Genomic DNA, 72089 nt, shown 5'->3' with positions numbered 1-72089 from the left:
GCCGCCGGGGCTACTGGAGTCGTTCCCCAGGTCGTTACGGATGCTACTGTGGAAGAATCCAAGAATACTTGACCCGGCCCCCAGGCACGTAAAACATCTGTGTGCTAACACACACAAAAAACTAGCAAAATTGCCTATTTCCTATTGTGTCGCCAATAAAATGCTCCTAAACCCCTCTATAGCGCCACCAAAGCTACTGGAGTCGTTCCCCGAGGTCTTTACGGATGCCACTATGGAATAATCCAATAAATCTCAACACCGACCCCCGGCACCTAAAAAATCTGTGTGCTAACACACACGAAAAACAGGCAAAATTGCCTATTTCCTATTGTGTCGCCAATAAAATGCTCCTAAACCCCTCTATAGCGTCACCGGGGCTACTGGAGTCATTCCCTAGGTCGTTACGGATGCCACTATGGAATAATCTAAGAAATTTAGACACCGACCCCCGGCACCTAAAATATCTGTGGGCTAACACACACGACAAACTGGCAAAATTGCCTAATTCCTATTGCGTCGCCAATAAAATGCTCCTAAACCCCTCTATAGCATCGCCGGGGATATTGGAGTCGTTCCCCAGGTCATTACGGACTCTAGTATTGAAGAATCCAAGAAATTTGACTCGGACCCCCGGCACCTAAAAAATCCGTGTGCTAACACACACGAAAAACTGGCAAAATTGCCTAATTCCTACTGCGTCTCAAATAAAATGCTCTTAAACCCCTCTAAAGTGCCGCTGGGGTTACTGGATTTGTTCCCGAGATCGTTACGGATGCTACAATGGAAGAAATCAAAAATATTCGACCCGCACCCCTGGCACCTAAAAATCTGTGGGCTAACACACACGAAAAAATGGAAAAATTGCCTAATTTCTATTGCGTCGCAAATAAAATGTTTCATAACCCCTCTAAAGCGCCGTCGAGGCTACTGGAGTCGTTCCCCAGGTTGTTACGGACGCTACTATGTAACAATCCAATAAATTTTGACCCAAACCCCCGACACCTAAAAAATCCGTGGGTTAACACACACGAACAAATGGCAAAATCACCTAATTCCTATTGCCTCGCTAATAAAATGCTCATAAACCCCTCTATAACGCCGTCGGGGATACTAGAGTCTTTCCCCAGGTCGTTACGGAAGCTATTATGGAAGAATTCAAGAAATTTCGACACGGACCCCCGGTACCTAAAAAATCTGTGGACTAACACACACGAAAAACTGGCAAATTCGTTTAATTACTATTGCATCTCTAATAAAATACTCTTAAGCCTCTCTAAAGCGCCACCGGGGCTACTGAAGTAGTTCCCCAGGTTGTTATGGACGCTACAATGGAAGAATCCAAGAAAATTTGACCCGAACCCCCAGCACCTAAAAAATCTGTGGGCTAACATACACGAAAAACTGGCAAAATTGCCTAATTCCTATTGCGTCGCCAATAAAATGCTCCTAAATCCCTCTATAGCACCGCCGGGACTACTGGAGTCGTTTCCCAAGTCGTTACGGACGCTACTATGGAAGAATCCAAGAAAATTCGACCCGGACCCCCGGCACCTAAAATATCCGTGGGCTAACACACACAAAAAGTGGTAAAATTGCCTAATTCCTACTGCGTCGCCAATAAAATGCTCCAAAGCCCCTCTAAAGTGCCTCCGGGGCTACTGGAGTCATTCCCCATGTCGTTACAGATGCTACTATGGAAGAATCCAAGAAAATTTGACCCGGACCCCCGGCACCTAAAATATTTGTGGGCTAACACTCACGAAAAAGTAGCAAAATTATTTAATTCCTATTGTGCCGCCAATAAAATGCTCTTTAACACCTCTAAAGTGCCGCTGGGGCTACTGGAGTCGTTCCCTAGGTCGTTACGAGTTCTACTATGGAAGAATCCAAGAAAATATGACCCGGACCCCCTTCACCTAAAATATCTGTGGGCTAACACACAAAAAATACTGGCAAAATTGCCTAATTCCTATTGCGTCTCTAATAAAATGCTCCTAAAACTATCTAAAGCGCCGCCGGGGCTACTCGAGTCGTTCCCCAGGTCGTTACGGATACTACTATGGAAGAATCCAAAAATAATTGACCCAGCCCCCAGGCACGTAAAAAGTCTGTGTGCTAACATACACGAAAAACTGGCAAAATTGTCTATTTCCTATTGCGTCGCCAATAAAATGCTCCTAAACCCCTCTATAGAGCCACCAGGGCTACTGGAGTCGTTCCCCAGTTCATTACGGATGCCAGTATGGAATAATCCAAGAAATTTCGACACCGACCCCTGGCACCTAAAAATCTGTGGGCTAACACACATGAAAAACTAGCAAAATCGTCTAATTCCTATTACGTCGCCAATAAAATGCTCCTAAACCTCTCTATAGCATCATCGGGGCTATAGGAGTTTTTCCCCAGGTCGTTACGGATGCTACTATTGATGAATCCAAGAAAATTTGATTCGTCCCCCCGACACCTAAAAAATCTGTGGGCTAACACACACGAAAAACTAGCAAAATCTCCTAATTCCTATTGCGTTGCCAATAAAATGCTCCTAAATACCTCTATAGCACCGTCAGGGCTACTGGAGTCGTCGCTCGGGTCGTTATAGATGCTACTATGGAAGAATCCAAAAAATTCGACCCAGACCCCCAGCACTTAAAAATCCTTACGCTAATACACAAGAAACACTGGCAAAATTGCCTAATTCCTATTGTGTCGCCAATAAAATGCTCTTGAACCACTCTAAAGCTCTACCGGAGCTACTGGAGTCGTTCCCCAGGTCGTTACGGATGATACTATGGAAGAATCCAAGAAAAGTTTACCCGAACCCCCGGCACCTAAAAATTTCTTGGGTTAACACACACGAAAAACTGGAAAAATCGCCTAATTCCTATTGCGTCGCCAGTAAAATGCTCCTAAACCCCTCTAAAGCGCCGCCGGAGCTACTAGATTCGTTCTCCAGGTTGTTACGGATACTACTATTGAATAATCCAAGAAATTTTGTCCCGGACCCCCAGCACCTAAAACATCCGTGGGCTAACACACACGAAAAACTGGCAAAATCGCCTAATTCCTATTGCGTCTCAAATAAAATGCTCCTAAACCCCTCTAAAGTGCCTCCGAGGTTACTGGAGTCGTTCCCGAGGTCGTTACGGACGCTACTATGGAACAAATCAAGAAAATTTGACCCACACCCCTGGCACCTAAAAATCTGTGGACTAACACACACGAAAAACTTGTAAAATTGCCTAATTCCTATTGCGTCGAAAATAAAATACTTTATAACCTCTATAAAGTGCCGCTGAGGCTACTGGAGTCATTCCCCAGGTCGTTACGGATGCTAGTATGTAACAATCCAAGAAAACTTGAACCAAACCCCCAGCACCTAAAAAATCTGTGGGTTAACACACACGAAAAACTTGCAAAATCGCCTAATTCCTATTGCGTCGCCAATAAAATGCTCTTAAACCCCTCTATAAAGTCGTTGGGGCTACTGGAGTCATTCCCCATGTTGTTACGGAAGCTACTATGGAAGAATCCAAGAAAATTCGATCCGTACTCTCGGCAACTAAAACATCTGTGGGCTAACACACATGAAAAACTGGCAAAATCGCCTAATTCCTATTGTATCGCTAATAAAATTATCCTAAACCCCTCTAAAGCACCAACGGGGCTACTGTAGTAGTTCTCCAGGTTCTTACGGACGCTACAATGGAAGAATCCAAGAAAATTTGACTCGCACCCCCGGCACCAAAAAAAGTCTGTGGGCTAACACACATGAAAATTTGGCAAAATTGCCTAATTTCTATTGCGTCGCCAATAAAATGCTCCTAAACCCCTCTAAAGTGTCGTCGGGGCTACTGGAGTCGTTCCCTAGGTCGTTACGGATGTTACTATGCATGAATACAAGAAACTTTGACCCGAACCCCCTTCACCTAAAACATTTGTGGGCTAACACACAAGAAATACTAGCAAAATCGCCTAATTCTTATTGCGTCTCCAATAAAATGCTCCTAAACCCCTCTAAAGTGTCACCGAGGCTACTGGAGTCGTTCCCCAGGTTGTTACAGACGCTACTATGGAAGAATGGAAGAAAATTTGACCCATACCCCCGGCACCTAAAAATTTCATGGGCTAACACACACGAAAAATGGCAAAATCGCTTAATTCCTATTGCATCGCCAATAAAATGCTCCTAAACCACTCTAAAGTGCCTCCGGGGCAATTGGAGTCATTCCCCAGGTCGTTACGGATGCTACTATTGAAGAATCCAAGAATATTTGACCCGGACCCCCGGCACTTAAAAATTCTGTGGGCTAATACACACGAAAAACTTGCAAAATCGCCTAATCCTATTGCGTCGCCAATAAAATGCTTCTAAACCCCTCGACGGCACCGCCGACGCTACTAGAGTCGTTCCCCAGGTCGTTAGGGATGCTACTATTGATGAAACAAAGAAAATTTGATCCGAACCCCAGACACCTAAAAAATCTGTGGGCTAACAAACACGACAAACTAGCAAAATAGAGTCTTTCCCTAGGTCGTTACGGACGCTACTATGGAAGAATCAAAGAAATTTCGACATGGACCACTGGCACATAAAAAATCTGCGGACTAACACACACGAAAAACGGGCAAATTCGCCTAATTACTATTGCGTCTCTAATAAAATGCTCTTAAGCCCCTCTAAAGCGCCACCAGGGCTACTAGAGTAGTTCCCCAGGTTGTTATGGACTCTACAATGGAAGAATCCAAAAAAATTCGACCTGGACCTCCGGCACCTAACATATCTATAGGCTAACACACACGAAAAACTGGCAAAATCGCCTAATTCCTATTGTGTCTCTAATAAAATGCTCCTAAACCCTTCTAATCGCCGCCGGGGCTACTGTAGTCGTTCCCCAGGTCGTTAAAAATGCTACTATTGCAGAATCCAAGAAAATTTGACCCGGACCCCCGGCACCTTAAAAAATCTGTGGGCTAACACACATGAAAAACTCGCAAAATCTCCTAATTCCTATTGTATCGCTAATAAAATGCTCCTAAACCTCTCTATAGTGGCACCGGGGATTCTGGAGTCGTTCCCCAGGTTGTTACGACTCTACTATGGAAGAATAGAAAAAAATTTGACCCGTACCCTCGGCACCTCAAAAATACTGCAGGGTAACACAAATGAAAAACTGGCAAAATCACCTATTTCCTATTGCGACGCTAATAAACTGCCCCTAAACCCCTCTATAGCATCGTCGGGGCTACTAGAGTCGTTCCCCAGGTCGTTACGGACACTACTATTAAAGAATCCAAGAAAATTTGCCCCGGACCCCCGGCACCTAAAAAATCTGTGGGCTAAAACACACAAAGCAAAATCGCCTAATTCCTATTGCGTCGCCAATAAAATGCTCCTAAACCTCTTTATAGCTTCGCCGGGGCTACTGGAGTCTTTCCCAGGTCGTTACGAATGCTACTATAGAAGAATGGAAGAAAATTCGACCCGTACCCCCGGCACCTAAAAAATCCGTAGGCTAACACACACAAAAAACTGGCAAAATCTCCTAATTCCTATTGCGTCGTCAATAAAATGCTCCTAAACCACTCTAAAGCAATGTCGGGGCTACTGGAGTCATTCCACAGGTCGTTACGGAAGCTACTATGGAAGAATCTAAGAAACTTTGACCCAGACCCCCGATACCTTAAATATCCATGGGTTAACACACACCAAAAACTGGCAAAATCGCCTAATTCCTATTGCCTCGCCAATTCAATTCTCCTAAACCCCTCTATAGCGCCACTGGAGCTACTGGAGTCGTTCCCCAAGTCGTTACGGATGCTACTATTGAAGAATTAGAGAATATTCAACCCGGACCCTGGCACCTAAAAAATCCTTACGCTAATACACACGAAAGACTAGCAAAATTGCCTAATTTCTATTGTGTGTCCAATAAAATGCTTCTAAACCCCTCTACGGTGCCACCGGGGCTACTGGACTCGTTCCCCATGTCGTTACGGATGCTACTATTGAATAATCAAAGAAACTTTGACCCGAACCCCAGGCACGTAAAAAATCCGCGGGCTAACACATACGAACTCCTGGCAAAATCGCCTAATTCCTATTGCGTCGCTAATAAAATGCTCCTAAACCCCTCAAAAGTACCACCGGGGCTACTGGAATCATTCCTAGGTCGTTACAGAAGCTACTATAGAAGAATCCAAGAAAATTTGACCTGAAGCCCGGCACCTAAAAAATCTGTGGGCTAACAACACACACGAAAAACTGGCAAAATCGCCTAATTCCTATTGCATCTCCAATAAAATACTCCTAAATCCCTCTAAAGCGCCACCGGGGCTACTGCAGTCGTTCCCAAGGTCGTTACGGATGATACTATTGAAGAATCCAAGAATATTTGACCCGGACCCCCAGCACCTAAAAATCCGTGGGCTAACATACACGAAAAACTAACAAAATCTACAAACTCCTATTGCGTCGCCATTAAAATGCTCCTAAACCACTCTATAGCGCCACTGGGGCTACTGGAGTCGTTCTACAGGTTGTTACAGATGCTACTATGGAAGAATGGAAGAATATTTGACCCGTACCCCCGGCTCCTAAAAACTCTACAGGCTAACACACACAAAAAACTGGCAAAATCGCCTATTTCCTATTGCGTCGCCAATAAAATGGTCCTAAACCAGTCTATAACACCGCCGGGGCTACTGGAGTCATTCCCCAGCTCGTTACGGACGCCACTATGGAATAATCCAAGAAATATCGATGCGGACCCCCGGCACCTAAAAAATTTGTGGGTTAACACACACGAAAAACTGGCAAAATCGCCTAATTTCTATTGCGTTGCTAATAAAATGCTCCTAAAGCCCTCTAAAGCGCCGTTGGGGCTACTGGAGTCATTCCCCGGGTCGTTACAGATGCTACTATGGAAGAATCCAAGAAATTTTAACCCAAACCCCCAGCACCTAAAAAATCTGTAGGCTAACACACACGAAAAACTGGCAAAATCTCCTAATTCCTATTGTGTTGACAATAAAATGCTCTTAAACCCCTGTATAGCACCGCCGGGGCTACTGGAGTCGTTCCCTATCTCATTACGGAGGCTACTAGGGAAGAATGTAAGAAAATTCGACTCGGACCTTCAGCACCTAAAAAATCCTTATACTAATACACACGAAAAACTGGCAAAATTGCCTAATTCCTATTGTGTCTCCAATAAAATGTTCCTAAACCCCTCTATAGCGCCGCCGGGGCTATTGAATATTTCCTAGGTCGTTACAGACGCTACTATGAAAGAATCTAAGAAATTTTGACACGGACCCCCGACACGTAAGAAATCTGTGGGCTAACACACACGAAAAACTGGCAAATTTGCCTAATTACTATTGTGTCTAATAAAATGCTCTTAAGCCCCTCTAAAGCACCACCGGGGCTACTTGAGTCATTCCCTAGGTTGTTATGGATGCTACAATGGAAGAATCCAAGAAAATTTGACCCGGACCCCCGATACCTAAAACATCTGTGGGCTAACACACACGAAAAACTGGCAAAATCACCTAATTCCTGCTGCGTCGCCAATAAAATGCTCCTAAACCTCTCAAAAGTGCCACCGGGGTTACTGGAGTCATTCCCAGGTCATTACAGATGCTACTATAGAAGAATCCAAGAATATTTGACCTGAATCCCCGGCACCTAAAAAATCTGTGGGCTAACACACACGAAAATCTGGCAAAATCGCCTAATTCCTATTGTGTCGCTAATAAAATTCTTCTAAACCTCTATATAGCGCCACCGGGGCTACTGGAGTCTTTCCCCAGGTCATTATGGATGTTACTATGGAAGAATGGAAGAAATTTCACCCCGTACCCCCGGCACCTAAAAATTATGCGGGCTAACACACACGAAAAACTGGCAAAATCGCATAATTCCTATTGCGTATCTAATAAAATGCTCCTAAACCTATCTAAAGCACCACCGGGGTTACTGGAGTCATTCCCCAGGTTGTTACGGACGCTACTATGGAAGAATGGAAGAAAATTTTACCCAAACCCCTGGCACCTAAAAAATTCATGGGTTAACACACAGGAAAAACTAGCAAAATTGCCTAATTCCTATTGCGTCGCCAATAAATTGCTCCTAAACCTCTTTATAGCTCCGTTGGGGCTACTGGAGTCTTTCCCCGGTCGTTACGGACGCTACTATTGAAGAATGGAAGAAAATTCAACCTGTACCCCCTGCTCCTAAAAAATCTGAGGGCTAACACACATGAAAACTGGCAAAATCCCCTAATTCCTATTGCGTCGCCAATAAAATGCTCCTAAACTACTCTAAAGCGCCGCTGGGGCTATTGGAGTCAATCCCCAGGTCGTTACGGAAGCTACTATGAACAATCCAAGAAAATTTGACCCGGACCCATGGTACCTTAAAAATCTGTGGGCTAACACACACGAAAAACTGGCAAAATTGCCTAATTCCTATTGCCTCGCCAATTCAATGCTCCTAAACCCCTCTATAGCGATGCCGGGGCTATTGGAGTCATTCCCCAAGTCGTTACGGATGCTACTACAGAACAATCAGAGAAAATTCAACCCGGACCCCTGGCACCTAAAAAATCCTTACGCTAATACACACGAAAAACTCGCACAATTGCCTAATTTCTATTGCGTCTCTAATAAAATGCTTCTAAACCCCTCTACAGTGCCGCCGGCGCTACTAGATTCATTCCCAGGTCGTTACAGACACTACTATTAAAGAATCCAAGAAAATTTGACCCGGACCCCTAGCACCTAAAAAATTTGTGGGCTAACACACACGAAAAACAGGCAAACTCGCCTAATTCGAATTGTGTCGCCAATAAAATGCTCCTAAACATCTCTATAGCACCGCCGAGGCTACTAGATTCTTTCCCCAGATCGTTACGGATGCTACTATGGAATAATGGAAGAAATTTCGACCCGTACCCCCGGCATCTAAAAAATCCGCGGGCTAACACACACGAATAACTGGCAAAATCGCCTAATTCCTATTGCGTATCTAATAAAATGCTCCTAAACCCCTCTAAAGCACCGCTGGGGCTACTGGAGTCGTTCCCCAGGTCTTTACGAATGCTACTATGGATGAATCCAAGAAAATTTGATAAGGACCCCCAGCACCTAAAAATATGTGGTATAACACACATGAAAAACTGGCAAAATCGCCTAATTCCTATTGCATCACAAAGAAAATGCTCCAAAACCCCTCTATAGCGCCGTCGGGCCAACTAAAGTCGTTCCCCAGGTCGTTAGGGACGCTACTATGGAAGAAAGGAAGAAAATTTGACCCGGACCCCCGGCACCTAAAAATTCCATAGGCTAACACACACGAAAATCTGGAAAAATCGCCTAATTCCTATTGCGTCGTCAATAAAATGCTCCTAAACCTCTCTATAGAGCTGCCGGGGCTACTGGAGTCTTTCGCCAGGTCGTTACGGATGCTACTATGGATGAATGGAAGAAACTTCGACCCTTACCCCCGGCACATAACATATCTATAGGCTAACACACATGAAAAACTGGCAAAATCGCCTAATTCCTATTGTGTCTCTAATAAAATGCTCCTAAACCCTTCTAATCGCCGCTGGGGTTACTGTAGTCGTTCCCCAGGTCGTTACAAATGCTACTATTGCAGAATCCAAGAAAATTTGACCCGGACCCCCGGCACCTAAAAAATCCGTTGGCTAACACACATGAAAAACTGGCAAAATCTCCTAATTCCTATTGTGTCGCTAATAAAATGCTCCTAAACCTCTCTATAGCGGCACCGGGGATTCTGGAGTCGTTCCCCAGGTTGTTACGACTCTACTATGGAAGAATGGAAAAAAATTTGACCCGTACCCTCGGCACCTCAAAAATACCGCGAGGTAACACAAACGAAAAACTGGCAAAATCACCTATTTCCTATTGCGACGCTAATAAACTGCCCCTAAACCCCTCTATAGCATCGTCGGGGCTACTAGAGTCGTTCCCCAGGTCGTTACGGACACTACTATTAAAGAATCCAAGAAAATTTGCCCCGGACCCTAAAAATTTTGTGGGCTAAAACACACGAAGCAAAATCGGCTAATTCCTATTGCGTTGCCAATAAAATGCTCCTAAACCTCTCTATAGCTCCGCTGGGGCTACTGGAGTCTTTCCCAGGTCGTTACGGACGCTACTATAGAAGAATGGAAGAAAATTCGACCCGTACCCCCGGCACCTAAAAAATCCGTAGGCTAACACACACGAAAAACTGGCAAAATCTCCTAATTCCTATTGCGTCGCCAATAAAATGCTCCTAAACCACTCTAAAGCAATGTCGGGGCTACTGGAGTCATTCCACAGGTCGTTACGGAAGCTACTATGGAAGAATCTAAGAAACTTTGACCCGGACCCCCGATACCTTAAATATCCATGGGTTAACACACACCAAAAACTGGCAAAATCGCCTAATTCCTATTGCCTCGCCAATTCAATTCTCCTAAACCCCTCTATAGCGCCACTGGAGCTACTGGAGTCATTCCCCAAGTCGTTACGGATGCTACTATTGAAGAATTAGAGAATATTCAACCCGGACCCTGGCACCTAAAAAATCCTTACGCTAATACACACGAAAGACTAGCAAAATTGCCTAATTTCTATTGTGTGTCCAATAAAATGCTTCTAAACCCCTCTACGGTGCCACCGGGGCTACTGGACTCGTTCCCCATGTCGTTACGGATGCTACTATTGAATAATCAAAGAAACTTTGACCCGAACCCCAGGCACGTAAAAAATCTGCGGGCTAACACATACGAACTCCTGGCAAAATCGCCTAATTCCTATTGCGTCGCTAATAAAATGCTCCTAAACCCCTCAAAAGTACCACCGGGGCTACTGGAATCATTCCTAGGTCGTTACAGAAGCTACTATAGAAGAATCCAAGAAAATTTGACCTGAAGCCCGGCACCTAAAAAATCTGTGGGCTAACAACACACACGAAAAACTGGCAAAATTGCCTAATTCCTATTGCATCTCCAATAAAATACTCCTAAATCCCTCTAAAGCGCCACCGGGGCTACTGCAGTCGTTCCCAAGGTCGTTACGGATGATACTATTGAAGAATCCAAGAATATTTGACCCGGACCCCCAGCACCTAAAAATCCGTGGGCTAACACACATGAAAAACTAGCAAAATCTACAAATTCCTATTGTGTCACTAATAAAATGCTCCTAAACCTCTCTATAGCGCCACTGGGGCTACTGGAGTCGTTCTACAGGTTGTTACAGATGCTACTATGGAAGAATGGAAGAATATTTGACCCGTACCCCCGGCTCCTAAAAACTCTACAGGCTAACACACACAAAAAACTGGCAAAATCGCCTATTTCCTATTGCGTCGCCAATAAAATGGTCCTAAACCAGTCTATAACACCGCCGGGGCTACTGGAGTCATTCCCCAGCTCGTTACGGACGCCACTATGGAATAATCTAAGAAATATCGATGCGGACCCCCGGCACCTAAAAAATTTGTGGGTTAACACACACGAAAAACTGGCAAAATCGCCTAATTTCTATTGCGTTGCTAATAAAATGCTCCTAAAGCCCTCTAAAGCGCCGTTGGGGCTACTGGAGTCATTCCCCGGGTCGTTACAGATGCTACTATGGAAGAATCCAAGAAATTTTAACCCAAACCCCCAGCACCTAAAAAATCTGTAGGCTAACACACACGAAAAACTGGCAAAATCTCCTAATTCCTATTGTGTTGACAATAAAATGCTCTTAAACCCCTGTATAGCACCGCCGGGGCTACTGGAGTCGTTCCCTATCTCATTACGGAGGCTACTAGGGAAGAATGTAAGAAAATTCGACTCGGACCTTCAGCACCTAAAAAATCCTTATACTAATACACACGAAAAACTGGCAAAATTGCCTAATTCCTATTGTGTCTCCAATAAAATGTTCCTAAACCCCTCTATAGCGCCGCCGGGGCTATTGAATATTTCCTAGGTCGTTACAGACGCTACTATGAAAGAATCTAAGAAATTTTGACACGGACCCCCGACACGTAAGAAATCTGTGGGCTAACACACACGAAAAACTGGCAAATTTGCCTAATTACTATTGTGTCTAATAAAATGCTCTTAAGCCCCTCTAAAGCACCACCGGGGCTACTTGAGTCATTCCCTAGGTTGTTATGGATGCTACAATGGAAGAATCCAAGAAAATTTGACCCGGACCCCCGATACCTAAAACATCTGTGGGCTAACACACACGAAAAACTGGCAAAATCACCTAATTCCTGCTGCGTCGCCAATAAAATGCTCCTAAACCTCTCAAAAGTGCCACCGGGGTTACTGGAGTCATTCCCAGGTCATTACAGATGCTACTATAGAAGAATCCAAGAATATTTGACCTGAATCCCCGGCACCTAAAAAATCTGTGGGCTAACACACACGAAAATCTGGCAAAATCGCCTAATTCCTATTGTGTCGCTAATAAAATTCTTCTAAACCTCTATATAGCGCCACCGGGGCTACTGGAGTCTTTCCCCAGGTCATTATGGATGTTACTATGGAAGAATGGAAGAAATTTCACCCCGTACCCCCGGCACCTAAAAATTATGCGGGCTAACACACACGAAAAACTGGCAAAATCGCATAATTCCTATTGCGTATCTAATAAAATGCTCCTAAACCTATCTAAAGCACCACCGGGGTTACTGGAGTCATTCCCCAGGTTGTTACGGACGCTACTATGGAAGAATGGAAGAAAATTTTACCCAAACCCCTGGCACCTAAAAAATTCATGGGTTAACACACAGGAAAAACTAGCAAAATTGCCTAATTCCTATTGCGTCGCCAATAAATTGCTCCTAAACCTCTTTATAGCTCCGTTGGGGCTACTGGAGTCTTTCCCCGGTCGTTACGGACGCTACTATTGAAGAATGGAAGAAAATTCAACCTGTACCCCCTGCTCCTAAAAAATCTGAGGGCTAACACACATGAAAACTGGCAAAATCCCCTAATTCCTATTGCGTCGCCAATAAAATGCTCCTAAACTACTCTAAAGCGCCGCCGGGGCTATTGGAGTCAATCCCCAGGTCGTTACGGAAGCTACTATGAACAATCCAAGAAAATTTGACCCGGACCCATGGTACCTTAAAAATCTGTGGGCTAACACACACGAAAAACTGGCAAAATTGCCTAATTCCTATTGCCTCGCCAATTCAATGCTCCTAAACCCCTCTATAGCGATGCCGGGGCTATTGGAGTCATTCCCCAAGTCGTTACGGATGCTACTACAGAACAATCGGAGAAAATTCAACCCGGACCCCTGGCACCTAAAAAATCCTTACGCTAATACACACGAAAAACTCGCACAATTGCCTAATTTCTATTGCGTCTCTAATAAAATGCTTCTAAACCCCTCTACAGTGCCGCCGGCGCTACTAGATTCATTCCCAGGTCGTTACAGACACTACTATTAAAGAATCCAAGAAAATTTGACCCGGACCCCTAGCACCTAAAAAATTTGTGGGCTAACACACACGAAAAACAGGCAAACTCGCCTAATTCGAATTGTGTCGCCAATAAAATGCTCCTAAACATCTCTATAGCACCGCCGAGGCTACTAGATTCTTTCCCCAGATCGTTACGGATGCTACTATGGAATAATGGAAGAAATTTCGACCCGTACCCCCGGCATCTAAAAAATCCGCGGGCTAACACACACGAAAAACTGGCAAAATCGCCTAATTCCTATTGCGTATCTAATAAAATGCTCCTAAACCCCTCTAAAGCACCGCTGGGGCTACTGGAGTCGTTCCCCAGGTCTTTACGAATGCTACTATGGATGAATCCAAGAAAATTTGATAAGGACCCCCAGCACCTAAAAATATGTGGTATAACACACATGAAAAACTGGCAAAATCGCCTAATTCCTATTGCATCACAAAGAAAATGCTCCAAAACCCCTCTATAGCGCCGTCGGGCCAACTAAAGTCGTTCCCCAGGTCGTTAGGGACGCTACTATGGAAGAAAGGAAGAAAATTCGACCCGGACCCCCGGCACCTAAAAATTCCATAGGCTAACACACACGAAAATCTGGAAAAATCGCCTAATTCCTATTGCGTCGTCAATAAAATGCTCCTAAACCTCTCTATAGAGCTGCCGGGGCTACTGGAGTCTTTCGCCAGGTCGTTACGGATGCTACTATGGATGAATGGAAGAAACTTCGACCCTTACCCCCGGCACATAACATATCTATAGGCTAACACACATGAAAAACTGGCAAAATCGCCTACTTCCTATTGTGTCTCTAATAAAATGCTCCTAAACCCTTCTAATCGCCGCTGGGGTTACTGTAGTCGTTCCCCAGGTCGTTACAAATGCTACTATTGCAGAATCCAAGAAAATTTGACCCGGACCCCCGGCACCTAAAAAATCCGTTGGCTAACACACATGAAAAACTGGCAAAATCTCCTAATTCCTATTGTGTCGCTAATAAAATGCTCCTAAACCTCTCTATAGCGGCACCGGGGATTCTGGAGTCGTTCCCCAGGTTGTTACGACTCTACTATGGAAGAATGGAAAAAAATTTGACCCGTACCCTCGGCACCTCAAAAATACCGCGAGGTAACACAAACGAAAAACTGGCAAAATCACCTATTTCCTATTGCGACGCTAATAAACTGCCCCTAAACCCCTCTATAGCATCGTCGGGGCTACTAGAGTCGTTCCCCAGGTCGTTACGGACACTACTATTAAAGAATCCAAGAAAATTTGCCCCGGACCCTAAAAATTTTGTGGGCTAAAACACACGAAGCAAAATCGGCTAATTCCTATTGCGTTGCCAATAAAATGCTCCTAAACCTCTCTATAGCTCCGCTGGGGCTACTGGAGTCTTTCCCAGGTCGTTACGGACGCTACTATAGAAGAATGGAAGAAAATTCGACCCGTACCCCCGGCACCTAAAAAATCCGTAGGCTAACACACACGAAAAACTGGCAAAATCTCCTAATTCCTATTGCGTCGCCAATAAAATGCTCCTAAACCACTCTAAAGCAATGTCGGGGCTACTGGAGTCATTCCACAGGTCGTTACGGAAGCTACTATGGAAGAATCTAAGAAACTTTGACCCGGACCCCCGATACCTTAAATATCCATGGGTTAACACACACCAAAAACTGGCAAAATCGCCTAATTCCTATTGCCTCGCCAATTCAATTCTCCTAAACCCCTCTATAGCGCCACTGGAGCTACTGGAGTCATTCCCCAAGTCGTTACGGATGCTACTATTGAAGAATTACAGAATATTCAACCCGGACCCTGGCACCTAAAAAATCCTTACGCTAATACACACGAAAGACTAGCAAAATTGCCTAATTTCTATTGTGTGTCCAATAAAATGCTTCTAAACCCCTCTACGGTGCCACCGGGGCTACTGGACTCGTTCCCCATGTCGTTACGGATGCTACTATTGAATAATCAAAGAAACTTTGACCCGAACCCCAGGCACGTAAAAAATCCGCGGGCTAACACATACGAACTCCTGGCAAAATCGCCTAATTCCTATTGCGTCGCTAATAAAATGCTCCTAAACCCCTCAAAAGTACCACCGGGGCTACTGGAATCATTCCTAGGTCGTTACAGAAGCTACTATAGAAGAATCCAAGAAAATTTGACCTGAAGCCCGGCACCTAAAAAATCTGTGGGCTAACAACACACACGAAAAACTGGCAAAATCGCCTAATTCCTATTGCATCTCCAATAAAATACTCCTAAATCCCTCTAAAGCGCCACCGGGGCTACTGCAGTCGTTCCCAAGGTCGTTACGGATGATACTATTGAAGAATCCAAGAATATTTGACCCGGACCCCCAGCACCTAAAAATCCGTGGGCTAACACACATGAAAAACTAGCAAAATCTACAAATTCCTATTGTGTCACTAATAAAATGCTCCTAAACCTCTCTATAGCGCCACTGGGGCTACTGGAGTCGTTCTACAGGTTGTTACAGATGCTACTATGGAAGAATGGAAGAATATTTGACCCGTACCCCCGGCTCCTAAAAACTCTACAGGCTAACACACACAAAAAACTGGCAAAATCGCCTATTTCCTATTGCGTCGCCAATAAAATGGTCCTAAACCAGTCTATAACACCGCCGGGGCTACTGGAGTCATTCCCCAGCTCGTTACGGACGCCACTATGGAATAATCCAAGAAATATCGATGCGGACCCCCGGCACCTAAAAAATTTGTGGGTTAACACACACGAAAAACTGGCAAAATCGCCTAATTTCTATTGCGTTGCTAATAAAATGCTCCTAAAGCCCTCTAAAGCGCCGTTGGGGCTACTGGAGTCATTCCCCGGGTCGTTACAGATGCTACTATAGAAGAATCCAAGAAATTTTAACCCAAACCCCCAGCACCTAAAAAATCTGTAGGCTAACACACACGAAAAACTGGCAAAATCTCCTAATTCCTATTGTGTTGACAATAAAATGCTCTTAAACCCCTGTATAGCACCGCCGGGGCTACTGGAGTCGTTCCCCATGTCATTACGGAGGCTAATAGGGAAGAATGTAAGAAAATTCGACTCGGACCTTCAGCACCTAAAAAATCCTTATACTAATACACACGAAAAACTGGCAAAATTGCCTAATTCCTATTGTGTCTCCAATAAAATGTTCCTAAACCCCTCTATAGCGCCGCTGGGGCTACTGAATATTTCCTAGGTCGTTACAGACGCTACTATGAAAGAATCTAAGAAATTTTGACACGGACCCCCGACACGTAAGAAATCTGTGGGCTAACACACATGAAAAACTGGCAAATTTGCCTAATTACTATTGTGTCTAATAAAATGCTCTTAAGCCCCTCTAAAGCACCACCGGGGCTACTTGAGTCATTCCCTAGGTTGTTATGGATGCTACAATGGAAGAATCCAAGAAAATTTGACCCGGACCCCCGATACCTAAAACATCTGTGGGCTAACACACATGAAAAACTGGCAAAATTACCTAATTCCTGCTGCGTCGCCAATACAATGCTCCTAAACCTCTCAAAAGTGCCACCGGGGTTACTGGAGTCATTCCCAGGTCATTACAGATGCTACTATAGAAGAATCCAAGAATATTTGACCTGAATCCCCGGCACCTAAAAAATCTGTGGGCTAACACACACGAAAAATTGGCAAAATCGCCTAATTCCTATTGTGTCGCTAATAAAATTCTTCTAAACCTCTATATAGCGCCTCCGGGGCTACTGGAGTCTTTCCCCAGGTCATTATGGATGTTACTATGGAAGAATGGAAGAAATTTCACCCCGTACCCCCGGCACCTAAAAATTATGCGGGCTAACACACATGAAAAACTGGCAAAATCGCATAATTCCTATTGCGTATCTAATAAAATGCTCCTAAACCTATCTAAAGCACCACCGGGGTTACTGGAGTCATTCCCCAGGTTGTTACGGACGCTACTATGGAAGAATGGAAGAAAATTTTACCCAAACCCCTGGCACCTAAAAAATTCATGGGTTAACACACAGGAAAAACTAGCAAAATTGCCTAATTCCTATTGCGTCGCCAATAAATTGCTCCTAAACCTCTTTATAGCTCCGTTGGGGCTACTGGAGTCTTTCCCCGGTCGTTACGGACGCTACTATTGAAAAATGGAAGAAAATTCAACCTGTACCCCCTGCTCCTAAAAAATCTGAGGGCTAACACACACGAAAACTGGAAAAATCCCCTAATTCCTATTGCGTCGCCAATAAAATGCTCCTAAACTACTCTAAAGCGCCGCCGGGGCTATTGGAGTCAATCCCCAAGTCGTTACGGAAGCTACTATGAACAATCCAAGAAATTTTGACCCGGACCCATGGTACCTTAAAAATCTGTGGGCTAATACTCACGAAAAACTGGCAAAATTGCCTAATTCCTAATGCCTCGCCAATTCAATGCTCCTAAACCCCTCTATAGCGTTGCCGGGGCTACTGGAGTCATTCCCCAAGTCGTTACGGATGCTACTACAGAACAATCGGAGAAAATTCAACCCGGACCCCTGGCACCTAAAAAATCCTTACGCTAATACACACGAAAAACTCGCACAATTGCCTAATTTCTATTGCGTCTCTAATAAAATGCTTCTAAACCCCTCTACAGTGCTGCTGGCGCTACTAGATTCGTTCCCAGGTCGTTACAGACACTACTATTAAAGAATACAAGAAAATTTGACCCGGACCCCGGACACCTAAAAAATTTGTGGGTTAACACACATGAAAAACAGGCAAACTCGCCTAATTCGAATTGTGTCGCCAATAAAATGCTCCTAAACATCTCTATAGCACCGCCGAGGCTACTAGATTCTTTCCCCAGATCGTTACGGATGCTACTATGGAATAATGGAAGAAATTTCGACCCGTACCCCCGGCATCTAAAAAATCCGCGGGCTAACACACACGAATAACTGGCAAAATCGCCTAATTCCTATTGTGTATCTAATAAAATGCTCCTAAACCCCTCTAAAGCACCGTTGGGGCTACTGGAATCGTTCCCCAGGTCGTTACGAATGCTACTATGGATGAATCCAAGAAAATTTGATAAGGACCCCCAGCACCTAAAAATATGTGGTATAACACACATGAAAAACTGGCAAAATCGCCTAATTCCTATTGCATCACAAAGAAAATGCTCCAAAACCCCTCTATAGCGCCGTCGGGCCAACTAAAGTCGTTCCCCAGGTCGTTAGGGTCGCTACTATGGAAGAAAGGAAGAAAATTCGACCCGGACCCCCGGCACCTAAAAATTCCATAGGCTAACACACACGAAAATCTGGCAAAATCGCCTAATTCCTATTGCGTCGTCAATAAAATGCTCCTAAACCTTTCTATAGAGCTGTCGGGGCTACTGGAGTCTTTCGCCAGGTCGTTACGGATGCTACTATGGATGAATGGAAGAAACTTCGACCCGTACCCCCGGCACATAACATATCTATAGGCTAACACACATGAAAAACTGGCAAAATCGCCTAATTCCTATTGTGTCTCTAATAAAATGCTCCTAAACCCTTCTAATCGCCGCTGGGGTTACTGTAGTCGTTCCCCAGGTCGTTACAAATGCTACTATTGCAGAATCCAAGAAAATTTGACCCGGACCCCCGGCACCTAAAAAATCCGTTGGCTAACACACATGAAAAACTGGCAAAATCTCTTAATTCCTATTGTGTCGCTAATAAAATGCTCCTAAACCTCTCTATAGAGGCACCGGGGATTCTGGAGTCGTTCCCCAGGTTGTTACGACTCTACTATGGAAGAATAGAAAAAAATTTGACCCGTACCCTCGGCACCTCAAAAATACCGCAGGGTAACACAAACGAAAAACTGGCAAAATCACCTATTTCCTATTGCGATGCTAATAAACTGCCCCTAAACCCCTCTATAGCATCGTCGGGGCTACTAGAGTCGTTCCCCAGGTCGTTACGGACACTACTATTAAAGAATCCAAGAAAATTTGCCCCGGACCCTAAAAATTCTGTGGGCTAAAACACACGAAGCAAAATCGGCTAATTCCTATTGCGTTGCCAATAAAATGCTCCTAAACCTCTCTATAGCTCCGCTGGGGCTACTGGAGTCTTTCCCAGGTCGTTACGGACGCTACTATAGAAGAATGGAAGAAAATTCGACCCGTACCCCCGGCACCTAAAAAATCCATAGGCTAACACACACGAAAAACTGGCAAAATCCCCTAATTCCTATTGCGTCGCCAATAAAATGCTCCTAAACCACTCTAAAGCAATGTCGGGGCTACTGGAGTCATTCCACAGGTCGTTACGGAAGCTACTATGGAAGAATCTAAGAAACTTTGACCCGGACCCCCGATACCTTAAATATCCGTGGGTTAACACACACCAAAAACTGGCAAAATCGCCTAATTCCTATTGCCTCGCCAATTCAATTCTCCTAAACCCCTCTATAGCGCCACCGGAGCTACTGGAGTCGTTCCCCAAGTCGTTACGGATGCTACTATTGAAGAATCAGAGAATATTCAACCCGGACCCTGGCACCTAAAAAATCCTTACGCTAATACACACGAAAGACTAGCAAAATTGCCTAATTTCTATTGTGTGTCCAATAAAATACTTCTAAACCCCTCTACGGCGCCACCGGGGCTACTGGACTCATTTCCCATGTCGTTACGGATGCTACTATTGAATAATCAAAGAAAATTTGACCCAAACCCCAGGCACGTAAAAAATCCGCGGGCTAACACACACGAACAACTGGCAAAATCGCCTAATTCCTATTGCGTCGCTAATAAAATGCTCCTAAACCCCTTAAAAGTGCCACCGGGTCTACTGGATTCGTTCCTAGGTCGTTACAGACGCTACTATAGAAGAATCCAAGAAAATTTGACCTGAAGCCCGGCACCTAAAAAGTCTGTGGGCTAACTAACACACACGAAAAACTGGGAAAATCGCCTAATTCCTATTGCATCTCCAATAAAATACTCCTAAACCCCTCTAAAGCGCCACCGGGGCTACTGCAGTCGTTCCCAAGGTCGTTACGGACGATACTATTGAAGAATCCAAGAATATTTGACCCGGACCCCCAGCACCTAAAAATCCGTGGGCTAACACACATGAAAAACTAGCAAAATCTACAAATTCCTATTGTGTCACTAATAAAATACTCCTAAACCTCTCTATATAGCCACTGGGCTACTGGAGTCGTTCTACAGGTTGTTACAGATGCTACTATGGAAGAATGGAAGAATATTTGACCCGTACCCCCGGCTCCTAAAAACTCTACAGGCTAACACACACGAAAAACTAGCAAAATCGCCTATTTCCTATTGCGTCGCCAATAAAATAGTCCTAAACCCCTCTATAGCGCCGCCGGGGCTACTGAAGTCGTTCCCCGACTCGTTACGGACGCCACTATGGAATAATCCAAGAAATATCAATGCGGACCCCCGGCACCTAAAAAATTTGTGGGTTAACACACACGAAAAACTGGCAAAATCGCCTAATTTCTATTGCATTGCTAATAAAATGCTCCTAAACCCCTCTAAAGCGCCGTTGGGTCTACTGGAGTCATTCCCCGGGTCGTTACAGATGCTATTATGGAAGAATCCAAGAAATTTTGACCCAAACCCCCAGCACCTAAAAAATCTGTAGGCTAACACACACGAAAAACTGGCAAAATCTCCTAATTCCTATTGTGTTGCCAATAAAATGCTCCTAAACCCCTGTATAGCACCGCCGGGGCTACTGGAGTCGTTCCCCAAGTCGTTACGGACGCTACTACGGAAGAATGTAAGAAAATTCGACTCGGACCTTCGGCACCTAAAAAATCCTTATACTAATAAATACGAAAAACTGGCAAAATTGCCTAATTCCTATTGCGTCTCCAATAAAATGTTCCTAAACCCCTCTATAGCGCCGCCGGGGCTACTGAATATTTCCTAGGTCGTTACAGACGCTACTATGAAAGAATCTAAGAAATTTTGACACGGACCCCCGACGCGTAAGAAATCTGTGGGCTAACACACACGAAAAACTGGCAAATTTGCCTAATTACTATTGTGTCTAATAAAATGCTCTTAAGCCCCTCTAAAGCACCACCGGGGCTACTTGAGTCATTCCCTAGGTTGTTATGGATGCTACAATGGAAGAATCCAAGAAAATTTGACCCGGACCCCCGATACCTAAAACATCTGTGGGCTAACACACACGAAAAACTGGCAAAATCACCTAATTCCTGCTGCGTCGCCAATAAAATGCTCCTAAACCTCTCAAAAGTGCCACCGGGGTTACTGGAGTCATTCCCAGGTCATTACAGATGCTACTATAGAAGAATCCAAGAATATTTGACCTGAATCCCCGGCACCTAAAAAATCTGTGGGCTAACACACACGAAAAACTGGCAAAATCGCCTAATTCCTATTGTGTCGCTAATAAAATTCTTCTAAACCTCTATATAGCGCCTCCGGGGCTACTGGAGTCTTTCCCCAGGTCATTATGGATGTTACTATGGAAGAATGGAAGAAATTTCACCCCGTACCCCCGGCACCTAAAAATTATGCGGGCTAACACACACAAAAAACTGGCAAAATCGCATAATTCCTATTGCGTAGCTAATAAAATGCTCCTAAACCTATCTAAAGCACCACCGGGGTTACTGGAGTCATTCTCCAGGTTGTTACGGACGCTACTATGGAAGAATGGAAGAAAATTTTACCCAAACCCCTGGCACCTAAAAAATTCATGGGTTAACACACAGGAAAAACTAGCAAAATTGCCTAATTCCTATTGCGTCGCCAATAAATTGCTCCTAAACCTCTTTATAGCTCCGTTGGGGCTACTGGAGTCTTTCCCCGGTCGTTACGGACGCTACTATTGAAGAATGGAAGAAAATTCAACCTGTACCCCCTGCTCCTAAAAAATCTGAGGGCTAACACACACGAAAACTGGCAAAATCCCCTAATTCCTATTGCGTCGCCAATAAAATGCTCCTAAACTACTCTAAAGCACCGCCTGGGCTATTGGAGTCAATCCCCAGGTCGTTACGGAAGCTACTATGAACAATCCAAGAAAATTTGACCCAGACCCATGGTACCTTAAAAATCTGTGGGCTAACACACATGAAAAACTGGCAAAATTGCCTAATTCCTAATGCCTCGCCAATTCAATGCTCCTAAACCCCTCTATAGCGTTGCTGGGGCTACTGGAGTCATTCCCCAAGTCGTTACGAATGCTACTACAGAACAATCGGAGAAAATTCAACCCGGACCCCTGGCACCTAAAAAATCCTTACGCTAATACACACGAAAAACTCGCACAATTGCCTAATTTCTATTGCGTCTCTAATAAAATGCTTCTAAACCCCTCTACAGTGCTGCTGGCGCTACTAGATTCGTTCTCAGGTCGTTACAGACACTACTATTAAAGAATACAAGAAAATTTAACCCGGACCCCGGACACCTAAAAAATTTGTGGGTTAACACACATAAAAAACTGGCAAAATCGCCTAATTTCTATTGTGTATCCAATAAAATGCTCCTAAACTCCTCTACAGCACTGCCGGGGCTACTGGAGTCATTCCCCAAGTCGTTACGGACGCTTCTATTTAAGAATCCAAGAAAATTTGACTCGGACCCCCGGCACCTAAAAAATCCTTGGGCTAACACACACGAAAAACTGGCAAAATCGCCTAATTCCTATTGTGTCGCCAATAAAATGCTTCTAAACCTCTCTATAGTGCCGCCGGGGCTACTGAGTCTTTCTCCAGGTCGTTATGTACGCTACTATAGAAGAATCCAAAAAATTGCGACACAAACCCCTGGCACGTAAGAAATCTGTGGGCTAACACATACGAAAAACTGGCAAATTCGCCTAATTACTATTGCGTCTCTAATAAAATGCTCTTAAGCCCCTCTAAAGCACAACCGAGGCTACTCGAGTCGTTCCCCATGTTGTTATGGATGCTACAGTGGAAGAATCCAAGAAAATTTGACCCGGACCCCCGGCACCTAAAAATTCTGTGGGCTAACACACACGAAACACTGGCAAAATCGACTAATTCCTGTTGCGTCGCCAATAAAATGCTCCTAAACCCCTCAAAAATGCCGCCGGGGTTACTGGAGTTGTTCCCAGGTCGTTACGGATGCTATTATGTAAGAATCCAAGAATATTTGACCTGAATCCCCGGCACCTAAAAAATCTGTGGGCTAACACACACAAAAAACTGGCAAAATCGCCTAATTCCTATTGTGTCGCTAATAAAATTCTGCTAAACCTCTCTATAGCACCTCTTGGTCTACTGCAGTCGTTCCCCAGGTTGTTACGGACGCTAATATGGAAGAATGGAAGAAAATTTGACCCATACCCGTGGAACCTAAAAAATCTGTGGGCTAACACACACGAAAAACTGGTAAAATCGCCTAAGTTCTATTGCGTCGATAATAAAATGCTCCTAAACCCCTCTATAGCGCCGCCGGAGCTACTGGAGTCATTCCCCAGGTCATTAAGGATGCTACTATAGAAGAATCCAAGAATATTTGACCTGAATCCCCGGCACCTAAAAAATCTGTGGGCTAACACACACGAAAAACTAGCAAAATCGCCTAATTCCTATTGCGTCGCTAATAAAATGCTCATAAACCTCTCTATAGCGCCTCCGGGGATACTACAGTCCTTGCCCAGGTTGTAACGGACGCTACTATGGAAGAATCCAAGAACATTTGACTCGAACCCCCGGCACCTAAACAATTCGTGGGGTAACACACACAAAACACTAGCAAAATCTCCTAATTCCTATTGCGTCGCCAATAAAATGCTCCTAAACCCCTATATAGCACCGTCGGGTCTACTGGACTCGTTCCCCAAGTCGTTATGGACTCTACTAGGGAAGAATGCAAGAAAATTTGACTCGGACCTTCGGCACCTAAAAAATCCTTATGCTAATACACACAAAAAATTGGCAAAATTACCTAATTCCTATTGCGTCTCCAATAAAATTCTACTAAACCCCTCTATAGCACCGCCGGGGTTACTGAGTCTTTCCCCAAGTCGTTACGGACGCTACTATGGAAGAATTCAAGAAATTTCAACATGGACCCCCGGCACGTAAGAAATCTGTGGGCTAACACACACGAAAAACTGGCAAATTTGCCTAATTACTATTGCGTCTCTAATAAAATGCTTTTAAGCCCCTCTAAAGTGTCACCGGGGCTACTGGAGTCATTCCCTAGGTTGTTATGGACGCTACAATGGAAGAAACCAAAAAAATTTGACCTGGACCCCCGACACCTAAAAAAATCGTGGGCTAACACACACGAAAAACTGGCAAAATCGCCTAATTCCTATTGCGTCGCCAATAAAAAGCTCCTAAACCCCTCAAAAGTGCCACCAGGGTTACTGGAGTCATTCCCAGGTCGTTAAGGATGTTACTATGGAAGAATCCAAGAATATTTGACATGAATCCCCGGCACCTAAAAAATCTGTGGGCTAACACACACGAAAAACTGGCAAAATCGCCTAATTCCTATTGTGTCGCTAATAAAATGCTCCTAAACCTCTCTATAGCACCTCCGAGGATACTGGAGTCGTTCCCCAGGCTATTATAGACGCTACTATGGAAGAATGGAAGAAAATTTGACTCGTACCCCTGGCACCTAAAAAATCCGCGGGCTAACACACGAAAAACTAGCAAAATTGCCTAATTCCTATTGCGTCGCCAATAAAATGCTCCTAAACCCCTCTATAGCGCCGCCGGAGCTACTGGAGTCATTCCCGAGGTCATTACAGATGCTACTATGGAAGAATCCAAGAAATTTCGACACTGACCCCCGGCACCTAAAAAGTCTGTGGGTTAAAACACACGAAAAACTGGCAAAATCCCCTAATTCCTATTGCGTCTCCAATAAAATGCTCCTAAACCCCTCTAAAGCGCAGCCGGGGCTACTGGAGTCGTTCCCCAGGTCGTTAAAGAAGCTACTATTGAAGAATCCAAGAAAATTTATCCCGGACCCCCGGCACCTAAAAAATCTGTGGGCTAACACACACGAAAAACAAGCAAAATCGCCTAATTTCTATTGCGTCTCTAATAAAATGCTCCTAAACCCCTCTAAAGTGTCGCCGGGGTTACTGGAGTCGTTTCCGAGATTGTTACGCACGCTACTATAGAAGAAATCAAGAAAATTCGACCCACACCCCTGGCACCTAAAAATATGTGGGCTAACACACGAAAAACTTATAAAATAGCCTAATTCCTATTGTGTCACAAATAAAATGCTTCATAACCCCTCTAAAGCACCGCCAGGGCTACTAGAGTCATTCCCCAGGTTTTTATGGATGCTACTATGGAAGAATCCAAGAATATTTGACCTGAATCCCCGGCACCTAAAAAATCTGTGGGCTAACACACACGAAAAACTGGCAAAATCGCCTAATTCCTATTGTGTCGCTAATAAAATTCTTCTAAACCTCTATATAGCGCCTCCGGGGCTACTGGAGTCTTTCCCCAGGTCATTATGGATGTTACTATGGAAGAATGGAAGAAAATTCACCCCATACCCCCGGCACCTAAAAATTCTGCGGGCTAACACACACGAAAAACTGGCAAAATCGCATAATTCCTATTGCGTATCTAATAAAATGCTCCTAAACCTATCTAAAGCACCACCGGGGTTACTGGAGTCATTCCCCAGGTTGTTACGGATGCTACTATGGAAGAATGGAAGAAAATTTTACCCAAACCCCTGGCACCTAAAAATTCATGGGTTAACACACAGGAAAAACTTGCAAAATTGCCTAATTCTTATTGCGTCGCCAATAAATTGCTCCTAAACCTCTCTATAGCTCCGTCGGGGCTACTGGAGTCTTTCCCCGGTCGTTAGGACGCTACTATTGAAGAATGGAAGAAAATTCAACTTGTACCCCCTGCTCCTAAAATATCCGGAGGCTAACACACACGAAAACTGGAAAAATCCCCTAATTCCTATTGCGTCGCCAATAAAATACTCCTAAACTACTCTAAAGCGCCGCCGGGGCTATTGGAGTCAATCCCCAGGTCGTTACGGAAGCTACTATGAACAATCCAAGAAAATTTGACCCGGACCCATGGTACCTTAAAAATCTGTGGGCTAATACTCACGAAAAACTGGCAAAATTGCCTAATTCCTAATGCCTCGCCAATTCAATGCTCCTAAACCCCTCTATAGCGTTGCCGGGGCTACTGGAGTCATTCCCCAAGTCGTTACGAATGCTACTACAGAACAATCGGAGAAAATTCAACCCGGACCCCTGGCACCTAAAAAATCCTTACGCTAATACACACGAAAAACTCGCACAATTGCCTAATTTCTATTGCGTCTCTAATAAAATGCTTCTAAACCCCTCTACAGTGCTGCTGGCGCTACTAGATTCGTTCCCAGGTCGTTACAGACACTACTATTAAAGAATACAAGAAAATTTGACCCGGACCCCGGACACCTAAAAAATTTGTGGGTTAACACACACAAAAAACTGGCAAAATCGCCTAATTTCTATTGTGTATCCAATAAAATGCTCCTAAACTCCTCTACAGCACTGCCGGGGCTACTAGAGTTGTTCCCCAAGTCGTTACGGACGCTTCTATTGAAGAATCCAAGAAAATTTGACTCGGACCCCCGGCACCTAAAAAATCCTTGGGCTAACACACACGAAAAACTGGCAAAATTGCCTAATTCCTATTGTGTCGCCAATAAAATGCTTCTAAACCTCTCTATAGTGCCGCCGGGGCTACTGAGTCTTTCCCCAGGTCGTTATGTACGCTACTATAGAAGAATCCAAAAAATTGCGACACAAACCCCTGGCACGTAAGAAATCTGTGGGCTAACACACACGAAAAACTGGCAAATTCGCCTAATTACTATTGCGTCTCTAATAAAATGCTCTTAAGCCCCTCTAAAGCACCACCGAGGCTACTCGAGTCGTTCCCCATGTTGTTATGGATGCTACAGTGGAAGAATCCAAGAAAATTTGACCCGGACCCCCGGCACCTAAAAATTTTGTGGGCTAACACACACGAAACACTGGCAAAATCGACTAATTCCTGTTGCGTCGCCAATAAAATGCTCCTAAACCCCTCAAAAATGCCGCCGGGGTTACTGGATTTGTTCCCAGGTCGTTACGAATGCTACTATGTAACAATCCAAGAATATTTGACCTGAATCCCCGGCACCTAAAAAATCCGTGGGCTAACACACACGAAAAACTGGCAAAATCGCCTAATTCCTATTGTGTCGCTAATAAAATTCTCCTAAACCTCTCTATAGAACCTCTTGGGCTACTGCAGTCGTTCCCCAGGTTGTTACGGACGCTAATATGGAAGAATGGAAGAAAATTTGACCCATACCCGTGGAACCTAAAAAATCTGTGGGCTAACACACACGAAAAACCGGTAAAATCGCCTAAGTTCTATTGCGTCGATAATAAAATGCTCCTAAACCCCTCTATAGCGCCGCCAGAGCTACTGGAGTCATTCCCCAGGTCATTAAGGATGCTACTATGGAAGAATCCAAGAAATTTTGACACAGACCCCCAGCATCTAAAAATATTGTGGGTTAACACACACGAAAAACTGGCAAAATCGCCTAATTCCTATTGCGTCACTAATAAAATGCTCATAAACCTCTCTATAGAGCCGCCGGGGCTACTAGAGTCCTTACCCAGGTTGTAACGGATGCTACTATGGAAGAATCCAAGAACATTTGACTCGAACCCCCGGCACCTAAACAATCTGTGGGCTAACACACACAAAACACTAGCAAAATCTCCTAATTCCTATTGCGTCGCCAATAAAATGCTCCTAAACCCCTATATAGCACCGTCGGGTCTACTGGACTCGTTCCCCAAGTCGTTATAGACTCTACTAGGGAAGAATGCAAGAAAATTTGACTCGGACCTTCGGCACCTAAAAAATCCTTATGCTAATACACACAAAAAACTGGCAAAATTACCTAATTCCTATTGCGTCTCCAATAAAATTCTACTAAACCCCTCTATAGCACCGCCGGGGTTACTGAGTCTTTCCCCAAGTCGTTACGGACGCTACTATGGAAGAATTCAAGAAATTTCAACATGGACCCCCGGCACGTAAGAAATCTGTGGGCTAACACACACGAAAAACTGGCAAATTTGCCTAATTACTATTGCGTCTCTAATAAAATGCTTTTAAGCCCCTCTAAAGTGTCACCGGGGCTACTGGAGTCATTCCCTAGGTTGTTATGGACGCTACAATGGAAGAAACCAAAAAAATTTGACCTGGACCCTCGACACCTAAAAAAATCGTGGGCTAACACACACGAAAAACTGGCAAAATCGCCTAATTCTTATTGCGTCGCCAATAAAAAGCTCCTAAACCCCTCAAAAGTGCCACCAGGGTTACTGAAGTCGTTCCTAGGTCGTTAAGGATGCTACTATGGAAGAATCCAAGAATATTTGACCTGAATCCCCGGCACCTAAAAAATCTGTGGGCTAACACACACGAAAAACTGGCAAAATCGCCTAATTCCTATTGCGTCGCTAATAAAATGCTCATAAACCTCTCTATAGCGCCTCCGGGGATACTACAGTCCTTGCCCAGGTTGTAACGGACGCTACTATGGAAGAATCCAAGAACATTTGACTCGAACCCCCGGCACCTAAACAATTCGTGGGGTAACACACACAAAACACTAGCAAAATCTCATAATTCCTATTGCGTCGCCAATAAAATGCTCCTAAACCCCTATATAGCACCGTCGGGTCTACTGGACTCGTTCCCCAAGTCGTTATAGACTCTACTAGGGAAGAATGCAAGAAAATTTGACTCGGACCTTCGGCACCTAAAAAATCCTTATGCTAATACACACAAAAAACTGGCAAAATTACCTAATTCCTATTGCGTCTCCAATACAATTCTACTAAACCCCTCTATAGCACCGCCGGGGTTACTGAGTCTTTCCCCAAGTCGTTACGGACGCTACTATGGAAGAATTCAAGAAATTTCAACATGGACCCCCGGCACGTAAGAAATCTGTGGGCTAACACACACGAAAAACTGGCAAATTTGCCTAATTACTATTGCGTCTCTAATAAAATGCTTTTAAGCCCCTCTAAAGTGTCATCGGGGCTACTGGAGTCATTCCCTAGGTTGTTATGGACTCTACAATGGAAGAAACCAAAAAATTTGACCTGGACCCCCGACACCTAAAAAAATCATGGGCTAACACATACGAAAAACTGGCAAAATCGCCTAATTCCTATTGCGTCGCCAATAAAAAGCTCCTAAACCCCTCAAAAGTGCCACCAGGGTTACTGGAGTCGTTCTCAGGTCGTTAAGGATACTACTATGGAAGAATCCAAGAATATTTGACTTGAATCCCCGGCACCTAAAAAATCTGTGGGCTAACACACACGAAAAACTGGCAAAATCGCCTAATTCCTATTGTGTCGCTAATGAAATGCTCCTAAACCTCTCTATAGCGCCTCCGGGGATACTGGAGTCGTTCCCCAGGCTATTATAGACGCTACTATGGAAGAATGGAAGAAAATTTGACTCGTACCCCTGGCACCTAAAAAATCCGCGGGCTAACACACACGAAAAACTAGCAAAATTGCCTAATTCCTATTGCGTCGCCAATAAAATGCTCCTAAACCCCTCTATAGCGCCGCCGGAGCTACTGGAGTCATTCCCGAGGTCATTACAGATGCTACTATGGAAGAATCCAAGAAATTTCGACACTGACCCCCGGCACCTAAAAATTCTATGGGCTAACACACACGAAAAACTGGCAAAATTCGCCTAATTCCTATTGTGTCTCCAATAAAATGCTCCTAAACCCCTTTAATCGCCATCGGGGATACTGTAGTCATTACCCAAGTTGTTACGAATGCTACTATTGAAGAATCCAAGAAAATTAGACCCGAACCCCCGGCACCTAAAAATTTGTGGGCTAACAAACATGAAAAACTGGCAAAATCTCCTAATTTCTATTGTGTCGCTAATAAAATGCTCCTAAACCTCTGTATAGCGGCATCGGGGCTACTGGAGTCGTTCCCCAGGTTGTTACAACGCTACTATGGAAGAATGGAAGAAAATTTGACCCGTACCCCCGGCACCTAAAAATTCTGCGGGCTAACACAAATGAATAATAGGCAAAATCGCCTAATTCCTATTGCGTCGCCAATAAAATGCTTCTAAACCCCTCTATAGTGCCGTCGTGTCTACTAGAGTCGTTCCCCAGGTCGTTACGAACGCCTCTATGGAAGAATCCAAGAAATTTCGACACGGACCCCTGGCACCTAAAAAATTCATAGGTTAACACACACGAAAAACTGGCAAAATTGCCTAATTCATATTGCGTCGCCAATAAAATACTCCTAAATCCCTCTATAGCGCCGCCGGGGCTACTAGAGTCGTTCCCTAGGTCGTTACAGACGCTACTATAGAAGAATCCAAGAAACTTTGACCCGGACCCCTGGCACCTAAAAAATCCATGGCCTAACACAGATGAAAAACTAGCAAAATCGCCTAAATCCTATTGCGTCGCCAATAAAATGCTCCTAAACCCCTCTAAAGTGCCACCGGGGCTACTGGAGTCGTTCCCCAGGTCGTTATGGACGCTACTCTGGAATAATCCAAGAAAATTCAACCTGGACCCCCGGCACCCAAAATATCCGTGGGCTAACACACTCGAACAAATGGCAAAATCTCATAATTCCTATTGCGTCGCCAATAAAATGCTCCTAAACCCCTTTATAGCACCGCTGGGGCTACTGGAGTCGTTACCCAAGTCGTTAAGGATGCTACTATGGAATAATGCAAGAAAATTCGACTCAGACCTTCAGCATCTAAAAAATCCTTACGCTAATACACACGAAAAACTGACAAAATTGCCTAATCCCTATTGCGTCTCCAATAAAATTCTCCTAAACCCCTCTATAGCATTGTCGGGGCTACTGAGTCTTTCCCCAGGTCTTTACGGACGCTACTATGGAAGAATCCAAGAAATTTCGAGACGGACCCCTGGCACGTAAAAAATCTGTGGGCTAACACACACGAAAAACTAGCAAATTCGCCTAATTACTATTGCATCTCTAATAAAATGCTCTTAATCCCCTCTAAAGCGCCACCGGGGCTACTGGAGGCATTCCCCAGATTGTTATGGACGCTGCAATGGAAGAATCTAAGAAAATTTGACCCGTACCCCCGGCACCTAAAGAATCTGTGGGCTAACACACACGAAAAACTGGCAAAATCGCCTAATTCCTATTGCGTCGCCAATAAAATCCTCCTCCATGATTCATGCCATTTTTTAACATTTAAAGGTCATTCAATAAGAATTAGTCATTTTTCTCTCTTTTAAGTGTGTATTAACCCATAAATTTCTTGGTAGCTAGCTTTCAGACTTTTTTTGGCAAAAACATTACAAGACCCTCTATAATGACCTAGGGTAACAGTATTTGTAGTCTCTCTATGATCTATCATTTCTTTAGAATTTAGGAGTCACTCAAAAGGAATTAGGCGATCTTCTCAATTTTTCATGTGTATTAGCTCATAAATTTATTGGTGAACTGGCTTGTCACGCCTCGGAAGGGTACCCTAGGCGTGGCCGACACTCGAAAGCCGTTTCTGGCTTCCAAGTGAACCACCTAGTCCAGTCACACATTCATTCAAACACATTCTCTTAGCGGAAGACTCGGTCAATGAAGTACTATTCAAAATTTAGGGCCAAAGGCCAAATAACTATCAAATCGACAAACAGTTATAGAAGAACTACTCGAAGAACAATCTACTATTTCTACACTCCGGTCTATGAAGCCTCTATCAACAATCTGGGAGGTGCCAATGACAAACCCATGGCTACCAACAATCAAAATAAAGGAAACAACACAAAACTATACAAGAAACTCAACATCCTTCAGAAACTAGGAGGACTCACCAACTAGCTAAGAGTGTGTGGATCTTCAACGGTGCACCGGTTGATGATCTCTAGTACCTGTCTCTGCATCATAAAATGATGCAGGCCAAATAGCAACTCAAGGAAGAATGAGTATGTAAAATGGCCGAATGAAACAAACATCAAGGAAGAATCAAATCAACTCGGGATCTCAACTCAAGAGAAATAGCAACTCAATCAAGTGCCCTAAGTCTAAATAAGAATATGGTTTAGGCGGGACCAATCACATATCATTCAACTCAATCCAACTCAGAGTACTATCAAGACCTACAAGGGAGTTTCTCTTATTCGACAACCATCACTTATGAGCCAGTGATAGTACAACAAACCGATGTTGTTGCCACGTCTGTTCATACTTTGCCAGGGTATGAACGAATCAACCAATCATGGATCCCATCGATCAGTCAAGTTCTATCATTTCAGGACAATAAAATGGGAAACATCAGACTTTAACGGTTTGATCCCATGGGAAGCATCCGACTTTAACAGTTCAATCCCTACCTACGTTGGCGGCGTAGTTCATGGGGTTCGATTATGGACTATACTCTTACCCACTCGGCGCTCGATACTCCTCCCAAGACTCAATGCTCATAAATTTCTATCCAATCAACTCAATCAAATCATATCGACAAGTCTCATTACAACGTTGTCAACTCATCAACTCTATCACAATCAAACCTCTCCCAATCATACAATCCGATCAATCCCAAATGTATTTTTCAAGAGTAGATTAAATATGCATTCATAACAACATACAAATCTATCCAATCGTTCCTCTATTCATTTAACAAATCTTTTGGGACTCATCACAATTCCAAGGTTTTAAAATCAACAATTCAAGGTAAACAACATATTTAAGAATATTAGCATTTTTGTCATAATCCACTTAATTAATAAAATCAATAAAGCATGTTTAACAACTCATCTTCATCAACTCATAATTACATGAAGGTTCTTTCTAGAAACTTTTTGTCTCAACAACATCAACATAACAAGAATCACATTAATGGATGACAAGACTCATTTGGACCTATGCCTATCAAGAAACTCCATTCTTATGAACATTTAACCTCAAAGAAAGTGTAGGGAACATGGGTGGACTCAACCCATGTTTTGAGTAGCCTTACATACCTTAGAGAAGACTTGAAGAAAATCTTGATGTTGGGTCTTCAATGGAAAGCATGAATCTTGAAGCTCTTGGAGGCACTTCTTGTTGGAGAAGGATTTGAAGAAGAAGAAGAAGAGAGAGAAATTTTCTAGGGATTTTAGAGAGAGAGAGAGGCTGAAAATATGGTCCAAAAACATTCAAGGCTTGAGTATATATAATTTGGAAAAATTCCCAAACTACCCTTTCTCCAAAATCTGGAAAATAGGCCAAAAACACCCTTGGCGCGATAGTGGCGCATCGCACCACTACGGCGCCAAGTTAATTAGGCGTAAAACACCTGCAAATCTTCTAGTGGTGCATCGTGCCAAGGACAAAACTACTGAGGCTTGTTCTTGGCGCGATAGTGGCGCGTCGCGCCCTTACAGCGCCAAGCCCAAGTTTTTTGGGTTCTGGGAAAATAGGCTTGAAAACCCTGCACACCTCATAGTGGCGCACCGCACCAGGGGCCAAACTACTAAGGCTTGTTCCTAGCGCGATAGTGGCATGTCGCGACACTGCGGGGCCAAGCCCAGATTTCTAGCAGTTGCAACCCAGGCCTGAAATTCCTGTCGTGCTAGTTCGTCTTAGGATCGTCATATCTTTTGACTCCGAACTCCAAAAATTACATTCTTGGTAGCGTTGGAAAGAGGACTCCACGACCTTTAATTTAACAGATCGTGGACAACCCAGGTTGTCGTCTTTCAAAAGATAGGGTCGTTAGAAGTCGACCCCTTAAACGAACTCATCCTAAAACTTAGCCACAATGACTCTTTTGGACTTAGCTTGGTCCTAGGGGTCCCTCGTGACCCCAGATCACCTCTAACACTCTTCAATTACTTGGGGAATCATCTTAACTCAAGCATATACCCCACAATAATAGAGTTCGACCCTACAAGAATACAAAAAGGGTCCGAATCTTAGGGAAGAATTTTGGGGGGTGTTACATGGCTTTCAAAAAAAAATTGTAGAAATCTTATAGAAACCTCCATAATGACCTGTTACAATAGTATGTATAGCCTCGCCATGATCCACTCCGTTTATTAGCATTTAGGGATACAAAAAAAGAATTAGGCTATTCTCTTAGTTTTTTGTGTGTGTTAGCCCAATAATTTTTTTGTGATCTTGCTTTTGAGCACTTTTTTTGCAAAAGTTCAGGACCCTCCGTAATGATATGGAGTAACAATACATATAGCCTCGGCATAATTCACTCTATTTATTTAGCATTTAAGGGCCACTAAAAAGGAATTGGACAATTTTATTAATTTTTTGTGTGTGTTATCTCATGCATTGTTTGGTGAACTGACTTTCAAGCATTGCTTTAGCAAAAACTTTATAGGACCCTTCGTAATGACCTAGGGTAATAGTATGTGTAGCCATGATCCACTCCATCTTTTTAGCATTTAGGAGCTACTAAAAGGAATTAGGCGATTTTCTCACTTTTTCGTGTATGTCAGCTCATGAATTTTTTGGGGAACTGGCTATTGACCATTTTTTTACAAAAGAATTATAGGACTCTCCATAATGACTTAGGGTAACAAAATGTGTAGTCTCGCCATGATCCACGCCATTTTTTTAGCATTTAGAGGTCACTCAAAAGAAATTAGATAATTTTCTCAGTTTTTTGTGTGTGTGCCTATGAAGTTTTTGGTAAACTGGCTTTCGAGGTTTTTTTTCCAAAAACTTTATAGGACCCTCCGAAATGACCTAAAGGAAACAATATGTAAGTCTCTCCATGATCCACTTCATTTTTTAAGCATTTAGACGCTACTCAAAAGTAATTAGGCAATTCTCTCAGATTTTCGTGTATATTAGCCCATAAATTTTTTGGTGAACTTTCTTTCGGGCTTTTTTTTATAAAAACTTTACAGGACCCTCCATAATGACTTGGGTTAACAGTATATATAGCCTTTCCATAATATAAACCATTTTTTAACATTTAGTGTCACTCAACAAGAATTAGACGATTTTCTCAATTTTTTCATGTGTGTTATTCCGTGAATTTTTTGAAAATGTCTTTCGGGCATATTTAAAGAAAAAATCTTTACAAGACTTGTTGTAATGACCTGAGATAACAGTATGTGTAGTCTCTCTATGATTTATGTCATTTCTTTAGCATTTAGAAGTCACTCAACAGAAATTAGGCGATTTTCTTAGTTTTGTGTATGTGTTAGCCCATGAATGTTTTTTGGAAACTTGATTTCGAGCATTTGTTTTGCAAAAGAGCTTTGTGGGACCCTCCATAATGACCTGAGGTAACAATAAGTGTAGTCTCACAATGATCCACATCATTAATTTAGCATTTAGGGGTCACTCAACAGGAATTAGAGGATTTTCTTAGTTTTTCATTTGGTTTAGTCTATGAGTTTTTTGGTGTAATGGCTTTCGGGCATTTTTTTTGCAAAAACATTGCAAGAGATTTGAAGGTAGAAGGTTGTTTTCGGGATCTAAAAGCTCTCCAACATGTTGTAGAGCACCTTGGAGACTTTTTCCCTCGCCATGTAAACAACCTCTATAATAACCTAGGGTAACATTACGTGTAGCCTCGCTATGATCCATATTTGTTTTGGTATTTAGGGACCACTCAACAATAATTTGGCAATTTTCTTAATTTTTTTGTGTGTTAGCCCATGAACTTTTTGTTGAATTAGCTTTCGGGCAATATTTTGGAAAAACATTATAGGACCTTCCCTAATGACATCGAGTAACAACACACGTAGCCTTGCCATGATCCATGCCATTTGTTTAGCATTTAAAGAACATGAATTAGGTGATTTTCTTTATTTTGCATGTGTATAAGCACATGAATTTTATGGTGAACTAGATTTGGGGCGTTTCTTTTTTGCAAAAACATTACAAAACCTTTCGTAAAGACCTGGGGTAACAGTATGTGTAGCCTCTCCATGATCCACATCATTTTTTTAGCATTTAGCAATCACTCAATAGGAATTAGGCAATATTTTTAATTTTTCATGTATATTAGCCTATGAATTTTTTGGTCAACTGGCTTTCGGAAATATTTTTTTGCAAAATGTTTACAGGAACCTTTATAACGACTTGTGCTAATAGTATGTTAGTCTCCCCCACCCCCCACCCCCATGATCTATTCTATTTTTTAGCATTTAGGGCTACTCAAAAAGAATTAAGCTATTTTTTTAATTTTCCATGTGTGTTAGCCCATTAATGTTTTGGTGATGTAGGTTTGGAACACTTTTTTTTGCAAAAACTTTTCAATACCCTCCTAAATATATGGGGTAATAGTACGTATAGCTTCGCCATAATTCACACTATTTTTTAAGCATTTAGGTGACACTCAAAAGAAATTATATGATTTTCTTAGTTTTTTGTGTGTGTTACCTATAATTTTTTTGGTGAACTAGCTTTCGAGCATTTTTTTTACAAAAACTTTATAGTTCCCTTTGTAATGACCAAATGTAACATGAATTTTCTGGTGAACTCTCTTTCAGACATTATTTTTTAAAAACAAATTACAAGACCCTCCATATTGACCTAAGCTAACAGTACGTGTAGCCTCACCTTGATCCACTCCATTTGTTTTAGCATTTAGGGGCCACTCAATAGGAATCTGGCAATTTTCTTAGTTTTTTTTGTGTTAGACCATGAATTTAACTGGCTTTTGAGCAATCTTTTTGCAAAAACTTTACAAGATCTTTAGTAATTACCTGGGGTAACATAACATGTATCCACGTCATTTTCCACTTGAAATTTTTAACATTTAGGGGCCTCTCAACTTGAACTAGGTGATTTTGGTGAACTTTCTTTCAGGCATCTGTAAATATCTAAGGTAATAGTAAGTGTAGCCTCTCTATGATCCATACTTTTTTTAGCATTTAGAGGTCACTCAACATGATTAGGTGATTTTCTTGATTTCTTATGCGTATTAGACTATTATTTTTTGGTGAGCTAACTTTCGGGTATTTTCTTAAAAACCTTTATGGGACCCTTTATAATGATCTGGGTAAGAGTATGTGTAGTCTCACCATGATTCACACCATTTGTTTAGCATTTAGGAGTCACTTAACAGGATCTAATTTTCTTAGTTTTGAATTATTTAGCCAATATATTTTTCGGTGAACAAGATTTCTCGCATTTTTTAACAAAAACTTTACAAGACCCTTCGTAATGACCTAAGCTAATAGTATGTGTAGGCTCTCCATCTTCCACACCATTTGTTTAGGATCTAGGTATCATTTAATAGGAATTAGGCAATTTTCTCAGTTTTTCATGTGTATTAGCCAAGAAGTTTTTGGTGAACTGACTTTCAGAAATTATTTTTTGTAAATATTTTGAAGGAAACTCCGTAATAAGCTGTGGTAACTATACGTGTAGCCTCGCCATGATTCACTCCATTTTTTTGCATTTAGGGGCTACTCAAATTAGGCAATTTTCTTAGTTTTTTGTGTGTGGTAACCAATGGATATTCTGGTGATCTAGCTTTGGGGCATTTGTTTGCAAAGAATTTTCAGAACCCTCCTAACCTCACCATGATTCACACTATTTTTTAGCATTTAGGGGTCATTCAAAAGAAATTAGGAAATTTTCTTAGTTTTTCGTGTGTAACGATCATGATTTTTTGGTGAATTGGCTTTCGTGCATTTTTTACAAAAACTTTACAGGACCCTTCGTAATTACCTATCATAATAGTATATGTAGCCCCACCATTATCCACTAAATTGTTTTAGCATTTAGGGAGTACTCAAAAGGAATTAGGTGATTTTCTTACTTTTTCATGTTTGTTTGACCATTAATTTTTTGGTAAACTGAGTTTCGGCCATTATTTTGCAAAATATTTACAGAACTATCCGTAATGACTTGAGGTAACAACATGTGTAGGTTCTTCATGATCCATGCAATTGTTTTAGTATTTATGGGCCACTCAACACGAATTATGCGATTCTTTTGGTGTTTCGTGTGTTAGCCCATGAATTTTTTGTGAACTGGATTTAGGGTAATCTTTTTGCAAAAACTTTACAGGATCTTCAGTAATGACCTGGGGTAATAGTACATGTACTCTCACCAAGATCCACGCTATTTTTTTAGAATTTAGGGGTAAGTCAACAAAAATTAAGTAATTTTCACAGTTTTTCGTGTGTTAGTCCATGATTTTTTTAATAAAAAGGCTTTCAGGCATATATTATTTTTACAAATATTGTATAGGACCCTCCAAATATTCACTCTATGATTCATTCCATTTTTAAGCATTTAGGGGTCACTCAAAAGAAATTGGTGATTTTCTAGTTTTTCATGTATGTTAGCCCATCAATTTTTTGGTGAATTTTTTGGGGTATTTTATTTTCCAAAAACTATACAAGAGCCTCCAAAATGATCTGGGGTAATAGTACATATAGCCTAACCATGATTCACACCAGGTTTTAGCATTTAAGAGCCATTCAATAAGAATTAGGTAATTTTCTCAGTTTTTCATGTGTGTTATCCCATAAATATTTTGGTGAACTGACTTTCGGGCTTTATTTTGCTAAACCTTTACATGTCCCTTTGTAATGACCTAGATAACAATTCTTGTAGACTCATCATAATCCAACCATTATTTTGCATTTAGGGGTCACTCAATCATATTTAGGCAATTTTCTCAGTTTTTTGTGTGTTAGCCTATTAATTTTTTGGTGAACTAGATTTTGGGAATTTTTTGCAAATACTATATAGGACCCTCTGTAATGACCTGAGATAATAGCATATGTAGCCTCTCTATTATCCACGCCATTTTTTTAGCATTTTGGGGCCACTCAAAGGGAATTAAGTGACTTACTTTTTTTGTGTGTGTTAAACCCATGAATTTTTTGGAGAATTGGCTTTCAAAATTTTTTTCGCAAAACCTTATAGAACCCTCTATAATGACCTAGGGTAACAATTCATGTAGCCTAGATCTCCACGATCCACACTATTTGTTTAGCATTTAGGACCCACTTAACAGAAATTAAGTGATTTTCTCAATTTTTTGTGTGTTAGTCCATGAATTTTTTGATGAACTGGCTTTCGGCCATTTTTTTGCAAAAACTTTATAGGACCCTCTGTAATGACCTGCGGTAACAATACATGTAGTGTTGACATAATCCACGCCATTTATTTGACATTTTGGGGGAAATCAACAGGAAATAGGCGAATTTCTTAGTTTTTGTGTGTGTTAGCCCATAAATATTTTGTTGAACTAAATTTTGGGCTTTTTTAAAAATAAAAAACTTTACAGGACCCTCCTTAATGACCTGGGGTAATAGTGTATAGCGTACCCATGATCCACACCAATCGTTTTAGCATATAGGGGTCACTCAACAAAAATTAGGTAATTTTCACAGTTTTTTATGTGTTAGCCCATGAATTTTTTGATAAAGTGACTTTTGGGAATAATTTTTTCAAAAACTTTACATGACCCTCTATCATGTTCTGGGATAACAATACATATAGACTTTTCATGATCCACACCATTTATTTAGCATTTAGGGGTCACTCAACATAAATTAGGTGATTTTCTCAAATTTTTATGTATGCTAACCATGAATATTTTGGTGAACTGAATTTCAGATATTCTTTTGCAAACACTTTACAGGACCCTCCGTAATAACTTGGGGTAACAGTATGTATAGTCCCTTTATGATTCACACTATTTTTTAGCATTTAGGGCCAATCAACAGAAATTAGGCAATTTTCTCGATTTTTTGTGTTTGTTAGGACATTAATTTTTTGGTAAATTGTCTTTCAGGCATTTTCTTTGCAAAAACTATAAAGGATCCTCCATAATGACCTGGGGTAACAATACGTGTGGACTCTCCATGATCCACTCAATTTGTTTAGCATTTAGAGGGTACTCAACATGAATTATACTATTTTCCCAGTTTTTCATGTGTAAGACCATGAATTTTTTGGAGAACTAATTTTCAGACATATTTTTTGCAATAACTTTTCAGGACCATCTGTAATGACTTGGGTAATTGAACGTGTATCCTCGTCATGATTTATGTCATTTTTTAGCATTTAGGGGTTACTCAAAAGAAATTAGACGATTTTATCAGTTTTTAGTTTGTGTTAGTCCATTGAATTTTTTGGTGAACGAGCTTTTGAGATTTTTTTTCCCCAAAACAATACAAGATCCTCCGTAATGACTTGAGTACCAGTATGTGTTTCCTCTCCATGATCCACACCATTATTTTAGCATTTAGGGGTCACTCAACTATATTTTGGGCATTGTTTAAGCAAAACCTTTATAGGACCATATGTAATGACCTAGGGTAACAGTACGTATAGCCTCTCCATGATCCATGCCATTTTTTTAGCATTTAGAGACCACTCAACATGAATTAGACAATTTTGTCAGTTTCGTGTGTGTTAACCCATTAATTTTTTGGTGAACAAATTTTCGGGTATTTTTTACCAAAACATTAGAGGGCCCTCGTAATGACCTAGGGTAGCATTATGTGTAGCTTCTCCATGATCCACCCTATTTTTTTATAATTTAGGGGGGCCTCAACAGTAATTAAGTAATTTTCTTAATTTTTCGTGTGCGTTAGCCCATGAGGGTGAACTAGCTTTTGGGCATTTTTTTTCTTTGATCCTCCGTAATGACCTAAGGTAACATTATGTGTAGCCTCTCTATGATCCATATTATTTTTTAGCATTTAGGGGCATTCAAAAAGAATTAAACAATTTTTTAAGTTTTTCGTGTTTGTTAGCCCATGAATTTTTTGTGAACTGGCTTCTTGACTTCTTTTTTTAAAAGAATTTATAGGACCTTCCATAATGACCTAGGTAATAGTACGTGTAGCTACTCTATGATTGACGCCATTTTTTAGCATTTAGGGGCCACTCAACAGGAATTATGTGATTTTCTCAGTTTTCCGTGTGTATTAGCCCCATTTTTTTTTGGTGAACTCACTTCAGTCATTTTTTTATCGAAAAATTTATAAGATCCTCCGTAATGACCTAGGGTTACAGTTTGTGTACCCTCACCATCATCCACGCCATTTGTCTAACATTTAGGGTCCACTCAATAGGAATTAGATAATTTTTTAGATTTTGTATGTGTTAGCTCATGAATTTTCGGTGAACTAGCTTTTGGTCCTGTTTTGTTCAAGAACATTACAGGACCCTCTTAATGACATAAGATAACAATAAGTGTAGCATCGGAATGATCCGAGCTATTTTATTAGCATTTAGGTGTCACTAAATAGGAATTAAGTAATTTTCTTAATTTTTATGTGTGTTAACCCATGAATTTTTCGGTGAACTGCCTTTCGGACACTTTTTTGCAAAAACTTTTTAGGACCATGCTATTGGCCTGGGTTAACAGTACGTGTAACCTCGTTATGATTCATGCCATTGTTTTAGTATTTTGGGTCACTCAACGGGAATTAGGCGATTTTTTGAGTTTTCTGTGTGTGTTAGTCCATAATTTTTTGGTGAATTGACTTTTGATATTTTTTTGAAAAAAAATTATAGGACCCTCTATAATTGCATGGGATAACAGTACGTGTAGCCTCGCTATGATCCACACCATTTTTTTAGTGTGTAGGGGTCACTTAGTAGAAATTAGGCGATTAATTCGGTTTTCAAGTGTGTTAGCCCATGAATTTTTTGGTGAATAGGCTTTCGGGCATTCTTTTTGCAAAAACTTTACAGAACCCTATGTAATGACCCGGGGTTACAATACATGTAGCCTCTCCATGATCTACTCCATTTTTTTAGAATTTAGGGGCCACACAACAAAAATTAGACGATTTTCTTAGTTTTTCTTGTGTGTGTTAGCCCATAAATTTGTTTAGTGAATGGGCTTTCAGATGTATAAATCAAAAGAAGACGCATCATAAAATTTGTAGGCAATAGAGAGTATACCTCGAGTAACCCTCAAAATAAACTAACCTGCCACTAAAGTAGAAAATTATAGCTTCTTCAAAAATCCTAACAATGTCTGAGTCTAAATAGAAGAAAAAACAATGAAGCAAATACACTTATACAAGAAAAACTAATCAAAACTAACCAAAAACTATCAATAACATTTACCCTCTTTCAGAGGAGTCACGATTTAATAGAGAAAATCGTGTTCTACAATGAAGAAAAATTCACCCTTGATTGTGGGATGATGAGAGAGAAATCGTGCAAGTGATCTCCTAGAAATGCCTAATGTTACGACTAAATTGTAGTTAGTCGTGTGTATTTTCCATTTTGCTACAAAATAGAAAGATTAACTATAAAAAGTAATTATTTTAAGCATTTGTTACTAATATTATAATTACATATCATAAGTTAATTATACCATGTAATGCTTTTTATTTTAATATTTAGATAATTGCATCCTTATATTGGATTACTTGATGAACGCACCAAATTAAATATTTATACTTATAAATTGGTCTTTTCCTACCTATTAGGGTTACTACCTCTGCTCAATTCCATCACAAAAGTTGCAGTAACATAAGATAGGGCAAAGGGAGAAATCAATTTATCTACAAGTCTATTTCTTTCTACAATAACGTCTTCTGCCTCAGGTATGCTCTCTTTGAGTTCAAGATCCTTGTGTGTATGTTAAATTTATGCAAAAATAACATAAACGTCTATGCTTACATGTGGTATCAGAGGCTGAAATTAACTTGAACTAATTATCTTCAATCATTAAATAATTTCTTGTCTAGTTATAGATATAGAATTTTATGTTCTATTACGGCATAACATTTTCGACAGCCGTCATTAGGGTTGAAAAAGGAAAACAAGTTAGAACAGGCATTTAATAAACTAAAACAGTAGTTTTTTGGTAAATTTTGATACTTCATGTTATGGATATCACTAAAGAAAGAGAACGATTCTTAGTCCTAGAACCTATGAATTCCAATTATGTCGGGAGGAAATTGATTAGCCGCTAGCAGCATTGATTAACACTGTCAAGCTTTTAAGTATTAAATATTTTTTGGGAAAAGGACCAAGTACCCCTTAAACTATGACCAAAATTTCAGGAACACACCTTTTTATGGTCCTTTTACCCCCAGAACTATTTTAAAATGTAATAAACAGACCTTTTGGTATTGATATGGCATAGAGAGTATGCTCACTCTTGAAAGTAAATGAGAGGCAAAAAATATGAGAACAATTTATCAATATTGGACACATGTCCTTTTTTAAATTGATATTTTACAATTACCTAGTACACATAATTATTAATATTAAAACTTCATTCTTTGTGAAGTATGTATTTTCCCTCCTCACTTTAACTCTTTTTTTTCTCTTTCGTCAGTTTCTTATATTTTCACTCTTAATTGATTTGAAAAAATAGCATGTATTTTTTAAGTAAATAAATTATTCTATGCATGAAATTATGCTTATATAGTTTGTTTTTTCATCTAAGTGACCGAAATTATCACACCCCGAGTCTACACTCTAAATGTGGCCGGCACTCAGAAATCATTGCTAGTTCTCAAGTGAACCCTTGGCCTGGCTGACTCACTATGCGAAAGACTTAACTCATAAAGGAGAACTTAAATGTACATAAATAAGTATAAGAAATTACTAATGAATCTTAGTTTTAAACCCAAAGCTCAAATATATATATATATATAAGAGACATAACTCACAGTTTTCAAAACTACTCAAATGAATAACTGAACATTATCTGACTAGTCTGTCTATGAATCCTCTAAATACTGACTCTAGAATAGGTACCATGGAAGTCCCGCGGCTACCTCAAAATTTATAATAAAGACTAAAAAGTAAAGACTCAAGACCTCCTCTGAACGCAAAGAGGAGTCACCAAAAGTTGGAAGGAACTGATTTTCAACGATATGCCTATTGAGGATCTTTAACACATGTGTCTACATCATAAAATGATGCATATCGAATAATGTCAGTACATTGAATGTGTGAATATATACTATAGTTGAAGCAAAAATAACTGAAAGGAAAGACGTACTGCAACAAATAGAATATATTCAACTGGATGTAAAGAAATAAAGAAATAAAATCATTTATCTTTAAAAAATACTTACTAATATCTGAACTCAATAATATAAAGTAATATGGTAAAATATTCTTTAACTCTATTTGGGAGATTCTCTAACAGACAATCATCACTATGTGCTACGTGATGAGCGTCTCGTCCATGCTACCAAAACCGTCCTATACCTTGTCGGAGTATAAGACCCTCAACTAAGTGGATCAACTAAGCTTTGCCCGAAGGCACTAAGGAAATCATCTAAAAGGTATGAATCCTTTACCCATGTTGGCTACATGGTTTATGAGGACTATGAGTTGTCTAAACTCATCCCCATATCGGTGCTCAATACTACTCTCAATAATTTATATACTCATGCTCAATGTATAAAAACATTCTCTTTCTCAATTGAGGTAATTAATCAAAAGATCCTCTTAAAAGAGGTATAGCTCCGAATTATCTCTAAATTCATAAACTATTTAGAAATCAAAATTTCTCTTTTCTCAATGTAAAAAGTGATACATTTGGGAATACTTGGTTCCCTTATACTCTTGTTCAATTCATATTTAGAAACTCTTTCTCAAAACTCATCTTTTCCTCTCCTCATAAATCAATTCAAAGACAACATTTGCTTTTAAAAAAGACATCTCAATAATAACTCAATGAATACTCAAATCAAGGTTCATACTAAAAAATATACATGAACAATCAACTCAAGAATCTCAAATGCACAATATATAGCAACTCAATAATTAGGGATAGAAATTCAGAACTCGATGATACTACTCATTCCAAGAACACTCAACACTAAGGGAAAAGCCCTAGATTACTTTTTTACTAAATTTTAGATAGATGTATGGTGTGAGGATGAACTCAATCCATCACTATGATTGGCCTTACATACCTAGAACGAGGATTATCTAAGTGAAATTAGAAGTCCTTGCTTGAAACTCTTGAACCCTAGCTCTTCTCCTTCTCTCCAATTCTTGCTCTCAAAAGAATCAAAGTAATAATGAGAGAAAAGACATGTTGGTACTGATAAGGGACTAATTTTAGTCCCAACATGGCTTGGGTTAAGTTTTGGAAAGGTGGGGAAATGACAAGTTTGCCCCTCATTAGAACAGAACTCATAGTTTTCATAAATGATGTTGGGGGAGAGAAGCACTACAACTAAATTTTGATATGACAAAAAATAATGAAAATAAATTGGACAAGAGAATTTTACGTGGAAACCCCTCAAACAGATAAAGGGGAAAAAACACGGGGTAGAAGGATCTTACTATGATAATATGGGAGTACACTGCTCTCAAATACAAGGAGAAAAAATAACAATTAACACTTCTTTCTTGTAAAAGAAACAACTCACTAAAAAGGACACTCAAGACTACAATATTTATCTTGGTGTATAACTCTCTTTGTGTTCTTTCTCATTTGGATTGTATTTTGTGGAATGATCTAAATGAAGGAAAGAGTCCCTCTATTTATAGGAAATTAGAAACGCTTAAAATCTGCGTATTGCACCTTCCTTTTTGACTATGCATTCAAAATGCATTTTGTTCCCTTTTTGACTACACGTTCAAAACGCGTTTTGTTCCTTTTTTGACTACGCGTTCAAAACACGTTTTATAGTATTTGACTATGTTGCATTCTCCCACTTGAAGAATTAATTGAAAATCAATTAAGTCTTCACACCATCATTTCTACCCAATTACTACAATGTTACGTTTCTGCTAGGCCAACAGAAGATCGATACTATATAAACTTGTTACTGTTGATCAGCTTCGAAAACATATCTGCTAGGTTGTCATTAGTGTGAATTTTCTGAATATCCACACTGCCTTCTTCCACCTTCTCACGAATAAAGTGATACTGAACCCGTATGTGCTTTGTCCTTGAATGAAATGTCGGATTCTTTGCAGGATGCAAAGCGCTCTGACTATCATAAAACATAACAACCTTCTTTTGTTTATGCCTGAGCTTCTCCAGTAACACCTGCATCCATATTGCCTCTTTGCTAGCTTATGTAGCTGCTACATATTCTGCTTCCGTCGTAGATATAGCCATGATAGATTGGAGTTTTGAAACCCAGCTTACAGCTCCTCCAGCAAGAGTAAACACGTAACCTGTGGTGGACTTGCTTTTATCAAGATCACCTGTATAATATGAATCAATATAACCTTTAACAGTAAAGTCTGATCCTCCATAACACATTGCAACATCTGAGGTACCCTTAACATATCTTAGGATCCTCTTAACAGTATTCCAATGCTCTCTACTAGGATTAGCCATGTATCGACTAACCACTCCCACTATTTGTGCAATGTCAGGTCTTGTACATACCATAGAGAACATTAAACTTCCTACTGCTAATGCATACAGTACAAAAGACATCTCCATCCTCTCTGCTTCAATTCTAGGACTCATTTTTGAGGATAACTTGAAATTAATAGGAAGTGGGGTAGAAATTGACTTACAGTCTTGCATCTTGAAGTGTCGCAAGATTTTTTTCAAGTAGTTCTTTTGAGAAAACCAAATCTTCCTATTATTTCTGTCTCGATGAATTTGCATCCCTAGAATCTTGTTTGTTAGTCCCAAGTCTTTCATTTCAAATTCCCTAGCCAATTGTGCCTTTAAATTTGTGAGACGATCTTTGTTGGGCCTATTACCAATGTGTCATCAACATACAACAACAAAATAACAAAATCGTCATTTCCCTATAATGAAGGTTTATAATGAAGGAATCAAATCTCTTATACCAACATCTCGGTGCCTGTTTGAGATTATATAGAGATTTGTTCAACCTGCAAACCAAGTTCTCAAGCCTTCTGGTTGGAGCATGTAAATTTCTTCTTCAAGCTCTCCATGAAGAAATGCAGTTTTGACATCTAATTACTCTAAGTACAAGTCAAATGTAGCACACATCGCTAGGACCACTAGAATTATTGTGAGTCAAACCACCGGAGAAAATATCTTATTGAAGTTTATACCTTCTTTCTGAGTGAATCCTTTCACCACCAATCTTGCATGATACTTCTCCACTTGATCATTACCATTGCCTTTGATCTTGTAGATCCATTTGTTTCCAATGGCCTTCCTTCCTTGTGGAAATTGAACAAGATCCCATATTTTATTTTTATGAAGAGCTTAAATTTCTTCTCGCATTGCTGCCATCCATAGAGATGATTCTTGTCCTTTCATAGCCTCGTAAAAAGTTGAAGGCTCTCCATCATCTATTAATAGACAGTATGCAACATTGCCCTCCATAGAATAATTTGAGTGTCAATATAGTTCTCTTCTCTCCCTAGTTTACCATTGAACTTGTGGAGTTTTGATCTCAGCTTGCTCTTATTCTTCGTGCTCTGGTGCTGCCTTAGAAGAAACTGGAGCTTCTTCTATCTCTTCAACTTCAACTATAGTAGTCTCTAATTTTTCTTTTGAATTGCTACCTTCTTTTGATTGTATCTTGTTTTCAACTAACACAACATCCCTGTTGATTACCACCTTACGGGAAGTGGGATCCCATAAGTGATACCCCTTTGACTCCATCAGCATACCCTAAGAAAATGTATTTCCTAGATTTTGGATCAAACTTAGATTTTTCTTGGGTGTTGTACATAACATAAGTAGGAATTACATAACATAAGTAGGAATTCCTTATATAAGTAAGCGAAAATAATTAGATGGTTTTCCTATCCATATCTCTATTGGCGTTTTCACGTCAATTGTAGTTGATAGTGACCGATTGATCACATAACAGGTAGTTTTGACTGCTTCTGCCCAGAATGGTTTTTCCAACCCTACAGTTGCCAACATAGCTTTTGTCCATTCCAATAAGATTCTATTCATCCGCTCTGCTACTCTATTTTATTGTGGAGTATATGCCACTGTGAACTGCCTTTTAATAACTTCTTATTTACAGAAGTTATCAAATTCATCACTAGTGTATTCTCCTCTATTATCTGTCCTCAAACACTTGATCATTTTCTCAGATTCAAGTTCCACCCGCGCTTTAAACTCTTTGAAAAATGGAAAAACATTTGCCTTTCTTTTGATTGGATACATCCAACTTTTCCTAGAGTAATTGTCAATAAATGATACGAAATATTTCGTTCCTCCTAGGAACTCCACCGGTGCTTGCCACACATCAGAGTGGACCAGATCTAATATTTCCTTGCTTTTAACAAAGGAACTGCTAAAGTTCAGTCTATGTTGCTTACTGTAACACAACGCTCATAAAAGGGTAGTGAAACCTTTTTGAGCCTTGGAAGAAGGTTTTGCTCAGCAAAAATCTCCAAACCTCGTTTTAACATATGGCCAAGTTTACGATGCCACATCATCATTGATTCTTCAAATGAACTTGCTGACGCGATTGATATTTCTCCTTTATGGTGTGTTTCACCTTTAAGCACATATAGATTTGCAACAAGTTTTTCATGACTCCACCATGAGTCCTATATGAACATTCATTATCATCTAATTGTCCCAAAGACAATAGATTCTTCCTCACGTTTTTTACATGTCATACCTCCTGGATGGTGCGTACCGTGCCATCATACATCTTTATTTTGATGGACTTAATACCAATAACATCCAAAGCATGATCGTCTCCTATGAATATAGACCCTTCTGAGATAGGATTATATTGATGGAATCATTCTCTTCGGGAAGTCATATGCCATGTTGCTCCTGTGTCCATGATCCAGACATCAGTGAAATGTTTTCTACCTTCATTATTTGATATTGCTTCACTATATAAAATATCACCATCATCTGAGGTACCTACAATATTCCCTTGAGCATTTGATGACTCAGGGTGTTCACTCTTTTTCTTGAACCGACAATCTTTCTTGAAGTGCCCTTTCTTGTCACAGTTGTAACACTTGATTAAGATCTACCATGATTGTGACTCCCACTGGGGCCACATTCCGTTGTTCTTCCTCTCACCATCATCAAAGCTTCAGCTTGCTGTAAATTTGTTTGTCTGTCTTCTTTATTTTTGCGCTGATTTTTTTCTTCTAAGACAGCAGCTAGAATTTCATCGAAAACTAGACTATCTGTATTGTTTGTCAGGTTTATGATGAGTTGATCATATGAGTCAAGCAGACTTTGAAGTAGAAGCTCCGCATGTTCAGTCCCCTCTATTTTGCAACCCATTATTGTAAGTTGCGAAAAGAGAGTATTCAAAGTATTGATGTGTTCAGTAACTGACATAGACTCTGTCATTCAAAGAGTATACAATCTTTTTTTAAGAAAATTTTATTATGCAAAGACTTGGCCCCATACAATCACGTAAGAGTATCTCATATTTCCTTCGTCGTCTATTTTTCAACCACACTAGACAACACTTGATCAGCTAGTGCCAAGTGTAGATCAGCAACTGCATTGCTGTCTATGTCGTTCCACTTGCTGTCATCAGTAATGTCTGTAGGTCTGACTTTAATTGCAGCTAAGCAATTGTCTTTTCTCAATATCGCTCTTATTTTTATTTTCCACGATAAGAAATTAATCCCATTGAATTTCTCAATGTCAAACTTTGTTATACTCGACATTTATTTGCTTCACACCCTTCTAGATTATTTCTGAATATTTTTGCAAATAATCGTGACAAACTGTACCGTCGCCGAAATTTACTATTCATGTAAATAGTTCTTTTCACCAAATTTTACTATTCACAAAAATTTACTATTCACAGATAGTATCTTCACATAAAACAGACAAAATAACTGAGGGCTCTGATACCACTGTTGGAAGGATGAAGCACTATAACTAAAGTTTGATATGATAAAAAATAATGAAAATAAATTGGACACGAGAATTTTACGTGGAAATCCCTCAAACAGATAAAGGGGAAAAACCACGGGGTAGAAGGATCTTACTATGATAATATGGGAGTACACTGCTCTCAAATACAAGGAGAAAAAACAACAATTAACACTTCTTTCTTGTAAAAGGAACAACTCACTAAAGAGGACACTCAATACTACAATATTTATCTTAGTGTATAACTCTCTTTATGTTCTTACTCTTTTGGATTGTATTTTGTGGGATGGTCTAAATGAGGGCAAGAGGCCCTCTATTTATAGGAAACTAGAAACGCGTAAAATCCGCATATTGCACCTTCCTTTTTGACTACGCGTTTTGTAGTATTTGACTATCTTGCAAATGAGAGAGGTCACTTAGTTGAGTAGAAAGTCATGTATGACTGGAAACCAAGTTTGTGAAATCATTGCCATAAGTATGGACATGGAGTGAATATATGTAGGAAGAAGAAGATAGTTTTCACTGGAGTAGATGCAAAGAAAGGGGGAAATGCTAAAGGGAGGGCAAAAAAACAATAAAGGGACATCAAATGAGCAGTGAATACAACGGGAGCAGATCTAGGATAAAGCATTCAATCCACGGAGTATCCAGACGCAAGTGACACCACTAAAACAGAATGTGGAGACAATATGGGTGACACCACAGAAAACATGGAAGAGTAAAGACAGTAGACGCTCAGTAGGGGCATCAATAAATACAAAACTTCAATAAGAGGTTGAACACATTTGGACAAGTTGGAAATGTTGGTAGTGAGTCCATAATCCATCATGGGGATGGTTAACATGTTAAGTTGGAATGTGAAAGGGATGAATTACCCTAATGAGGTGAAGCTCCTTTGCAGTAAAGAACAAGTTGGTTTAGTTGGACTGTTAGAAACAAAGATAAAAAGTAATAAGATTGAACTAAGAAGGTTGCTGATAAAAATTTTGGAGGATTACAATAGAAGAATATGAATTGCTAACTAAGAAGAGACTGGTGAGCATGCATAGAGGCCAGAGACAGCCAAACATAAGTTCAGTTAATGCACATGGTTCATAGATGTTAAGAGAGTTGTTGAGCACTGGAGAAGCTTGCCTATTTAGTTGGGGGTTGGGGATGAAGAAAATAATGCTGAAAATTAAAACGAAGAAGTGGAAGCAGTTTCATAAACAAGTGGTAGTTGCAACTTGGAGGCCAATGGTCTATCATAGTTGGAGAGCCCGAAACTGGAAAATTTTCATAGGAGCAAATGTATAGACAGTTTTGATACACACACAAATCAAGAGGGAGATTATAGATAAAATAGACATACTAAGTTCATCAAAGAAAGCTTGTAGGTGTCTTTACAGAAAATACTTTATGTGTGTTTAATTCACACTAAGCAAGACAATTTTATATCGAGTTGTAAACTAAAGAAATTAATGCAAATACCATCTACAAATAATTTCTTTCGCATTTTTAAATCTTTTGCTCTTATTCTTAGTTAAATGTGTGGAATAGACCAAATCCTAAGAAAATTTGAAAATCAAGCAAGGAAAAACTTTTTTTATTTTATTCTTTCATGTCCAGGATTACGTACGGGATCATTAGATAGGAATACAAAGATGAAGAGAGAAACAAAAAATATCACAGTGACTGATTGGTCTGAGGTTATCGACAAAAAAGATTTGTCTAAGTCAATTCGTTTCTTTTTGTCCAAGTTGCTTTTATTTTTGTCTAACTCACTTTCTTTTTTATACACGGAAAAAGGTTATATTTACCCCTATACTATGAAAAATTGGTCAGTATCTACCCTCTGTTTCACTTCTTGAATATTTGCCCCTTTTGAATTATATTCTCAATGCATGAGGTATTGATGGAATTCTTGTTGTAAATAATGCAAGTCGTGTTAAGAGGAGATTGATGAGTGATTTTAGTATAATGCATCTTTTCTTTTATTCTTAGAGTTGTGGCATGTTAATTTAATAATCTGAAGAGCATTTGTTTATTGTTCGTGTAGTGTGTACTCTGACCTTACCTATTGTGTTTTTGTTTATTTTCTGCAGATTCTTGTTGCGTATCATTTAATATTATGCCTCCAAACGAAAAAAAACAATGTTTACGTCCTCCAGATGTACTAAGCAACCTTGACAATAATTTAATCGATAACATTCTAACGAGGTTACCTTTACGAGACGCTGTTAGGACTAGTATATTAGCAAAGTATTGGAGATATGTTTGGCGCAGACTTCCACATTTGAAATTGGATCAAACAGTTTGGAAGACAACAGAGGAGTTGATGTCCCCTACAGTTGGATTTACTCCCATTCTATATCACCTCTACGCGTTACCTATAGGACCAGTTTCCAAATTAACCCTAGACATTCTTCGTCTAGATGTATGTCCTGATGTTTACAACTTGATTTATTTCATCTTCCGGAATTGCATTCAACATGTTGTCCTTAAACTTCCATTTAGTTGTAAACCATACATATTGCCTTGTTTATTCTTCATGTGTTCATTGAGGCATCTGTTTCTCATGGAATGTCTAATAGATCCTCCATGGTTCTTTAAGGGATTTGACGGATTAGTTAGCCTAAAATTAAAATCCGTCATGATATCTTCTGAATCGCTTGAAAGTTTGATCTCCCATTGCCCATTGCTTGAGAATTTGGTGCTAAAAGACTTATACAATACGAACCTCATGAAAATTAGTGCTCCTAAGCTAAGGTCATTTGTCTTCCGTGGCAATATACAATTTTTATATCTAGAAAATGTCCCTCTTCTTTCCAATGTTTCATGTACGCCTAAAGAATTACCTGTAGAGGCAGCAGATGATCTTTCCGATATTTTTGAGTCTATTCCTGCTCTCGAGAATCTCATCTGGGATCAATCTATGGTAATGTTCCTTCATAACTTAATTATAATGCATTTTTAATAGATGTACTATCTTTTGGGCTTTGAGTCATCCTGATTTTTGACATTTTCTTCCTAGGTGGCAGATGTTGGACCAGCTGAAGTTATACCAGCAAGGCTTCCCTCAGATCTTAAGTGTCTTAAACGTCTTGACATATCTTGGTTTACTCTTGGAGAATTCTTTGAGCTTTCGTTAGCTCTTTGCTTGATAAGAAGCTCCCCAAATTTAGAAGAAATTGAAATTAAGGTTGTGACTGATGTTTATTACTCTGCATGCTCATTAGATCTTCAATTTTAAATTCAGGCTGATGGTTTTTTCTTGATCTTTGTTAGGTGTGTTTTATTAATGATGAGGACTATGTCGAACCTGTGCCCCGGGATGCTCTTGATGAGATACCTGCAAGCTTCTCGGATATGACTTTCAATCACCTGAGGACAGTTAAGTTTTATGATGTAATAGGAGCGGAGGTTGAAATGCAGCTTATCAAGGTTTTATTGGCCAAGTCTTCAGCACTCGTCAAAATGGTAATCGAGCCCCATATAATGGATGCTAGAAAATCTCTAGAAGTACTTGCAGAGATAGCAAAATTTCAGCGGGCATCATCTAAAGCAGAAGTTGTGTATAAGGTAGATTATCACAATCCTGCTTGATCTTCACGAGTCTTTAATCAGATCGTGATCTTTGGCTAAAATGTTTTGGAAGTGTAAACAGAAAAGAATGTTGAAACAGTAGTAAGGCTGTGTTTTGCCTTTGCCTTAAGGTACTATGAAGACTTTATCTGTTTGGGAACATATAATTGTGAACCTGGATGAATGTTTTGATTTATCTGTTTTCATATTCTTGAATGATTTATGATTTGAGACTTTCGTTGTTTATTTCGAAGTTGTGTGTTAAATTCCCTTGGGCAAGCTTGAAGCATTGAGTGGAAACTTAATTTCTGTCTGGTTAGTAGAATTTCTTTCCTGCTAAGGGATAAGTCCAAGTTAGACCGAGAAGTAAGAGTTTGTGTAGTTGCAGAACTAACTAAGTTTTGTCAGACATCAACCGAAGCAAAGGTTTCCTTAGACTATGATTTCGGCTAACAATGCTGTGGCTATTAAAGATGAATAGATTGAATTGAATGTCGAAGCAGTAGTTAAATGTTTGTGTTTTTTTCCTATTTGGCGATTGACAGATTCAGATAAGACTTGGCGGTTTCGACTTATCTTGTTTGTCACTGTGACAATATTGCTCAGGGTTTTAATTTTCATTCTTGTCATCTATGAAATGAAACATGGCTTGAACTGGCACTGATTAATTCTCTATTTGATGTCAAGTTTACAGTCATTGAGTATTTAACGTTAATTTAAGTTTTATACACCGTCAGTGTCTTTATACTATCAAGTCATTCAAAGAACCTCGTTAAGATGTTGGATTTGAACTCTTCAATTTCAGACAAGTATAGGAGTACTTCACATTCATTTATTCTCAGGTTAATCTTCTTCTCTATTTCTCCTTCTTTTTGTTTTAGCTTGTTGTTTTCTTCATTGTTAACACAACTCGTGTGCCTTAATGGTTGTGGTTCTGGAGGATTTTGAAATCAAGATTGCATTTTTATTTGATGGGGTGAACGTTGTCATGGGTGTGGTGTGTTGGTATGTGTTTCAGCATAGGCGGAGTGGATTTTCACTAGGGTTCAAAAATATAGTATACATACATAAAAAAATTTAACATTTTTGTGACCTATCTACACAGTGTAATTTTTGCCGAATGCCAGACCAAAAGTTGTATATATAAGCTGAATTGTGACAATAGGTCCAGTCTACTCTACCGTGTGATAAAAAGTTTTTAAGTTACAACATACCCAGTGAAATCCCACAAGTGGGTCTGGGGAGGGTAGAGTTGTAACACCCCAAAAAAAATTCCGGCAAGACTCGAATCATTCTTCATATGCGTATAGACTCGAACTGAATGACTTTTAATTGTATATATGAGTTAGGATCAATTCCTAAGTATTTGAAGAGCATTAGATGAGGTTTAGGGTCATAAGGGATCTCTAAAACCAAGTCAAGCCCAAAGAATTTCTATCGACTAAGTTTTCGTATGAGACCGTAGAAGGGTCAACTTCAAACGACCATATCTCCTAAAATATACCGAATTGGGTGACCCATGACCTATCAAATTAAAGGTCTTTGAGTCTTCTTTCCAACGTCATTAATATTACAACTTTTGGAGTTTGGAGTAAAAAGTTAGGTTCTCTTAACCAGAAGGGTGAGATATTTGGACTTATATTATTCTATCTTGATGTATGTTTCATTCTGTCATATTACATATTCGTACATTCCACGTACTGACGTCCATTTTGACCTGCATCATTTCATGATGCAGAGATAGTTTAAGAGATCATCAATAGGTGCACCGTTGAGGATCTGTTCACACTCAGCTTATTGGTGAGTCCTCCACTACATTCGGAGGATACCACTTATGTTATTCTTGCGTTGAGTTTAGTCTTTTCATTCTGATTTGAGATAGCCATGAACCTGTCATTGGCACCAATTAGATAGTAGTGATAGAGGCTTTATAGACTAGATAGTGATGGGTCGATTGAGTATTTTACTTTCTTGAATTGTTCTTATCAGACTATTTAACGACATAGATTGGAGTTCGATTTGTTGGCCCATGGCCTTTCTTCCTTGAGCTAGATTGTTGATTGGAATTTCCCACTTAATTACCTCTTTATTTTAAGTCTTTCGCTGATTGAATGAATGAACTGATGTGTGATCAAGTCAACTGGTTCGCTAGGGAGCCAGTAATGGTTTCTGAGTGCCGGCCACGTCTAGGGTACCCTCTCGGGGCGTAACAAAAGTGTACGCTAATCATATCACTACCTCGTGGAGGTAGATAGACTATTTCTAAAAGACCCTCGACTCAAAATATAGCAAAGTTATGTTGTGTGTTAAATTCCTTGGGCAAGCTTGAAGCATTGTAGTTGCAAAACTAACAAAGTTTTTACATTTCATTCTTGTTATTGATTCATCTATGAAATAAGACATGGCTTGGATTATCACTAATTAATTCAGGTAGGATACATCATACGCAAACATCTGATAGTTCAGGTGTGAAACTTGCCAAAAAATGATACTTTAAATGTGTTTTTGACCGTCATCTCTTCATTTTTCTCTTGCTACCACTTATATACTCCCTCCATTTCAATATTTGTGATGCATATTAATTGGGGATAGAGTTTAAGAATTTTAAAAAAAAATTGTGATCTAAAATAAGTAATAAATATTTATTTGTGTGACATAAATCACGAATAAAATAGAAGTTAAAAGTTAAATTATTTTTAAATATATAAAAATATTATGCTTTTTTTGTACCGACTAAAACATACAATGATCATTTAAATTAGAATGGAGAAGAAATAAAAGTCAAACTAACATCTTAAATTTTGAAAAGTGTCTAGGGCTGGCGACGGAGCGGGCGGGTTTTAGGTTATGTGGGGTGGGGCAGGGCGGGTTTTAAGCTATGCAGGTGCGGGGTGGGTTGAAATAACTTTTTCAAATTTAATGCAGGGTGGGGTGGGTTGCTGGTCAATATGAGTTTGGGCGAGTTTATACAAGGCGGGTTGAAAACAAAAAAAATATTCATGCAGAGCGGATTAGAGTCTTCACGGATTTATGCGGGACAAAGTCTTCGTAGGTTTGCCCCGCAACCGCCTCGCCCAGTTTCCCATCCTTAATAGTGTCACAAAAAACATAGGAATCTGAGTGTATATTTATGCCAAGTTGGAATATATGGTGCAACATTTTTTTATGACAATTATGGTGCAATTATATAAGCTTGAAATTAAATTTCAACGATATTTTTATTCTTACAAGCAGGGCCTACTCTCATCAATTTTGAATCAAATTTTCTTGTCTCGGATGTTTGGTCATAGATTTTAATTATTTTTTTTACTTTATTTGAAATTTATAAACTTAGAGTTGTGTTGGTTATATTTTTTTCACAAAGAAGAGTATAGAGCAATTTAGTTTGAATTTTATAAAGATAGAATTGGAAAACAGGTTTCGAAGCACTTTCCTAAATTTGAACGAAAATTTTATTATCAAACACAGATTTCTAAAAGAAATTAAAAATTAATTCAAAACAAAAAGAGAAAAAATTTCATGGTCAAACGTACAAAAATTTGTTACAGCATATATAACAATAATAATATATTCAGCGGACCACAAAGTAAAGTCTAGAGAGTGAAGTATACGCAGATTTTACCTTTACCTATTGAAGGTAGAGGCAACAGGTAGAGGAGCTGTTTTCAAAAGACCCTCTACTCAAGTGAAGCAAATCAAAGTAGTAATTGAAAGAAATATACGACAACTAATAGAAAAACATGTGGAGCATATATGCAAGGAATCGTAACGTCAACAACAAGGTACGATCACTTAAACGTGGTAAATAATAGATGATAACAGGTACCAAAAGTCAAAAACTACATAAATAGGACAATACTACGACAAACCCAGTGCTCTAGATTACTGAATAGAATAAAATAACGGTTGACTACTTAATAATCTTCTATCCTTATCCATGACATTCACACATTCATATCTAAAGTCATATCCTTGTTAAAATGAAGATGCGTCATACTCAATCTAATTAGCTCTCTTTAATACTTTTTTGGTCTTCTATCTCTCCTCATCCCTATTATTTTTTATTTTTTTCGGTTAAATTTTGATATTTTATTGATGAATTAATGAGTATAAAACACCACCTCGGACAAAATTCACACCCTACATGGCTCAATCAACTAGGAAAGAAATAAACAAACAATCAAAAATAAAATATCTAACACTTTGAACCTCCTTGCCCCTCTATCTCTTTGCTGGAGTTACTCTCAAATAACGATATTTTAGTTTATCACTGTTAATGATCTTTCTTCCTGCTACTTCCAAACTGCTGAAATCTTTGTAGTTGCACCCTCCTTTATCAATTGCAATATTAAGTACTCTGCTAGTTGATTTTCTTCCCTGAGAATATGTTGGAATGTATGTTGTTTGTCCTGTAAGCATGTTTTGATTTCTGTCACCATCTCTGTGATTATCCAAGGGTATAACCATTTTCCTTCTAGAATCTTGTACAAAAGCATAGAATCTGTTTGAATGATTATATTAATGTGTTGTTCCTACCTGCTATGTTTACATGCTTCTAAAATCACTTTCGCCTCTGCTACAGAGTTAGTGGTGTTTTCAATAGTAGTTCCCTCTGCATACAGTAAATCCCCTCCTTCATTCCTCAAACAAAAGGCATAGGAGCTTATACCTGGATTTTCCCTCGAAGCCCCATATATATTGTATTTTAGCCAGCCTACTGGTGGAAAATCCCACAATACTCTTGTTACCTTCATCTTAGAACTGTAACCTTCCAATTCTTTAATCATATCTAGCCAATTACTAGGACATTTCATATTAGGCTTCCTCATTTGTAGCATTCTGAAAATGTTCCCGGTAATATTACAAATGACTCTCTGAATTGATGTCTTATTTCCCTCATGCTTCATTATATTCTTCCTTCTCCAAAGTTCTCATATTATAAAGCTAGAGATAGCTCGATAGTATGATCTCATTGCTTTTTTAACATCTCTCCCACCATAGCATTATCACTTCCCTCAAGTGCAGTCCTTCAATGTTAAAACCTGCAAAAGAACAAAAATAAGACCAAGTTCTGTTAGCTAAAAAAGATCCCCGTAACACATGAGCAAGTGTTTTTTGAGTAGGTCTTTCACAACATCAACACCTAGATGGACCTTCCAGTCCCCATCTTCTCACTCTGTCATCTATAGGTAATTTAAATTTTCATAATCTCCACATTATGAATGGCACTTTAAAAGGGATGCCTTTTGTCCAGATCCACTTGTAAATTTTATTTTCTCCTCCGAATGATGATACAAATGAGGAAGCCTAATATAAAATGTCCTAGTAATTGGTCAGATATGATTAAAGAATTGGAAGGTTACAGTCCCAAGAGGAAGGTAACAAGAGTATTGTGGGATTTCCCACCAGTAGGCTGGCTAAAATATAATACAGATGGGACTTCGAGGGGAAATTCAAGTATAAGCTCCTATGCCTTTTGTTTGAGGAATGAAAGAGGGGATTTACTGTATGCAAAGGAAGCTACTATTAAAAACACCACTAACATTGTAGCAGAGGCGAAGGCGATTCTAGAAGTATGTAAACATAGCAGGCAGAAACAGCACAATAATATAATCATTCAAACAGACTCTATGCTATTGTATAAAATTCTAGAAGGAAAATGGTCATGTCCCTAGATAATCACAGAGATGGTGACAGAAATCAAAACATGCTTACAGGACAAACAACATGCATTCCAGCACATTCTCTGAGAAGGAAATCAACTAGCAGAGTACTTAATATTGCAATTGATAAAGGAGGGTGCAACTACAAAGATTTCAGTAGTTTGAAAGTAGCAGCAAGAAAGATCATTAACAGTGATAAACTAAAATGTCGCTATTTGAGAGTAACTCCAGCAAAGGGATAGAGAGGACAGGGAGGTTCAAAGTGTTAGTTGTTTTGTTTTTGGTTGTTTGTTTATTTCTTTCCTAGTCGACTGGGCCAGGTAGGGTATGGATTTTGCCCGAGGTGGTGTAAGGTGGCGTTTATACTCATTACTTCATCAATAAAATACCAAAATTTAACAAAAAAAAAGGTTTACCTCCCCCCCGATGTACTTAGCAACCTTCCCAATAGTGTAATCGATGACATTCTAACGAGGTTTCCTTTACGAGATGTTGTGAGGACAAGCATCTTATCAAAGAAATGGAGATATAATTGCCGCAGACTTCCACAGCTGAAATTTGATCAAACACTTTGGAAGACAGAGAGGACTTGATATAACAATTGGATTTACTATCATTGTCTATCACCTTTTGGCCATTCATATAGGACCAATTACCAAGTTTACCTCGATATTCCTAATATAAGAACATGTCCTAATATTGACCACTTGATATATTTCCTTGATAGGAATGGCATTCAACATCTTGTTCTAAAACTTCCGTTTGGTCACCGATACAAACTGCCTTCTTCATTTTTCATAAGTTCAGGTTTGAGGCATTTGACTCTCGCAAGATCTCTAATACATCCTCCACCAGTCTTTAAGGGATTTGATAGGTTAATTAGCCTAGAACTAAGACGAGTCACAATTTCTTCTGAATCACTTGGAAGTTTGATCTCCCATTGCCCGTTACTTGAGAATTTGGTGCTGAAGAATCTAGACAATCCAAACCCCATGGAAATTAATGCTCCCAAGCTAAGATCATTTGTCTTCAGTGGCACTATACATTGTATACATCTAAAAAACGTCCCTCTTCTTTCCAATGCTTCATATATACCTACAGAATTTTTTGTAGAGGAGGGACATGATCTTGCCAAGATTTTTGAGTCTATTTCTGCTCTCGAGAATCTCTGCTGGAAACAGGACATACTCCAGGTAAGGTTGCTGCATGACTTAATTGTAATGCATTTTCATAGATGTACTATCTTTTGGGCTTTTGACTCATCCTGATTTTGACATTTTCTTCCTAGATGGTGCATGTTGGACCAGCTAAAGCTATGCCTACAAGGCTTCCCTCTGCTCTTAATTGTCTTAAACGCCTCTACATATCTTGGATTACTCTGGGAGAATTCTTTGAGTTTTCTTTTGTTCTTTGCTTGATAAGAAGCTCTCCAAATGTAGAAGAAATTGAAATTAAGGTTGTGAATTATGTTTATTTTTCTCTCTTTCTTTTATATGTGTTTTTCGTATATAATGACTTTCTTATTCTGCATACTCATAATTAGTTCTTCAGTTTTAAATCCAGGCTTATGGTTTTTCTTGACCTTTCTTAGGTGTGTGGTGATCCTGATGTGGACCATCATTGTGAACCTGTGCCCCGGGATGTTCTTGATGAGATACCTTCAAGCTTCTCGAATATGACTTTCAATCACCTGAGGACAGTAAAGTTTTATGATGTAATAGGAGCAGAGGCTGAAATGCAGTTTATCAAGGTTTTATTGGCCAAGTCTCCAGCACTGGTGAGAATGGTAATCAAGCCCTGTGAAATTGGAGATAAAGAATCTCTCAAAGCACTCGCTGAGATAACAAAATTTCAGCGGGCATCATCTAAAGCTGAAGTTGAGTATTGTGTAGATTAGTATCCACATCTCAATCCTTCTTGATCATAATGAGTCTTTCAAGTTAAAACATTTTGAAAGTGTTAATAGAAAGAATGTTTGATGCTGTAATAAGGCTGTGTTTTGCCTTTGTCATAAGGTACTATGAAGACTCATCAGTTTGGGAACTTAAGTGAATGTTTTACAAAATGCTGTTGCCTTTTTGGATTGGCTTAATATATTTTCAACTTGGCAGCAAATTTCATTTGGATATCTGAAACAGTGACTTGTTTCAATTGAGCATCCAAACAGATATAGTATTACACTGTGTTTTCAAAAGTGTCTATGTAAACAAGTTAACCATTTAAAATATGTCATCTTCTTTAATTATACACATCAACATCAATTAGAAAATGTTTAGGGTTTTACGTCTTATTTAGGCGAATGTGTTTAATGAGGGGATAAATTTTAAGTGGATAACTTATTTTCGTAATAGACATCAAAAATGTCTAAATGATCTATGGGATGAGACTTTGGTTGTTTGTTTCAACGAATTATGATCCAATACTTATAAGCTGAAATTGAATTTCAACAACATTATTCTTACAAGCTCAAGGTTACAATTCCACATCCCAGAAAAATTCTCACTCAAAACAGGAAGAGGAAAAAGAAAAAAAGAAAAAAAAGAGGGGGGGGGGGGTGGATGGGGGAGGTCAGTTGCTCATAAATCTTGTTCCTGTACAGTCAGAACATATCACATTCCTTTATGCAGCTTCCATATGATCATATATACAAGCTCAATCGAACTCTACTGCAGACAAAAGTCTGGTATTTAAGTGGAGAAAGAGTAGAGCGGTGTCATCTTCTATGATCCACTGAGTTACCGTCTGCCATTGACCCTCGAGGACTTCTCAGTTATCAAAAGTAAAAAAAAAAAAAGTTCAATAACATACAGATATTACTTGAGCATTCTGTCTCAGATGCCCTTTTTTGTTTCATCTAATTGTCTTTTATAATCTATATATCACCTTGGCCCTGATAGTTCCATTGCTTGGACAAGCAATGAAGAATCGTCAGTAAGATCAGAATATCTTTCTGAAGAGGAGAACTCATTAGCTCTGCATCGGGTAGAGTCCGCTCTTTGAGAAGCTTCCCATTTCTCTGCAAGTCCGTCTCCTTCGAGCATTCTTACCACTTCTGACATTTTTGGTCTATGACTAGGGTGGTACTGAGTGCATATGAGAGCTACTTGAACCATTTCCTCGAGCTCGATCCGATCATATTTGTCCTTTAAGTCCTTGCTCACCAGCATGTCAAGCTTTTTCTCCAGGTGAATCTTTTTTACCTGCAACAAATATGCACATTAATATTGTCAACCCCAACAAGATTTAAGATACTTTCTCCGTTCCTTTTTGTCCGTCTAAGTTTGATCGAGTACAAAGTTTCAATACGTAAATACGACTTTGGAATCTTGTGATCAAATACCCTTTGAATCAGTGGTCTTAAACATGTTAAGTCATTCCTATAAGCGAACGTTGTTTAAAGGTAAAAAGAGAATGTTGAAACAAAAAACTTACTAGATATAGAATGGTTTGAGGCTTTTTTTTTTCTAAACAGACTAAAATGGAAAGTAAGACAAAATGAAACGGAAGATTTTTAACATATTTTGGAATGTGTAATACTTACCCAATCAAGCATAGCGCCTTTCTGATTTGCTGCTTTACCAAATTCAAGAGCTCTCTGGCCAGATATCAGCTCTAGCAGGAGAATCCCAAACCCGAAAACATCTGTTTTATCAGAGGACTGTCCTGTAGAGAGATACTCAGGAGCTATATGTCCTACAGTTCCCCTTACTGCAGTTGTGACATGTGAATCGCGATGATCCAATAGCTTTGCCAATCCAAAATCTCCCACGACAGCCTCGCAGTCATCGTCGAGCAATATGTTTGCAGCCTTCACATCCCTGTGGATAATCTTTGGATCACACTGCTCATGTAGATATAGTAAACCTCTTGCAGCTCCTAATGCAATTCTTTTTCTTATAGTCCAGTCCAACGGTGGCTTGGCTTCAAGAAACAACAGAAATAGAGAAATCGACCATCAGGTATCTGAAGTCCACTAGTTCGACTATTCCGATTCACACAGGTAAGCCTACTATGGTTAAGGATGACAGGATCTCAACCATCCCACCATATTTTTTGATGAAAATTGCATAATCTTTAGTTCTTTAAGGTTGTTTTTACCTTTGAGACGAGAAGCAACGCTTCCATTAGACATGTAAGGGTAAACCAGAAGCCTTTCAGTTGGTGTCATGGAGAACCCATACAGACGGAGGAGATTGCGATGCACTGCCAAGCTGATCATTTCAACTTCTGTTTGGAATTGTTTGTCTCCTCCGATTGCATTCCCGTCTTTGAGCCTTTTTACAGCAACAATTGTGCCATCACTAAGACAACCTTTGTAGACGTTTCCAAAACCGCCTTTTCCCAGTATCTTCTTGTTGCTGAAGTTGTTTGTGGCAGCTTGCAGTTCCCTAAATTGGAACCTTCTCAAGTTTCCCAAGCATACTTGTTCATGATGTTGTTCTGAAATTAACAAGTATGTCAACAAAAATGATCCCCTTAGTTGAAGAAACACATTATTAATACCTAAGGATTCGAGCAATACAGGTTTTAGCTGCATATCATACTTACCATTGATGTCAAAGAAAATTTGCTTGTTGTGATTTTGTCTACACCACAGAAAGAAACCAAAGCCAATAATTAGTAGGCAGATGCATCCAAGACTTGTCCCAAAGGCTAAGGCAATTTTGTGAGTTTTAGGCCTTCCAAAAGGCTGAGCATCTGAGATATAACAAGATATATTCAGTTGTGAATAGTACAATACACAAACTATGCAATATGCTTTCACCAGCTGAAAAATTTACCCCAAAACAAATTTACAACATGTATCTTAAGTGCTACTAAAACAGTAAAATGTAATCATAAGAAAAACTCCGCCTATGTGAACTTGTTCACGTGACTTGTCCCAAGCCGTTAAAGGAGGAGGATTGCATCCAGTAAAAAACTTGTCGATTCATGATGAATCCTCATAATGCAGTTGTTACTCATAACAACTTTGAAATCAGAAGCAGAAAAAAGAAAGGATATATAATGGTTAATAATGAGATCACTTGACAACAACCAAGATTTGTGGAACAATTGAGGCGCGTACAAGCTAGCTCGGAAAATTTTTTAGGAGGATGATTCAAGATTCTTACTTTGTGAGTTGTTCAAAGTGAAGGGCAGAGGCATGGATGTTGTTGTTCCATTGCATTCTGGTTCTTTTCCAGTTGCACATATAACGGGATTGCCCAAAATGCTGAATCAATGAGAGAAAAAGTTGATTTATTTGCTCTAATCAGGAAAAAAAATGAAATTCAAAGAATTGTACATCAAACTTACTTGAATGTTTTAGCCAGAAACCTTGGCACAGGACCACTCAGATTGTTAAAAGACAAGTCTCTAGAAAAAATCAACCAGAATCCCATCAAAATAAACTCATGAAAACAGCAAAAGGGAAAAAAAGGCAGTCTGGTGCACAAAGCGTTCCAACGTTCACCCCAAAGGGTATAATATAGGAAGCCTACCCTAACACAAGTATTTTCACGACTCGAACGTGTTACTATATAGGTCACACAAAGACAACTTTACCGTTGCTCTAAGGCTCCCCTTCAAGTATGAGAAAATAAACAAAGATAAATGAGGCTAAGGTACTTACAGAAGAGTCAGTTGAGTCATATTGGATAATTCCAAAGGAACAGCTCCACTAAGACTATTGTTGTTTAGTCTCCTATAACACAATTCAAAAAGAAAAACATAATCATTAGCTTTTTTAATTCAAGAACTCATTTTTATATCAAAATCTTTAAAAATTTTCTTTGCTTACAAGTATTGAAGGCTTTTCAATTGAGCTAAAGATGGAGGGATTTTCCCAGTGAGTTGATTATCAGAAAGATCAATTGTTCTAAGTTTCTGAAGCATTCCAAGTTCAGTTGGAATTGATCCTGTTATATTATTGCTCTGCAGAAGCCTGTAAAAATAAAAGTAGATTAATATTAGTACTATTTTCTATCTTCTTGAATCAAACAATCAATCATTTGAAATTTCATTTTTTTTTCTTCATACAAAGTACTCACAGTAGCTCCAAGTGAGTCAAGTTGTGGATGTATGGTGATATTTTCCCAGACAAACTTTGGCTTGCACCAGCCCTGCAGAATTCAAAAACAAAAAAATCCAAACCATTTTTAGCATATTGTTTTGCTATTACTAGAAAGATTTTCATTTGTTTCAAAGCCACAATCATAAAACTAGAGTGCACTCAAGAAAACTTGTAATAACTAAACTCTTAACCAGAAATCTCGTGTTCAAGTCTTAGGAATAAAAAAGGTTTTATTTGGGAGAGCTTTTCCTTTAAAGGGCCTTACGAAGTTCAAAACCTTAGTCGGCTCCAATGTGGATACCGGACAATCGGTGGGAAACCAAAAATAAAAAAAAGTTGTGTACTTACAAGCCAGTGACAAATTTATCACTTGAACAACTGATCATATTCCAGCTACATGGATCAACAGAACTTTCATCCCAATTCAAAACACCATGTGGATCATGTAATGAGTTCCTGATCTCCATTAAAGCTTGCACTGTTCAAAATCAACATAAAAAGAAAGTTAAAAAAGATGAACATCTCGATATTTTTGAAATTTGTTCAAATCTCATTCCTTTTAAAAATTTTCAGAAACCTCATATAAGTTTTCCACAAAGTCTCAAAGTTTCAATCTTTATGAGAAATCACAAGAACCAACCTTCATAATTAACACCAGAAGGGTTAAGCATATTTCAAAATTCTTGATATTTCTAAAATTTGATCAAAATCTCATTGCTTTCAAAAATTTCACACCCCATATAAATTTTTCAAAAGAAAGTCTCAAAGTTTCAATCTTTATGAGAAAAACCACAAGAACAAACCTTCATAATTAACTCCAACAGGGTTAAGCATACTTTAAAATTCTTGATATTTTAAATTTTTTATCAAAATCTTATCCCTTTCAAAATTTTCAGACACTCCATATAAGTTTTTCACAGAAAAAGTCCCAAAGTTAACCTTCATAATTAACTCCAACAGGGGTAAGCATATTTCAAATTTCTTGATATTGTAAAAATTTGATCAAAATCTCATTCCTTTCAAAATTTTCAGACACCCCATATGTATTTTTCAACAAAAAAGTCTCAAAGTTCCAATCTTTATAAGAAAAACCACAAGAAGTAACCTTCATAATAAACACCAACAGGGGTAACGTATATTTTTAAATTCTTGATATTTTCTAATTTGATCAATCTCATTCCAAACCCCATATAAGTTCAAAAAAAATTACAAAAAATATCTCAAAGTTTCAATCTTTGTTAGAAATAACAAGAACTAACCTTCATAATTAACACCACCAGGGGTAAGCATAGCATTGGAGTAAACCAAGAAACACAACAACACCACAAAACCAAAAACACCATTCATACTTCTTGTTTCCATTGGTCTTAAAAACTCCAAGAAACAGCAAAACAAAGAGCAAAAATGAGATCTTTTTTATGAAAGAAGAATTTGGGACTTTGTTTTTTTCACAAAACACACAAAAAAAAAAATCAAGAAATTTGAATCATTGGAAAGTGGTACAATTCCTCATGCTTTGCTGCTTCATTTTACAGAAAACTTACACTCACTCACTCACTCAAAGTTTCAAACAGCTTTATGTCAGAATCTTTCAAGAAAACAAAAAAAAAAGAGACAGGTTTTTGGTGGTAAAAAAGTGAGAGCAAAAACAACATGCCAGCCACTTTAGTTCAGTAAAGCAAAGAACAAATATATAATTCTCTTCTGTAACCAAAAAAAATGGGATGTTTATTTAATTAAATTAAACATGTCAAGATAAATTCAAAAAGGTGGGAAAAAAACAGAAAAATTCCTTTAATCATTCATTGGTTTAGAATTTTTTTCACTATTTATTTTTTCAAGGAACTAAAAAAAATTTAAAGGGTATTTGAGAATCTGACTGTGAAGCACTAAAATGATTATTATTATTATTATTATTAAATATTTTTATTGGGTCATGGGGGATAGAGTAGGGTAAGTTGGGGTAAGTAGGACATGCTTATTGGGATTGCTTTAATTAAACAAACAAGGAATCTAATATTCCCTCTGAAATTTTGTAATCTACAACAAACAAAAAAAATTGTTATTTAAGGAGAAACAATTCATGGATTTATGTACAGACATATATTAAAACTGATCTTTTCTCAATATCAAAAAAAGACAGTATTTGCCTAGGATACAAATGTGAAAAAAAATTTATACATTATTGGTATAAGCTGAAGTTCGATGAGAAATAACTTTTTGTTTTTTGTTATTGAGGTAAAGTATGTGTACACATTATTTTTTTCAAATCTTATTTATAAAATTATATTGAATTTATTGTTGTTGTTGAATATATTATCAATGTGAATTATTCTATAACAACATGTTAGTTATCATTTTTATTTAACGACTATATGAAAATTTACTTGTAATTACTTTATAAACGACTTAGTTTTGACTATATTGTGTTTATATCGTCAACACACAGATATAGAGGCGGAGCTACGGTTTATCTTAGGATTTGATAAAATTTAATAGTTTTGATTCATATTTTTATATTTGTAATTTAAAATTCACTTAATATCAATAAATAATTTACTCAGCACTCAATAAGCTTCTCGTATAAAAAAATAAAAAAATCATTGATTTATGTGATACTAAGCTTATTTTTTTAAGTAAACTCAGAGAGAACATTTTTTTGCCTTGCATACAAATTTTGTTAAGGCTATATATATTGACAGCTTTTAAAATTTATGAAGTAAATTTCATTTAGATATTTGGATTATGACTTGTTGTTTCAATTGAACACTTAAACATATGATAAAATATTTTTTATTATACATCTTTAGTTCATATTTTAAAATATTTTTGTGTGTGTTCTCAAATGTCTATTAAGTAAATAAGTTAATTACTTAAAATGTGTCACCTTCTTTAATTTTATGAATTAGTCTCAATGAGTAATAAAATCTCAAACATGTTCTATTTGAGGATGATGTGTGTATATAACTAAAGGAGACGACTTATTTTAAGTGGTTAACTATTTCAATTATTATCAAAGATATATTAGGGAAACAATTGCAAAAAGTTTGATCAAACTAAGAGCCCGTTTGAACATGCGATATGGAATCATTATTTGGAATCAGGTTGACTTGAAGTTAAAATTTTACTTTGACATGCAATTTGTAAAGTTGTATTTTTTCTCATAAACATGAAAACCCCACAAGTTGTGAAAACTATCAAAATTTCTCTAATTCTTATGCAATCTTACTAAATGAGAAACCATAGTTTATAAACAAGATATCAAAATTCAGAATACCTTAATGCGCCGCATTGATAAATCGCATAAATGCGCCGCATTGATAAATCGCATATCTTCATGTTCTTTTTATAACGAAGTATTTGAGATTACAAACTAGTTTCAAATAAACATAATTTCATAAAGATTCACTAGTCAAAAATAGTAGTAACTAGTTATTCTTTATTGTAATCTTTTCAGATGATATAGATAATCTCTTCACGTTGAGAATGAGTCTTTTTTTTTATAAAATTTTAAATGGTAGATCTTTTTTTACAAAATATAAACTTATGAAGCAGGTTTTACATTTACATTTAAAAGAATTTGGCATCACGATTTGCAATCTCAAACATGTCCAAGCATTAATTTAAAATCATAACTTTCAAACACAAACTAAAAGAGACGTGAGTTATAAAATTATAAAATTAAAAAAAAAAAAAAAAGGAATAAGTGTATGTTTTAACTTTTTGATTAATTTTAGCTTGTAAAAATACTTTTGATGCTTACAAAAGGCATAGATGGACCAAAAAATATAAACTTAGTCAAACACTCTTTATATGAGAATATTTTTATGTCTATTTACAAAATAAACTTAATAGTTGTGGCCTTGTTGGGGTAAGGACAATTAAAGGGTTTGACTTTGGAAGTAAGTGGAGATCTTTAAAGTTCTTTATTTGCCCAATATTCCACTTTAATTTTCAAGAATAATAATAATATTGACATATGAAGGCTATCAAAGAATTTAAAAAGAAATTCATCTATACTAGTGTAATGTGTTGATGAAAGCTATTTTGGAGTAGCCTGGTGATTAATTTATTCCCACAATCAACACCATTTGAAGACTATATATCATGTACAATCACATTATTCAAAGTTATCGATCTCGATCGTAGTAGAAATGCTTGTGAGAAAATCTTTTTAAGTGTATTTTTAATATTGTTTCTTTGATCACAATAATAACATCACCAATATAAGCAAATCGACTAGAGGCAAGGTGAGAATTGAAGACATCTAAAATATAAGATAACCGCTACATTAGTTACTATTTTTATTTTAATTTATTTGTCTTAATTTAATTTATGAAGTTTAAGAAATAAATAAGATTTTTGAATCTTCTGATTTTTAATTAAAAATTATGTATAATATATCAAAATATTCTTTAATTTGTGATTTTAAACATGTTACGTGAATTGTTGAAATTAAGAAGTTATTAATTATAATTTTTTTTTTAAAAAGATATATTTTTAAACAAACTAAAAAAAAATTATTGATACTACAACTTTTACAAGTAGAAAAAGACATAATGATGCCATCAACATGAATTGTGGTGCAGTATTGGATTGCTTTATTCCTAATCAAGAATTTTAAATTCGAGTTTTGAATATTAAAAAAAATCGTGTTGAGAACAATACCCACTAATAGGTCGTTCGATCCGAATTAAATCGATCGAAATTCAGACATTCAATGAAAAATAAATAAAAAAGAAAGACATAATGGTGCCAAAAAAAGGTTAGAATCTCGAGATAAGCTCGAGATTGGTGATTTAATGACTCCACGTGAGATCTTTATTGGACAAATTATTTACCAACTTTTGCTTTAGCTTTTGCTTTTAGTTTTTTTAACCAATTATAATTAAGAATTTTTATATAAATAAATTCTTCTAAAGTAATAATTATTCTTTTTTAGAATACTTATTTTTTATTACGATTATATTTATTTTAATTAATAACTAAAATCACTTCATTATCCCTTTCTCTTTCTCTTTCTCTTTCCCTCTCTTTCTCTTTCCCTCTCTCCCTCTTCCTCTCTCCCTCTCCCTCCCCGCCCCCCTCCTCTTGCTTCTTTTTTTTTTCTATCTATTTTTTTTCTTTCTCCCTTTTTTAAATTAATAATTAACTATCCTAATTTAAATAGTACCAAAATATTTGAAATTCACATATAATATTTATAATATATTTGTATTAAAAATATTTTAATTATATATTCACCACATTTATTGAAAGATGTCTATAATATGTATCATAAATTGATTTCAAAATGTATTATAATTATTATTTATTTTTTCTCTTATTAATGGTGCTAAAATATATTATTGTATTATAAATACTTTAGTTATATATTCACCATGTGCATTGAAACATTCTTATAATACATTGAATTCAAAATCTATTATAATTATTTTTTTCTCTTATTAACGGAATATATTATTGTATTAAAAATATTTTAAATATACATTCACCACGTGCATTAAAACATGCTTATAATATGTATAATATATTGAATTCAAAATGTATTACAATTATTGTTTATATTTATTTCCTTTATTATGTTAGAAATGCAATATACATGTACTTACATAAAAAAAATCTAATTTAAAAAGTAATAAAATCATTATTTCCATAATATCCAATCCAAAATTAAGTTTAAATTAGGATAATTAATTATTCAAGGTTCTCTAAGTTAATTAGGATAATTAATTGTTCAAGGTTCTCTAAGTTACTCATTTGTCCTAGATAAGACGAAATTGAATCCAAGCATGTAGTGGAGACTGATACATGCTGAAATTTGGCTCATGCTGTGAAATTTTTGGATCAGTAACCAGGAAAGATAAAGTGTGAGAGAAAAAAAATCGGACAAAAAAAAAGAGAAGAACAAGAGAGGAGAGTTTACAACTAACAAGTGAAGTATTAAAACAAAAAAAAACATATCTAAAATTTACGACTATTAATCTAAAAATTGAGACTGATCAAGCCAAACTTCAAATATCATATCTAAAATTGGTATGCCCAAGCAAATATCAAATTTTACGACGTAATATAGTTCAGAACTTAATTGAAGTCTACCCCACCCACCTCCAAAAACGTTCAACATGGAAAAATATTCAAAAGAAAATTATAACTTATGATATAAAGTTATCAGAACGATATTGTATCCTTCTAAATACACGTGCAATGTGGACATGAACATCATCACGTTGACCTTAGTCAAACATTCTTTAATTAATTTTGATTGGCTTTTGGATGACAAATGAAACATTTTTTTCTTTTTTCTGACACATGTTAGATATTCATTGGTCTTCTAATTTGAGTTTACATCGTATTGGGTATATGGAGAAAATCTGATTGAGAGCGTCATCCTTATATGGATCCTATAGTACGTGATTCGAATTTAATTGGGAGTTCAATGCGAATTTTGAACACCAAATTAAAAAAAAAGGGGTAA

The 72089-nt window shown here is 38.6% G+C and overlaps 3 protein-coding genes across 4 annotated transcripts; 2 read left to right on the top strand and 1 right to left on the bottom strand.

Moving 5' to 3' along the window:
* Positions 1-52439: 52439 nt before the first annotated feature.
* LOC129879581 (F-box/FBD/LRR-repeat protein At1g13570-like) lies at positions 52440-53914 on the top strand. The gene is made up of 3 exons (XM_055953529.1): positions 52440-53246; positions 53343-53510; positions 53597-53914. The coding sequence occupies exons 1-3, from the start codon at positions 52440-52442 to the stop codon at positions 53912-53914; spliced, it is 1293 nt and encodes a 430-aa protein (XP_055809504.1).
* Positions 53915-59761: 5847 nt separating this feature from the next.
* On the top strand, positions 59762-61671 carry LOC129879565 (F-box/FBD/LRR-repeat protein At1g13570-like). Its single transcript, XM_055953528.1, has 4 exons — positions 59762-59820; positions 60203-60749; positions 60845-61012; positions 61148-61671. The coding sequence occupies exons 1-4, from the start codon at positions 59762-59764 to the stop codon at positions 61451-61453; spliced, it is 1080 nt and encodes a 359-aa protein (XP_055809503.1). The 3' UTR covers positions 61454-61671.
* A 321-nt stretch (positions 61672-61992) lies between these two features.
* LOC129880024 (protein NSP-INTERACTING KINASE 1-like) lies at positions 61993-67292 on the bottom strand. 2 transcript variants are annotated; one of them, XM_055953833.1, is made up of 11 exons: positions 66871-67292; positions 65960-66089; positions 65589-65660; positions 65339-65482; positions 65171-65242; positions 64855-64914; positions 64671-64771; positions 64105-64254; positions 63655-63996; positions 63098-63477; positions 61993-62756 (listed from the first exon to the last, which is right to left on the bottom strand). In XM_055953833.1, the coding sequence occupies exons 1-11, from the start codon at positions 66971-66973 to the stop codon at positions 62436-62438; spliced, it is 1875 nt and encodes a 624-aa protein (XP_055809808.1). In that variant the 5' UTR covers positions 66974-67292; the 3' UTR covers positions 61993-62435. The 2 variants fall into 2 exon arrangements, with proteins under 2 accessions (XP_055809808.1, XP_055809809.1); XM_055953834.1 differs by lacking the exon at positions 66871-67292 and adding an exon at positions 66252-66262.
* Positions 67293-72089: the final 4797 nt, after the last annotated feature.

Source organism: Solanum dulcamara, chromosome 2 (assembly GCF_947179165.1).
Source record: "Solanum dulcamara chromosome 2, daSolDulc1.2, whole genome shotgun sequence".
Taxonomy (NCBI): domain Eukaryota; kingdom Viridiplantae; phylum Streptophyta; class Magnoliopsida; order Solanales; family Solanaceae; genus Solanum; species Solanum dulcamara.
This window is presented reverse-complemented; position numbering and strand designations above follow the sequence as displayed.

Coding starts and splice junctions, on each gene's coding strand:
- LOC129879565 (XM_055953528.1), top strand. CDS start 59,762: ATGTCGCTATTTGAGAGTAACTCCAGCAAAGGGATAGAGAGGACAGGG. Junction 59,821..60,202: donor AGGACAGGGAGGTTCAAAGT/GTTAGTTGTTTT, acceptor CCATTCATATAG/GACCAATTACCAAGTTTACC. Junction 61,013..61,147: donor TAGAAGAAATTGAAATTAAG/GTTGTGAATTAT, acceptor GACCTTTCTTAG/GTGTGTGGTGATCCTGATGT.
- LOC129879581 (XM_055953529.1), top strand. CDS start 52,440: ATGCCTCCAAACGAAAAAAAACAATGTTTACGTCCTCCAGATGTACTA. Junction 53,247..53,342: donor TCATCTGGGATCAATCTATG/GTAATGTTCCTT, acceptor TTTTCTTCCTAG/GTGGCAGATGTTGGACCAGC. Junction 53,511..53,596: donor TAGAAGAAATTGAAATTAAG/GTTGTGACTGAT, acceptor GATCTTTGTTAG/GTGTGTTTTATTAATGATGA.
- LOC129880024 (XM_055953833.1), bottom strand. CDS start 66,973: ATGGAAACAAGAAGTATGAATGGTGTTTTTGGTTTTGTGGTGTTGTTG. Junction 65,661..65,959: donor GATAAATTTGTCACTGGCTT/GTAAGTACACAA, acceptor TGAATTCTGCAG/GGCTGGTGCAAGCCAAAGTT. Junction 65,483..65,588: donor TTGACTCACTTGGAGCTACT/GTGAGTACTTTG, acceptor TTATTTTTACAG/GCTTCTGCAGAGCAATAATA.